The following is a 64,278-nucleotide window of genomic DNA, read 5'->3' on the forward strand; positions in this document are numbered from 1 at the left end:
AATATACTGTTAATGTGTATACAAGAGAGCACAACTATGAAAATCACATGGTATAAGCTTACCTATATGTAAACTAGAGGCTCCAGATCTTAATATACACAATTACTAACTAGAAAATTATAAAACTTGAGAAAATGGGCCAAATGTGTCTTGAGAACATATGTGCATATTAATTTTAGCAGTAGTATTTAAAAATAATATCTAAGATCTTAAAAATATATGAAAATATTTTGCATGTTGACATTTCTAAAACACTTATTACCTAATTTATCTTTAAGCACACACAATTACTTTGGTGGCTGAGGTAAAGTGGTGTTAGAAGCACCCTCGAGGCAGCATTTAAAGCATTTCACTTCTGGAGTCCCATATGCTGCACACCTTATATGTCTCCACTGATGATGACTGGCTAAACTCAGTCTTTACGTGTAAAAATGCACCAGCACAAATCTTTCTAACACCAGACACCAGACACCAGACCTTTTCTTTCAACGCATCAAGACCAAACTCCCCAAGCGCCCCTCACAAGGGTACAGACAGCTCCCAGTACACTTCACAGGCTGTTTTCATCTTATCTCCCATCATACGGAGCAAATATCAAAAATGTGATTTGAATGTCAGGGAAAATTATCCCTGAAGGACAAAGGAAAAAGGTACAAAATGACAAATGGTTCAACAGCACATTCAGTTTTCTTTTATTGGAATCAAACGAGCCGACTCTCTCTCGCTTTCCAGTATTCCCTTATGTAAAGACCTCATGTCTAAGAGAGGGAGAGAGATGAAGAAAAAAGAGCAAGGGAGGGAGAGACAGTAGGCTAACAGCCCAGAAGGTTAATTGAAGTCTGGGAGAGTGACTTTGGTGGCCTATCTTTAACAGGACGACCTATAAATGTTTAAATGTTTGATTTCTGCTTAGCTATAGAAAAATGGATCTTGTGATCTTTTTTAGCATGGCTAATGTCCTTGGACAAGGACTTTGGACAGGTTATTGAGTTAGTGCACTGGATAAATCTGAACACCAGTCTTACATTATTCAACTAATGGGCTAATGAAATTTGAAAAATCAGTGCACTTCCTTCAGGGGATTGGACAGGAACCGAGACATTAGCAGGTGGCATGAAGATTGTTTGGAACTTTGAAAAATGCCTCGACTTGTAGGGGAAATCGTTCAGCAGCGTCTCATCCATCAACGTGAACCTATACAGATATTTCAAAGCCACAAAACTTCAGGCCTATCTGAGAATGAAATCTGCAAGAGCATCCTAAATCTTTAAAAACTAATTTAGTTAATGACTTACCGCTGGCGATTAAAAGCTCTGCCTCCAGTTATGCCGGGCTACTGATCAAAGTGTTTCATGATTTACACGGCAGCATTTGTGTGTTTGAGTGCGCGCGGCCATGCACGCACATAATCCTCCTTTTGCATCCTCGTCATTTGCGAGATAACCCTGTCATCGACCTGCAAAAAAAATGCCTGTAGATGAAACGTGCATTCTTGAGTTCTCTTAATCAAGAAGCTTATTGATTATATGACTAATGATGGGCCATTAAGATATGGCTGAAATGAATGGTCTGTCGTATCATACTGAGCTCTCAGCTAATAGGATGTTTCAATCAAGAGATGTTCATGATATCGCTTCTGTTACAACTGCTCTCTAATTTTATCTGTTCTTTAAGATAAGTTAATGTTCTTGTTATGTCTAGAATGCTATTGATTTGCCACTGCTTGGGTATTACAACACTATTTCATCTCTTTTCCTCTGCATATAAAAGTATGATAAGCTCTGGAGGGGGGAAAGCAGTGGACAGGTGTGCTAAATGACTGACCAAGCAAATGTTTCATTCCCTGTCTTTCTTATATTTTACACTGGCTTTTCCATTTAGTTTTTATTTACTTGTGTTGATAGGGAATCATTTCAGTGAGAAATGAGATTTCATTTAAACAAGCACAGCTGAGTAAAACACAGGTCAAAGAGAATCAGGCAGTAAAATTAGAAAAGAAGATTAGTAGAAAAAGAAAAGTATAGCAGGGTTCAGTCTCAGATGCACTTTGTTTCTGTTGCTAAGATGACTCGTTTTCTTTTGTATGCGTCACATGATCGCTAGGTTATCTGAGAAGTGCATTCCAAAATCAATTTAGGAATTTTAGATAGATATATTAAAATCATTTTCTGAAGAATCATGTGACACTGAATACTAGATTCATGGCTGATGAAAATTCAGCTTTGCCATCACAGGAATAAATTAAATTGAATATAATAAATTACATACATACATACATATACAGTATTGTTCAAAATAATAGCAGTACAATGTGACTAACCAGAATAATCAAGGTTTTTAGTATATTTTTTATTGCTACGTGGCAAACAAGTTACCAGTAGGTTCAGTAGATTGTCAGAAAACAAACAAGACCCAGCATTCATGATATGCACACTCTTAAGGCTGTGCAATTGGGCAATTAGTTGAAAGGGGTGTGTTCAAAAAAATAGCAGTGTCTACCTTTGACTGTACAAACTCAAAACTATTTTGTACAAACATTTTTTTTTTCTGGGATTTAGCAATCCTGTGAATCACTAAACTAATATTTAGTTGTATGACCACAGTTTTTTAAAACTGCTTGACATCTGTGTGGCATGGAGTCAACCAACTTGTGGCACCTCTCAGCTGTTATTCCACTCCATGATTCTTTAACAACATTCCACAATTCATTCACATTTCTTGGTTTTGCTTCAGAAACAGCATTTTTGATATCACCCCACAAGTTCTCAATTGGATTAAGGTCTGGAGATTGGGCTGGCCACTCCATAACATTAATTTTGTTGGTTTGGAACCAAGACTTTGCCCGTTTACTAGTGTGTTTTGGGTCATTGTCTTGTTGAAACAACCATTTCAAGGGCATGTCCTCTTCAGCATAGGGCAACATGACCTCTTCAAGTATTTTAACATATGCAAACTGATCCATGATCCCTGGTATGCGATAAATAGGCCCAACACCATAGTAGGAGAAACATGCCCATATCATGATGCTTGCACCTCCATGCTTCACTGTCTTCACTGTGTACTGTGGCTTGAATTCAGAGTTTGGGGGTCGTCTCACAAACTGCCTGTGGCCCTTGGACCCAAAAAGAACAATTTTACTCTCATCAGTCCACAAAATGTTCCTCCATTTCTCTTTAGGCCAGTCGATGTGTTCTTTGGCAAATTGTAACCTCTTCTGCACATGCCTTTTTTTTAACAGAGGGACTTTGCGGGGGATTCTTGAAAATAGATTAGCTTCACACAGACGTCTTCTAACTGTCACAGTACTTACAGGTAACTCCAGACTGTCTTTGATCATCCTGGAGATGATCATTGGCTGAGCCTTTGCCATTCTGGTTATTCTTCTATCCATTTTGATGGTTGTCTTCCGTTTTCTTCCACGTCTCTCTGGTTTTGCTCTCCATTTTAAGGCATTGGAGATCATTTTAGCTGAACAGCCTATCATTTTTTGCACCTCTTTATAGGTTTTCCCCTCTCTAATCAACTTTTTAATCAAAGTACGCTGTTCTTCTGAACAATGTCTTGAACGACCCATTTTCCTCAGCTTTCAAATGCATGTTCAACAAGTGTTGGCTTCATCCTTAAATAGGGGCCACCTGATTCACACCTGTTTCTTCACAAAATTGATGACCTCAGTGATTGAATGCCACACTGCTATTTTTTTGAACACACCCCTTTCAACTAATTCAACTAATTGCCCAATTGCACAGCCTTAAGAGCGTGCATATCATGAATGCTGGGTCTCGTTTGTTTTCTGAGAATCTACTGAACCTACTGGTAACTTGTTTGCCACGTAGCAATAAAAAAATATACGAAAAACCTTGATTATTCTGGTTAGTCACATTGTACTGCTATTATTTTGAACAATACTGTATATTAAGCTATTAAGTTCTGTATCAGTAACAAAATATCATTACTTACCTATAAGGCCCTAAATGGTTTAGCTCATGCGTACCTTACTAGCCTCATACCACGTTACAACCCATCACACTCCCTAAGGTCACATAAATCTTATTAATTCCAAACTTTTAAACTATAGTGTATATTTAGCATTGTATATAAGATATAAGAGATATAATCATATATATATTGTTTATATATAAGATATCTAATCTTTAGATGAGCATCAGACTGTGGGCAAGACTTTGCTGACATCTCCACTGGTGTGTTTGTGTGTTTGTGCAGACCGCCGGCCCTCCAGAGTGGTGTTGGGTTTCACAACACAAAAAGGCCATAAGTGGTTTGAATTTTGTTTAATGGAGAATAGTTCAATAGCTTGAGGACAGGGTTCAGCTACATCCCGGGCCAGAAGGGAAGCCTGACAGACATCCCAGGGGCGTATGTGTAACATTCAGTATTGAGGGGGTCTCTGACAGTTTCCACATGGTGAGTGGGTGTGCATGAAGCCGATGAATGAAGACCACTACAAACATGACACTAGACGCACAGCAGACCAGGTGTCAAACAGCCGGTACCCAGAACACACCGCTGCATGTCATGGGACATCTACAGACTGGGAAGAGGTGTTCAGATGAGTGTAAATCCAACTCTATGAGACTGATCTGAGTGATCTGACTGCTAGGATGGAGGTCGGACATCCGAAACATAGGCTGAGATTTGTTGTACGCTTGGTCTGGAACGAGTAATGAAAGGAACGGAAAGATTAATGTTGAAAATGTCCGTCCTGTGATCCCGAACAGCTCCTGACCCACGTGTGTGCTGAAATGCATCACCTGTCTAGGCTTCGGCTCAGTTGCCTATTCCGTCTGCCACGTCCTTGACTGCCAAATCTCCCTCCCCGTTCTCAGGCGCACGCGGCTGTAATGGTAGGCACATAAACAGAGTGTGCGGCTTGTCAGACCTAATGGTGCAATGTTAAAACATGAGGCCTCTAGGGGTCCATATAGCATCGCACCCTCAGACCATCAAAAACCCCCTGCCCTCAGCCTGCATTATGATCAAAAGCTTCACCTTGCAGCCGAAGGTGGAGAGAGGCAGAGGAGGGATGAGGAAGACTCCTCATTATGTTCCGCGACATCCATTTGGGCATTTTTAATATGTGTATCCTATTAAGCTCTTTAAGTGCTTTTTGATAATTGTGCTTTGTACTTTTACAGCACTCCAGTCTATTCCCAGTTCAATTTCCTCTTTTATCGGACGTTTGAAATATTGATCTCTGACAGATAAAAGCAAACACTATAATCTTGCTCCTGAGAGAGAGAAAGCGAGAGAAGGAGAGAGCGAGGCAGCGCTGTAGGAATGCACTGGGGACGTCTCTTCCTTCCAAACCATCTTTGTTTTATTGCGTTTCTTTGTCAACAGAATTTGCTTACTGCTTACCGAGATGCTTATGTAAAGCACCCGCTTGCTGATGGCTCGTTGATATGACCATCTCCCTCGGTCTCATTTACCTCTATCTGACTCTCTCTCTCTCACGCTCTCCATCTCCCTTCATCTGCCCCCTCCCTCGTCCCCCATCAAATCCAACACTCCCCCCTCGACATTTTGCGGAGCGGAGCGGAGGGGCGGCAGAGGTGCTTTCGATGATTGCCACAGCTTAAACGGCTGTCAGGCCGGCCTGAATAAGCATGATTTATCCCCGTAGTGCTTTATGGAAGTTAGTGTTTTCTGTTAACCTGAGCTCTCAAATGCAGCTTGCTGCAGCCTGGCCGTCACATTAACCTGAATCAATCACGTCTTGATTTTTCCATAAAAGAAAAGCCAGCTGTAAATAACTGGGTGGACGCAGCGTGAGGATGAATGCGTGGTGCGGCGTATGACCGGCTGCCGCGGCTGCCACTCAGCACTTTGCCGTGGGCTTATTACAGACCTGCCGTCACGTCCTCCACCAACTTTCGCAGTTCTGTCAGTTTTTTATTAGACAGACAGTGGAGAAACCAAACCCTAAAGTGGATCTTCCATTTGTCTGCTGCCGTTTTCAGTCTTTTTAGCTTTCACAGACACTATTTAAGATTTACTGCAAACATTTGCGCATCCAACCCACTGTATTGACTGTATTTGACAAGCGTAATCCTTCTCCTCTTCCCCGTCGTTTCCATCCCAAGATCAATCACCTCATCAATGCTGCCTGACTGCTATGAAGTGCAGGCAGGAGGTTCGATTCCCGCTCAGCACCCTTACGGACTTGCTATAATATAGAAATTGATTCATCTTCAAAGTTCTCTTAAGTGCTCGCCCTGGTGTCGAAGGATGTCACTGGTTTGGGGGAAACACAAGCTCTTTGTGTTTTTCACCAAAGTAGAACTTCTGAAAAAACAGCCCACACAAATGGATCAAAACAACAACTAAATGAGTGCTTCCCTGCAGTTGTGGGGGTTTCTTTGTCTTAGTCTGAAGTAGTAATTATTCAAAATATCACCAGCCATGATATCAACAGTCAGCTATATTGTACTGCGGAGTAACTATCAAATACATTTTTCACATAAAATCTGAGAAATAGAAATATTTCAGTATAGGCATCCAGTAAAACGTGAAAATAATAATAATAATAATAATAATAATAAATATGTCTGTAATAAACCATTAAAGCAATATATTTGAATTATATGAAATGAAAGAAACAAACGAATAATACACGTGTAACACACAATATTCGAATGTATTAATACTAATAATAATCCCTTTCCTGCTGCATACATCTTGGTTGTGAATTATTATAGTTTACAATAGCTGAAATGCAAAATAAGTTTGTATTCAAATAAGCACATTGTGTTTGATTAAATAAATGTTAAAATATTTACTCCAATTGGCACACCATTCAAATACCTGACAATTATGAAGGTAGCCACATAGTGAATTTTAAAACAACCATACATATTTTGTGCAAAATTGTGTGTGTGTGTGTGTGAGAGAGAGAGAGAGAGAGAGAGAGAGAGAGAGAGAGAGAAGGGCACACTTTTGGTCATTCATTTTCTTTAATTCTGCTCAGGCCAGACAATAACGTATGGCTTTTTAAAATGCCTCTGACATATTCATAGACCCACAGCTCAACCCAGAGAATCGAGAGCGTCAATTTTACTTTAGTCCCCTCTTTCATTCAAAGCATACAACTGAAATGGACATCTCCCCCTCACTCTCGCTTTCTCCTGTTTTCTTTCTTTTTCTCACCTAGTGCCCAATTGATGAGTACACACGTCCTTTATAAAGCAATCTCCACGCATGTAGACTGAACCATATATTCACAGTATAGCCACATTGTGGACATGTGTTCTTGCTAATATGCCTAGCTTGGCATTTGGAGAGTGAGTATAGGGGTAGAGCTGCTGGTGCTAGTGTTTTGGGAAGTGTAGTAATTACTGTTCGGACAGTGTCAGCGACCTCCAGATTGCAGGATCTTGTCTCTTTTGTCTTGGATGTGCCACTCTCTACGCCGGCTGAAATTGTATCTATTCACTTTTGCTCTGTTAAAGAAAATGCTGGTAGTATTGGGAGCCAGTGAGCCGTGATGGTGAGGGCTTCTTCTCTCGTCCAGTAAACACACTAACGCTCCTACAGAGCAGCTGGACCTCAGGGTATCAGAGGTTATTGAATGTGTGTGTGTGTGTGTGAAATAGAAATATAGAGAGAGAATTAATGATAAGAAAGAGAGGGCAAGAGAGGAAAGCTCCACCCGGACTATTGACAGGTATCAGGTGACATGTAGACCGTGGCAGTATTTGTCAACTGTCCCTCTCTGAGTATCTCTGGAGTCTTGAGCCATTCACACACACACACACACACACACATTGCGCAAATGTATTTAAATCGATCAGCCACTGTGTTTGCGCTTCCCCTCAAAATTTCACACCCTACATCCTTACTGTTTTCCTTAACACAACGAGTCCGTACTGCCCATTGCTCTTGTTGTGGGACCCATTAAGATGCTTCCAGCTTGATACACCCCAGTACATTGGCCTAAGTTAGCGTGAGCGGTTAGCGCCTAGCGTCATCATGCTAATTGGTATTCTGCAGCATGGTGGGAGGCTGTTCAGGATGTGGGAGAGTGAACCAGTGTTCGATCCTATAAGAACAAACACTCTGTTCCCTGCCCTGCTGTCAGAGCATGGCGATACGTAGGAGAACAGGACCTGACATCGCATACACACGATACAGAATAGCTCAAACATACACATACTATGAGGGATTTCAAATGCATACTACCGTTTATGTTGTTGGATATTAACTGGATTCCTTTTTTTCTAATAGAAATTACTTAATATTTATTCATAGTTGGCCTGTTTGTATCTAGGAATTATAAAGGAATATAATGCTAAATTCAATAATAAGGCTGTTCATTTTGTTTTCTGAGTGAACAAGAGTTCAAAGCTATTTGTCACTCTCAAATCACATTTTATTAGCAATGGTGACCATGAAGCACAGCACAAATGATTAAATAATCCTTTAACCTTTACAGGGACCTTAAATATGCATGGCACAAATCAATATCATTAGCTGCAACAAAATACATAAAATAAAATCAATGCTAATAAAATGACATCGGTCATATACTCGGTTTCATTTCCACCCTTACCCTATTGCACAATGATTCCCATAATTCTTTGCACTACCATATGCAACGGCATGGATCTTTTTCATTACAAGCGAGGTCGGGTCAATTAACAAGAGCTGTTAACACTCTTTAGTTTAACTTCACACACCAGCCAGCTACTATTACCATCCTATTCTTAAGAAAGAGTGTGGAGCTCTTCAATCCACTCTGTGTGAAGAGACACACTCATTCAAAAAAAAAAAACTGTATAATATAATGACCAAACAATACATGACTCGTATTACATTTGATAATGTGCCCTGCTATGACAATAAAAATATCATCCTGAAAACAACTACAATACATGTAAATCATGTTTTATGTATATATAATGTATAGCTCATCCTCCGAATTTTTTTTAAACCAGGAAGAAAAATCTGGGTAAATATGTAATTAGGTCTAATCTGCTGATGTTATTGTAACTTTTGTGTAACAATCTGTTTTTGTTGTTCTTTTTTTGTTTGTGAGTGTATGTGAGAGCTAGTGTTTGTGAGGATGTGTGTGTGTGTGTGTGTGTGCTTGTAGACCCTCATACCTGTGGGAACCCTGTGTTTCCTGCTCTTGAGTCTGAAGTGCTCTCCAGCTCGACCGTGGCCTCCGAAAATCATTAACACGCCTTTGTTTCCCAACGTCATGCTGCAAAGAGAGGGAATAAGTGAGCGAGAGCAGTATTTTAGAAATATTAAGCTAAGTAAAATGGGTAAATGCTATATTTTTAAGTGTTACATTTAATTTCCTCTAAGGTGGAGGGTTAAATCTAGATCCAATATAAAACAAGTATGCTGGGTAACAAATCATAACTGTTGAACTGTTAAATTTTCTCGTGTTTTTAGCTCAAACGCATTTCATTACACAAAATGTAAACCCTTGGTATGCTAGTAGAAGCATCAGAGGCTAAGACTCATGACTTGATGATCAAATGAGTGTAATATGAATGCAAAGATTTATTTTTTAACCGTCGTGGATTTATTAGTGAGAAAGGGTTAAAAGTGCTGCACTGTTTTATTTCAATGTAAAAATGAGTTCATAATACTTGCAATTCTTACTGATTTTACCCTTTTTAATGAGAATAATTTCATAGTGTTTTGGTTTGGAAACAGAGAGAGAGATTTACGGTAAAGCCCCTCCCGTTTTTGACGACATTTAAAACCTGCACAACACACACACACAAACAAACAGGCACACAAATGGACTCTTGGGGTTTTGTACCCATCATGCCAGTCTTGCATAAACATGCATACACTTTGGGAGTCGTGTAAATTGCCCTAGAAGGGAGGTCAACTAAGTGTAATTGTGCTGAAATTGGCCATGTATCCGCCCTGCCATTCCTCTGCCATTACTCCATTCACTAGCTCTAAAATAATTAAAAAAAAAATTTTTTTAAAAACTCCCACAAACCTAGGAAAACAGTAAAGAAAATGTTTTGGTTTTATGTTATTTTACTTTTTTTATTTATTTGTATTTATTTATTTATCTTTAGAACCATGCGATTTTCATCATTTATTTGCATCTTAATATGCCGTTTAGGCTATAAGCTAAATATCTACAGTACACTAGTGAAAGATATATATATATATATATATATATATATATATATATATATATATATATATATATATATATATATATATATATATATATATTCCTTTCTTATTAAATGTATTTTATTTATTTATTTTTTTACAATTACTTTGTGACTAATGATCATCTTTAAGAATTTTTATATATTAAAACATTTATTTAACACACAGTTATATGGATTTTATTTAATAAATAAATAGGTAATCCTGATCTTCATTGTCATCCATGAAACTGAAGCTGAATAAAATCAGAATGAAATCAGCACAGGTGAACTAAATTGCTTAATTTGTCCTGTAGGCAGACTTAGATATTTCACTGAGCAAAATAACCCTTTATTTGTTTTCAAGTGATATGCAATTTGTCTTTTCTCCAAGTTAAGCACATTCCCATCTGACAATGACATCTGTCTGCAGATTAAAATGACATTAGCTGTATCCTCTCAGCTATGTGAAACTGGACACACGACAAATACACCGTCAAAATAGAACCCACTCCTGACATTACATTTTACAATAACTAAATAAAAATAGATACAATTAAAAAAAAATAACCGGATTCTACATCTAAAGCAAGTCTCGCAGTGTTCACGTGTGTAAAAAACAAGAAAACACACTTCGAGTCGTACTGAGTTAAGCTGTGGACTGGAGTGCAACGCCTCCTAGTGGCCACTAATGGGTGCGCGACTCGTTTCTCCAGTCTTTAAATTGCGCGTTCGTAAAGACCGAGATCAAGAGCGAATTTCCATAAAAGCACGAGAGATCGCCGGTGCCGTTTATCTTTTGATCAGCTATGACTGATGCTCGGTTAATTCAAATCTAACGTTCCGCGGCGGGAGCTTCATTAATGTGCGTGTGTGTGCTTGTGTGAAGGAGAGATGCTGGAATGCAGATGTGAGAGGAATAGCATGCAATTAGTAGATAAGAGTTCTCATTTGAGTGCAAATACACACATCATACATAATAATCATACATAATAAAATTCGTTTCATATATATATATATATATATATATATATATATATATATATATATATCCAGCGCGATATAAACAGAAGGGCCAGAGGAAAACATTGTGTGTGAGGTAACTCACTGTACGTATGCTGGAATGAGATGTGAAGGGTTTGATAATTGCTTTCGCGAGACTCCAGCGTTTGGCTACAGAGGTGTAATGCAGATGAAGACAGCACAAAAGAGCAGATGAGCTACAGATAATGATACTATGGTAGTATTAACTTTTCAAATACAACCTGATCTTAGAGCTAGAAGTAGCCAATGTTGACACACCACCACATCACATCCAGGGAATCTTCTGGAGCAATTCATGGCAAGCTTTAGTCTGTTTTCTCCTGGTAGTCTCATTGCTTTTAAGTAAGATTATATATAAGATAATTGAAAGAAAGAAAGAAAGAAAGAAAGAAAGAAAGAAAGAAAGAAAGAAAGAAAGAAAGAAAGAAAAGTCATACATAAGGTGAGCAGGCTCTGTCCTTGCTATTGAACCATATTTTAGTAGTCTTGACTCTCAATTTTATTTTATTTTATTATTGATTCTTTTTGTTTTGTAAACAAAAAGCTGTGTCTTGCACTGCAGCTATTTTAATTGCAACTCCAATTAATTTTCATTGATTTTGGACGTTCATGAATAATGATCGATGAAGTTTAAATAATTATCACACATCCTCTAATATCAAATGCAGCTCTGATTCTGCTTTGGTTCTGTGTAAATATAATGCAGCATCACAAAACTTTACCACTGTATTGATTACAATTTTCAAATATATATATATATATATATATATATATATATATATATATATTTTTTTTTTTCTTTTTTTTTTTTACTGGTAACTCCATGTTCTCATGAATTGTTTAATTCCAAATTAAATTGTTTATTATTTCTAAAAAATTATTTCTTCACTTGTTATTTCCTTTGTAAATGCATTTATACATTAGATACAACTTAACAAAAGTCTCGTTTTTGAGCTTTTATCAAGAATTAGCAACAACAAACACACATCCCTCTCAATGCATTCGGTATATTTGTGTGAGACAGCACTAAAACATCTTCATGATAAAAACTCATCTGTGAAGTCTAATTATTAAACACAAAAATAAAAATTCACAAAAGCTACTACTAAATAGAGTAAATTAGATGCTGTCTGTCTCTGAATATAGAATTAAAACTGTCAGAACACCTGGAAAGATAAAGAAAAATCGCGACAGTGTACAGAGTCAGCAAATGCTGCCTTGCCGTAGAGTGAGACAGACCTGCTTCCACTGCATACTCAACTCTACACGTCAAAACCATTGATATTATTTTATTATTATTCATAATTAGATTTTTCTTCAGTTATTTTTTATATTATTCCTGGTATGAAAACACAAATTTATAATTCTCAAAAAGCTTATTCAAGTCATAAAGTGAAACATAAAAAGGATGGCACTTCTCATTAACTAATGACACTGAATGTCAAAAAGAGGGACACTCTGTTTGCCGTTCCTCTTTATTACTTTTTCTTTCCCCTTCCCCCACCATCTTTCTCAGACACACTCACACTTTTAAGTCTTTCACAAACACAGTTACACACGCATTCACACTTTCTGTTTCACACACTTGTTAGCTAGATACGTTTCTTTGAACACTGTACTAGGACCTGTTGACTGGAAGTGTGTCACTTTAACCACTGCTTGCTCAAAACATACACACACACATACTAAAGTGTCATCCCGCTCACTGCAGTGGTCTACATGCTGTGGAGAGAGCACTGCAGAAACACACACACACACACACACTCCCTCTTTTTCTCTCTTGAAGCACAGTGGGTGTTAGTAAGGCTGTAAGAACATGAGAGTGATGGTAGTAGCAAAGACTATATGTGTGTGTATGGATTAAAGGATATGGTGGGGAACTCAGTGAGCTGTACATCATTATATAAAGAAGGGGGAGTGTGTTCTTCTGGATGTGTGACAGCAGTGAGAAATAAACTTCATTAGCAGAGTGGTTAAGACCAGGAACACAGGGTGCTGGACAGAACAAAAGCACACATATGCACTTGGAAACAATTTTTACCTCTTAGGAATGTGCCAGTTATTTGTGAGTGCAATCCACTAAAAATACTAAATGTTCTTACTAAATGTGATCACAATGGCACCAAAAAAAGAAATGACCTTTTTTATATTGTTTGGTGTAATCTGAATGTCTCGTTATCCCTCTTAGACCCCGGGCTATCAGAGCAAATTTAGTCTCAGTTGTGTCTGTTTTTTCTTTTTCTCTTTCTTTTTTCAGTCTAAGCACGATTGCATGCATTTTAAAGGTTCAGGTTAAATCATATTAAAGCAATAATTTGTCATGATTCAACTACCCTGTACGCAGATATATATTTGTCACTGGATTACAGGACTGCAGCATTCTGCAGAAACGAGAGAAAACTGCTCTTTAAGTTCAGGATAGGCAATAACACACACATCTTTTTAACACAGTTAGCCTATAAAGCTACTAGAACTGAGAAAAATGAGAATAATAATAATTTAAAAAAATATATATTATTATTAAATTATATAATTATACTATAACTGAAAATATCATACACACACGCACACTTAATTTTTTTTTTTACAAATTTAGGGATTTTGGGCGGGAGAGAAGTCACTTATGCCTCCAAGATGAAAAAAAAATAATAATAATATTGTTAAACATTATTACAAATTTTAAATGTTAATATATTTTATTATGTAATTTATTCCTCTGATGGCATTGCTGAACTTTCACATTATAAATGTCTTTACCATCATTTTTGATCAATTTCAAAAGCATCCTTGCTAAAAGTTTAAATTATATAATGATAATAATATATTTTGTATATAGACAATACACATTTATTCATTCCTTTAAACTTGGAGATTGTTACATAGGCGATATTGTAAAATACTATTCTGTCGGGAATCCAGAAGGTTCCCTCTACTGTCCTCTGTGTCTGTGTGTGAGTACGAGTGTGTGTACCTTTCTGTCTATCAGTGAAGGCCTGTGTCAGTTTGTGTATCAGTCTCTCAAAGTGTGTGCTCATCTGTCCATCTCTTGTCTGTTTGATGCTTTTTTTTCAGTTCTCTCTCTCTCTTGCTCTCTGTCTCCCGTCTTTTTGAATGCATTGTCTTCATTAAAATTCTAGCTCAAGTTTAGAGATGTTCTCCATATTAGTGCTAATAGGTGAATAGATAAGAGGAAAGCAAAGACGGTGGAAAGGAGAGAGACTGCAAGTGCGATAGAGACAGAAGGTAGTCTTTAAATTTGATCTCGAACAAAAAGACGTGAACTGACTCACTGTGGACAATAATTGGCCAAATTAGCAAGGAATGCCTTGACTGCAGAGTGGATTTCGTGAAAGCACTAAAGTAAAGTATTCAATTATTTAATATTAATATGTATATAATATTAAATGATAATAATAAAATCTTATATCAGCATGTTTATAGTATTTAAGTAGCTCATGCTGTGGATGTGGAGATGCAGGTGCTCTTCTCCTCACCTCTGTGCTTCAGGGGTCTACAGACGGAGACGAGGTAAAGCCGGTAGGGGTCACCAGGTAAAACAAGGCTAAAATCTAGTCAGGAGCCCTGTGGTTGTCATTTAACCCCAATCCAGCGTCTCACACACATACAGCGTGTCCCCCGGTCTGAGGCCAGGAGAGACGGGCTATTGATTGCTAGCAATGAGAGAGCCAGCTGCCATTACACCATTACAGTCCTGACAGAAGAACTGCACTGCATTGATCTGCAGGCCAAGGCCCTCCTGCTGGTATTTATAGAGGTAGAGCAAGAAACATCCTTGCGCCATCCTTCTTTATCTTCCTCCCTCTTTTATTCCCTCTCTCTCTCTCTGATGAGGTGTAATTGATTGTAAATGAGAATGTGTTTCCTACCTGACCCCAGTGCACTGTGGGTAAGACTGATTACATCTAGCACAATAATGATTGATATGATTGAGTCAACACACACATCGTGTGTTTACGTTTATAACCAAGCTAAAACAGACTTAACAGACAGCAAGAAGTGGCATATTTAGATTTTGACTGGAATGAAAATGAGGCTGAGAGGGAAGAAGTGCAGATCAGGACGTCCAGTGGATTGTCATGTAGTTTAACAACATTTAAGCTGTTGCGCTGATGAAATGTCTTTCTGAAAAATAGTAATATTAAACAAAAGATGTGACTTGTGAAATTATGTAATCTAGTACTATTATTGAGAGCATGTCCATCCTTGTTAAATTCAAAATGGCATTTAACCCGTATTCAAACTACAGTCTTCAACTGCCAAAGAATAGAAGACACAAAACACAATAAAATACTGAAGTATTAAACACAGTTTGCACATCACCTCTGTATTTAGGAGCAAGTGCACAATGCTAGTTGTAGTGAGGCCAGCGTGTAAACATTATCAGCACAGTTAGTCAGACTACTTAACATTTAAAAAAACTGAAATATTGCTTTGCTGAAGTCAAACTTTTATAGTGCATCTAAATGCCTATGTCTGTACTTGTGATCTATACAATATTTAACCCATTTATCCTGTTTTTCCCACATATCTCCTCCAATGTGGCATGAGACACTCAAGTTTAAAATCCCACTTAATAAATTCCACCTCTCTCTTTTTCTTTTCCTCTTCACCCGGTGATATAGCAAATAATCATCTCTTGGTTGCCAGTGTTGTGACAGCACACTGTGCCTTGGTGAATATTTCAGTATGTGTAAAAGTTGAAGCAATCAGCACCGGTCTATACTGCTTGCTTAGCAGGAGGTGTTAAAAAGTATTGGCAGCTGACATAGCCTGACTTAATATCCAGCTAAGTGATTTAATAGCTTCTGTTGGATGCTTAACTGCTGTTTTTTCTTCTATTGATTTATGAGCTCATAAAGTGTACAGTGAATTTTCACCCACCATGGGAGCTATTGAACCAGTCATTTGATATTTCATATCAGCTCAATACAGTAATTACCCACAGTTTGGCAACCTTTCCATCAGAGAATATAAGCTAAAGTTGTGCAGACCTACATCACAACAACAGTGTGAATCAGCCTGATATGTTTGAGAACATGCACATGAGTGAATGTGTCTGGTTGGTTTTCCATCCTATTGAGTTGAAAGTTACTTTCCTGAATGCAATCCCATCATATTTGCTTGCGTGTGCTTCTCAATGGCATGCAAAATGGAGTCTCCATTTTCAACGTTAGCTGAATAACATCAGTGTGTTTAAGAATCCCAAGAACTGCCATATCTGACCCTGTCAATAACCAACATACTGCTTCCCATCAATCCATCTCTCCATCTTTTTATCTGTTGGAGTTTTGTCCTCCATAATTAAGTTATTGTGGGAAACCGTAATGAAATTTCTGCATTGTTTGTTATTCTCTCACAGTCTGTAATTCATCCCATCATACAACTAAGTCGAAGTGTCCTTCTGCCTGTTAAATACAGAGAAGGAGTCTCTTTGTATGACCCGGTTATATTTCGAGGCAGCCTGTCTCTCTGAGGGGAATTAAGTTAAGCATGTGGTTGAAATGGTCAGTTATGAGCAGAAGCATTATAGCAACAGGCTTTTAAAATCCATTTTGCTCTCTCTGATTCGATTTGGTGTTATCATCACTGCAGTGCTGAAACGACTGTAGCTTGTTCATATTTCTGAAGAAAAGCATACAGTAAATCCAGCTAATTGGGACCTGTCTGCTCCAGTTAAGGCTGATGAAGAAATATTGCCACAAAAACCACAAGTCACTTACGACTTTCTTCCACTCTGTTCCTTTCTTTCCCTCATCCATCCGTTACATAATAATCATATTTCAATCTATTTGTCAAAAACTCCTGAAAATAGACAGACAGACAGATAGAAAGACTCCACAAATAAAATTGTTTCATAAACGAAAAAGGAATGTTTCTTGATCGCCAGAAAAAAAGGTGTTTTATACTGTAATAAAAATTCACAATACTGATGTTTTTACTCTTTTTGGATGAAATGCATGCACCCTTACTACAGACCAGCAGTGTACACAATCTAAAAACAGCATAAGATTTTTTGCCAGTATTTTAGGGCTGCCAAATTTTTGGAGCCAAAATCCTGCAGTGAAGTCAAACTAACACGCGAGACTTGCACAACATTTACAACGCTAAAACCTTTTCCTCAGGGTTTCATTACCGTCATGGCAAAGTGTAAAGCAAGCAGTGGTGTAAAACTATCCTAATTTGGCAACACTGATGCAGTGAACCAACACTACAAAACTGGCAATCACAAAGTCTGGGTTGCCATTCACCTCGAGTGTGAGCAAAGCTAAAACTGCCGTTTTTGCCAGGGTTCCTAGCACCTGCAGAGCGGTGGAGTGTGTTGTAATTGCAGTTGTATAATGGCCTGTTTAACACTATGAATAGGAACAGTGCACCTGATGAAAACAATGAGCAAACCCAAGAGATTGAGTGTCTGCCAACACTAAACCCAACCATTCAAACTGCACACAGATAAAATTACAGTTCACTCCTCTGGACTGCATTAAACTAATGGCGTTCATTGATATGGCTCAAAATGGAGTTGTTTTTCAAAATATTCTTTAGAATAAGGAACGGCTTGAGTGCTTAACATATGGCTCAGCAGATTACTAATTGAATATTCCGTCTCTCATTTTGTGTATCACCTTTCGTCAAGGCAGCATACAACCACTCACATATTGCATATGTTATTCCGTCCATAAATTACATGTAGCGTCACATGATATTATCAGTTGTAATCATGAATAGGGAGGCAGTTGGCCATTAGTGTGGGAGGATGAAGATGAGTAGATTAACTCATGGCATATCACATTTTGTTAGAAAGCATGTGAAATCTATATAATACACACCATATTTGGATTGAAAACGATCTCTGTAATATATATGGAAATTTTGGTTTAAAAAAGTTCAAAGAGAGCATTTCTGATTATATTGGACATCATATACACTACTGTTCAAAAGTTTAGGATCAGTAAGGTTTTTATTTATTTGATTTTATTTTTGCAAGAAATTAATACTTTTATATCAGCAAGGATGCATTATATTTCGCAAAAGTGACAGTCAAGACATGTATTGTGTTACAAAAGATGTATAATTCAAATAAATAATCTTCCTTTAAAAAAAATTGATTCATCAAATAATCTAGAAATACATTTTATCACAGTTTATATAAATAAAATCACTGTATGAGCTCATAATCATGTTTCATGAGGTGGAAATCAGTATATTAGATTATAGACTGGAGCAATTCCTTGTGAAAATTCAGCTTTGCCATCACAAAAAAATAAATCACACTCTAGTAATTACTAAATTGTTACTTATTACATGCTTTAAGGTTGTTTACTGGCATCAATGGTTCCACAAAGAACCTTCACCATCCATGGAACCTTTTCATTCCATAAAATGTTCTTTACATTGGAAAAAAGGTTCTTTAGATTAAAATGTTCCTCACACAGAGGGAATTTAAAAAAAAAGTTCTTTTTAAAAACTGTCCACTAAAAGGTTCTTCGGGGAACCAAAACTGGTTCTTCTGTGACATCGCTGTGAAAACATGGAAGCATTATAGTTTAAGTGTATGACAATTAACCTGTAATAATTATATTACTGTTTTATTGCATTTTGATCAAATAAATGCAACCTTGATGAGCATTTTACTTCTTACAAAAACACAACCAAAAACTAATTTCTACAGAGTAGTGTGTATGTATTTTAAAGTTTAAAGTGGATCATTCGAAATGTGTTTTAGTTATTTCATACCAGCAGAAGCTGTGTAGTAATAACGTTTGGATTGTTATTAAAGGTACAGCAAAAGCTGAGAGATTTCCATTTACACCCCTTTTTAAGAGATTCTGTTTGAATGGTTTGCTCAGATTAATATATGTTAAAAGAGGAAGCAATAAATTATTTGAGTTTGCTTTTAATGCAGGGAGTGTAGCCTTAACCATAACTCTGACACAAGCCCACTGTCTAGGCTGTTTTATGATTACATCACAACGGTAAAGTTATGGTATAGCTGTATTGTTTTGTATCAGTGGTATATTGCTTTTGATATCTGTGCTTTTATAATAAGTACAGGCTCCATTTGGGTCATTATGTTCTCTCTAATGCCTGTTCCTTTTGTCAATGTCCTACAATACATCTAGTGAGGCATGCTTTGTGTGAATAATTGAAGATATCAGAATTTTAGAAGTTAATAAGCTCAGTGTTGGCCATGTTAGAGGCGTACTTTGACAAATGCATTATATTTCCTCCTCCCTGATGCACTTACTATCTGTTACAGCTAATATAAATATGCAAATCTGCCTGTTGAACTTTAGTGGTGCTGCTGTGATTCGTCACTTTAAGATATTCATTTGCATGACTGAAGCACCCATGCATCATGCCAGTGTCATTCTGAAAGCAAATATTAATCACTTTTGCGTGATGTAACCCTTCCCCCCAGCAATCCTTGTTTCTTTGTTTGACTGTAACGTTTGCTTTTTTTAAGCATTTACTTGCTTTACAATTTAAGACTGGTCTTTGTGCGTGACCCAGCTATTGTTGTGTCTGGCCTTTGTACAATAGTGAACAGAAAGGGTGACAGGATGAAATTGATTCATCTGTGTGAATTAGTTATAAATGTAATTAAATTCAGTTATGTTCAATATCATCACAAAGGCTCTCTTTGACCTTTTAACAAATATTCCAGGAGCTGGTGAGGTTCTTGGGTTCGTTTCACAGTGGTGTGGTTTATATGCAGCATGGTGGGCAAAAAGGAGGCACTTCACAGCATTTAGTGAAGCCATGGTAAAAACTGAAAACAATCCCAGACATATGGCATGAACAATTTTTACCTCTATACTTTTATCTTTTTACTTTTCTAATCTTTTTAAATATGTGCTTCCCTTTTTTATGTAAATTTGTAAATCTATTCAATGAATGCAACTGAAATAGGAAAACATTGTTATTATTAATATTTAGGGCTCTTACAAATAAAATCAGTTTAAGCAGTCTTTGCACTGGAAAGCTGCCACTTTTTTAAATGAAAGCTGCATGGAATTTAGATGTATTTACACTGACAGTTGTACAATCTTATAAGTGTAATGTTATAAGATTTTAAATAAAGTTAGAAGGTTTGAAAAAAAAAAGAAAAAAACTAGTGCTGTCAAAATTAGCGCGTTAACGCATTCGATTAATTTGAAATATTTAACGCGTTAAAAAAAAAATAACGCAATTAACGCGGTTGCAGTTTTTTTTATTTCCAGTTGTGGCCTATGTGTGTTCAACGTGCAAAGAAATATGGATAGGACCAAGGAAGGACTTTTAGACGGAAAGTTTCAGTATAAAACTCTGCCGGATTACTCTTCAGTCTGCCACAAGAAACATTACTCTTCATTTAGTCTGCCACAAGAAACAGCAACATTAAAATCATGAACTCAAATGTCATTGTTTAAAAAAAAAAAAAAAAACAGTGACTGTAACAGTGCGTAAATCAGACCTTTCTGTAATGCTACCGTTAATAAGCTTAAACGAAAATAATGAAATAATTGTGTAGCGGAGTATTTTTTGTACACAGTGCCGCGAACTGTCAATCACCCCTGTACGCGCGCATCACTGTCCTCCTCAGCTGCAGCAACTTGCGCTCTCTCTCTTCATCAAGCTTTAAAACAAAAAGGGGACAAAAATATAATATTGTCTTTGTGCATAGGCTATAGATTAATTAGATAAATGAATATCTAAATTTGTGCCTTGCCGTCTACGGTATTTTTTTAGAACTTGGAAAAAAGATGCTGCAGCCAATGAGCAGCCAGCGGGGGCTGCAGGACGACTCAACCTCCGCAGACAGTTTTTAATGTTTATCAGACAATAAATACTCAAGATTTTGCTTTAGTATAACTCACAACGAGTTTCACACACCTTCTCCGGCCACGTTGAGTTGTTGACACTTAACAGTGGGAAAAGCGACACATGCGCTATTCACTTGTAGCCTATAACTTAAGGGTGAATGGGTAATGTAGTTTCTGCTCTGGGTGGGATGAATTAGGAAGCTTGCATTGTAAAGGGCGCTCTGAAAATCGGCAGTGCAGGTAAAAGATTAAAACCTCTATTAAAACAGATGTCCAAATGAGCGTACCGGTACGCTACAAGCACGTTCTGGGCGCACGGAGAGGTGGCGGTACGCTCAAGAGCTATATTTGGAAGTGGCAGTACTGAGTACCGGTGCGTACCGGCCCACTTAAAGCACTGGCAATGACTATACTTTGGAATTTTTTTGCAGTCCACTTAGAATTCAACATGGAAATCATTTTTGTTTTTTATTGGCATTGATTGTTTTGAAATTCAAATGGTACTTACATGCCTGTGTTTTTATTTCTGTAATAAATATGGCTTTCAAGCCAACAGTTAATTTGGAGGATATTGATGGTTTATTGCAGTTATGTTGTTTACATGAGAAAATCTGTGTTACAAGTTAAACAAAAATTCCAATAAACAATCATATTTTGAATTTAAATAGTTTCTTTGTCTTGAGTTTACATTAATTATTTACATTTTACATTTACATATCCAAAATTTTCAGTCTTTTAATTGCGATTAATCGCGATTAATCGCGATTAATTTAAAAAAATTGTGTGATTAATTAGTTAATTTTTTTTAATCGATTGACAGCACTAAAAAAAACATATACTAAAAACAGAAACATGAAAATGTAAAAAAATATATATTTATACTTCATATATGAAACTACTACCAGTAAGTGGCAGCAAGTTACTGTCTTAATGGTTCATTCACTCATTCTGGAACCAAGCAAGTGATCATCTTTATGAATGGGTCATTGAATAACTGACCCACCTGATTCATTTGAAAACACGGAATCATTCAGGAATGAACACCACTGTGTTTGCAGAGATGCGAATGTGATCCTGTGTCTCCTTCTGTTTGGAACTGTTTTCACTGGTGGAATAGAGCAGCGGTCAATATTTACAATAGTGTGTCTAAAACCACACTTAATATTAACTTAAATAGCCAATTTACTATTTACAAACCCAGAATCTAAACTTTTTTCTTCCTGTTTTATTCCAAAATCTGCCACACTCAGGAACCTTTAAAGAAACAACAAGACGGTTATGATTCACTCTCTGGATTAAGTTTCCATCATGATTCATTCATATTAGAATTCATGGTATGGCATAAGAGCACAGTTTTCTGCCTTTATTTTTTTCTGTTTATTTTTTGACTTGCTTATTCGATTTGTCACCACCCCCCCCCCCAGCAGGGTTAAGAGCATTGAACCGTACACATTCATAACACAAATATGCTAAATATTAAATGAATATCCAGATTGTTGCAAAGCCTGAAATTGAGAGCTCAGAACAAAATAAAAAACCCATCCAAAGGGCCTGCTCTTTGTCTCCCTCTCTCTCTCTCTCTCTCACTTGTACACACACACACACGCACACATACACACACACACACACACTCAGCCCCGGTGGGATCCCCAGTCAGACAAACAATGATAAAGTAGTGCTCTTATGTCTTTGACACTCTGAGGAGATGCAGACCTCAAAACGGCTAACTAATAAACGCTGTCTGACTGCCACACACCCGTGTACACAGATATCAAAGGTAATGTTAGTGATGGCTCAGTGTGTTTCTCAAAGAATATTGTTTATAAGGTATCACACGTTTTCCCCAGTGCCATTGGAAAGGGTCAGCGTAAGGTGAAATCGAGTTAATGGGCCACTTTTTGTCACTGAGATGAAGCGTCCAGAATGCACCCTAATACTCACCCTCAAATATGAACCATTTTGACCAAAAAAGACAACACATGGTCCAGATGACCAATCTCTCCTATCTGACCATAATAAAACAACTGGGTTTTCTTCTGGGTCGAGGCCTCCGAAAATAAAAGGGCACATGAGGAGAGCCAAAAGTTTGATGGTGAGTGAGACCTGCGAAAGAATCTAAGGGAGAACGGATGAGTGGACGGGTGGGGGTGCAGCTGCCGAAAGGTCAAGCATGTAATATAAGAGCAGGATCTCGGCCGTCTCCGTCAGACAATAGCCTCCTGCAGCAGACACTCTGCTGTTCTCGCTCTTCTCTTAATTACAGTCATATCACCCCTCTGCCGCCGCCTGTCCTTAACATATTCCTCTTTATTTGGAGTCCTTTTTTCTCAGCTAATGGAATGTCAGCTCTCTGCTATTCCCTCTCCTCATCTCACGCCGATCAAAGTGACCTCTGCCTCTCCGCCGGCGCTCAAATCAATACGCGCACTGACAGAAAACCACACAACATATAATAAATGACAATCCGTGCACGCACGCACACAGGCCGTCCCGTGGCATATCTGACAAAAGCCTTTCATAGCAGTCATTCTGGCACAATGGCAGTGAGTTATGTTTAAAGGAGGATTGGCGGAGCGCTCGGCTCTGCGCAGGTGTGGATATTACAGGGCAGGGTGGGTTTAAAGCATCTCTCCTCAGTGTGTAAGAACGCTCGTCCCGGCCCGGGGCTGACAGCACCAATGCCATTACAGGTGTAGCTGTTTATTGTGGTTGTCTTGCTGGGAGAGGTTCTATCCAAAGCAATTTTCCTCTTAAGGGGGCAAATTGCTGGCGGAAAATTGTATGTGCTGTCGCTCAGCCATGATTGGCAGGGAGGCCGAGTTTGGCAACAGCGAATAAAGGAGAATGAAAGGATTTCATACTCGGGAGTCGAGACCGAGGGAGGGACGGATGGAAGTAGGAATGAGAAAAAGCACAGTGCATATTAAAATGTGTTGTGAAAAACGAGTGTGAAATTTCACACAATTCTGAAAACGACTGCTGTTCTTCCAGGTGGAGAGAGAGAGAAGCCAGGTGTTTGTGGAGACCTCACAGAACTAGTAAATCTCTCTCTCTATCTTCCTCCTCTGTCTTTTTTTCCATCAGTGTGCGCTAGCTTTGTAAGGGATCAGGAGGATTTGTAACAGCTGGCATTCTTCCAGTCACTTGAAACAAAGAGTGAGTTGGGGGGGGGGCAGTGGATTGATGGAGAGAACGACAGACGCTTGCATTCTAAACACTGTGATATTAGTTATTAGCTACAGCCACTCTTGGAGAAATAAAGGGCTGAAGTGCTGTGAACTTCTCTATGAGTATTCTGTCTGTTTGTTTTCTGCACACAAACAAATATGAAACACTTTTTGATCCTTCCTTCATTCCTGAGCAATACTTTCATTCTTTTATTCATTCTTTTCCTTTTTTTTCCTTTCCAGCCTATACCTTTTCTCTTTCCCACTTTCTTGCCTCTTGACTTTCTTTTCATATCCATGCTTCCATTTCCTTTCCTTCCATCATTACTGCCCAAACGTCTTTCGTTCTCTCTCTCTCTTTCTCTCATTTCTCTCCCTCCCTCTGCAGATGGCGTTTCAGCCTCATCCATTAACTGTTATTGTTTTTCCTGAACATGACATTGATTCAATTTAACACCAATCAATTTCAAACGCTTCTGACATTCAGATCTGACCTTAAGGCAAACGACTCATGAACTATGATCAGAATTAAACTTTTGCTAACGAGGTGATCTCTCAGCCTTGCCTAACAGCAATGTTCGCTAAAACTTAGATCAATTATTATAAGGCAAACAGACCTAAGTTGATTACCCTGCCCTCACTAATTTGTGTAATTAATAACCAGCCTTGGACCAGAATAAGAAGTTTATTAATCCATATCTACAAGCCGGGAATGAAATTGCATGGGCAGGTCATCCATTGAGATGGTAATGTCATAATCAATGCCTCCACACCAAACATGTTAATGAGCATTGTTATGAATTGTTACAGTTAGAGGTGTGTGTGCGGCGATGTCGGCCTCTTTGTGTTGTTATGTATGGCAATCAGATGCGTGAAAATGGCAAATCTAATTAGGAATTCCGACTGGAGCGGCTGGGAACACTGAGAGCAGTAGACGGTATCGGAGCTGACAGCTGCCAGCCGGAACGCTGAGTGTCGGAACAAAACCAGCATTCTGCGCCACAACGGGAATGACAGGAAAAAAGGATGTATCACAAACGAATAATTGCACTCTGCATGGCCTCTCGCCATATAGCACAATAGAACTGCCAGCACAGAAAGAAGATGCTATTGTGTGTGTACAAGCACTCTTTATGAGTTTTACCTCTGAGTCGAAGGGATAGACTCGTGTCATCTGCATGGCGATGAGGCTCCTGCTTCTGTCTTCCTCTGAAGGCCCTGTGTGGTCCTCTGCTTCTGCATGCGAGACACTGCACTGCATTCATCTGCTAAATTAATACATGTAAATTTACCCATAGGTCTCATACAGTTCATAGGGATCATATATAAAGGAATCACACTAACTCATGACATAAGGAGGAATGTGTTACCCTTATATATGAACTAGTCTGTCATAAAGTTGTAGACATGGGCCTTGATGTCTTAGCTGGAGAGACATCTGGCATGTTGGGCCTTTGGGAGCCTTTTTTACAGTTGAATTAAATGTAATATAAACATACATATACATACATAACTTTTCAAAAGTTTGGAGTCTGTACATTTCGAAATGTTTTGAAAGAGGTTTTAAGATGTCTTATGCACAACCCAAAGATGCATTGATATGTGGCATTGTGAAATATTATTAAAATACAAAATGCAGTTTTTAAACAATGATTTCATTTACCGTCCGTATTTTTCGGACTATAAGTCCCACCTAAGTAAAAGTCGCATCAGTCCAAAACTACGTCATGACGAGGAAAAAAACATATATAAGTCGCACTGGACTATAAGTCGCATTTATTTAGAACCAAGAACCAAGAGAAAACATTACCATCTACAGCCGCGAGAGGGCGCTCTATGCTGGTTAGTGTAGACTACAGGAGCCATGAGCAGCAGCGCCCTCTCGTGGCTGGAGACGGTAATGTTTTCTCTTGGTTCATTTCTGTTGGTTCTTGTCAAATAAATTTTGATAAATAAGTCGCACCTGACTATAAGTCACAGGACCAGCCAAACTATGAAAAAAAGTGCGACATATAAGGGAAAAAAGCTGGCCAAACCAATCTGGCCCTATATGAAAAATTAATTGCCCCCTCCTATAAAATCATGAAAGTACTGTGATTAACCACATTATTTTAGAAAGCAGAGGTAAATTACACTAACCAAACTAAGGTCTGATTACTGCCAATGACTTGTTGGATCAAGAAATCACTTAAATAGAAGCTGTCTGACAAGGTGAAGCATGCTTAAAGAGCAACACATCATGTCATGATCTAAAGAAATTCAAGAACAGATGAGAAACACAACAGTTGACATGCATCAGTCTGGAAAGGGTTATGAAGCCATTTCTATGGCTTTGGGACTCCAGCGAACCACGGTCAAAGACATTATTCACAAATGGATAAAACTTGGAACAGTGGTGAACTTTTCCAGGAGTGTCTGGCCTACCAAAATTACTCCAAGAGTGACAACTCATCCAGGAGGTCATGAAAGAACCCAGAACAACATCTAAAGAACTGCAGGCTTTACTTGCCTCAATTAAGATCATTGTTCATGATTCAACAATAAGAAAGAGACTGGGCAAAAATGGCATCCATGGAAGAGTTCCAAGGCAAAAGCCACTGCTGACCAAAAAGAACAAAGTCTCGTCTCACATTTGGCAAAAAAAAAAATCTTGATTATCCCGAAGACTTTTGGGCAAATATTCTGTGGACTGATGAGGCAAAAGTCGAAATTGGGCTGGGGCTGCTTTGAAGCTTCAGGAACTGGATGACTTGCCATAACTGATGAAACCATGAATTCTGCACTCTATCAGAAAATCCCGATGGAGAAGGCCGTCAGTTTGTGTCCTCAAGCTCAAACACACCAGCAAGTCCACCTCTGAATGGCTCAAGAAAAACAAAATTAAGGTTTTGGAACGATCAAGTGAAAATCTGGACTTTAATCCAATTGAAATGCTGTGGCATGACCTTAAACAGTCCATTTATGCTAAAAAAAAAAACCTCCAATGTGGCTGAGTTAAAACAATTCTGCAAAGAAGAGTGGGACAAAATTCCTACACAGCGATTTGAAAATACTCATTGCCAGTTATCGCAAACGCTTGATTGCAGTTGCTGCTGAAAAGTGTGGCACAACCAGTTATTAGATTTCCTTTTTCACATACTGTAGGGCCTGGCAGGTTTGGACACTTTTTTTCCCTTAATAAATGAAATAATTATTTCAAAACTGCATTTTGTCTTTAATTAGTTTATATTTGTGTAATGTTATATACTGTGTGACAAATATGCATAAAATAAAATAAAAAAATAAAAAAATGTGGGAAGGGGCAATAACTTTTTTTTACAGCACTGTATATATATCACTAAGTATTTAGTGCCACATTCATTCTCAAAAATCAATCTAATATGATAAAATTTATTTATCATAATTGTTATTTTTTATTGTTTATTTTTATTTTTTTTATGAATGCTGATTAATATATTTGTGGAAACCACAACACATTTTTCAGGGTCCTTTGATAAATAGAAAATGTTCATTTTGTCAGTTTAATGCATCCTTCCTGAATAAAGGTATTGATTTCTTAAAAACACAAAAAAAAAAAAAAAAAAAAAAAAAAAAAAACATGGTAATCCCAAACTTTTGGCTGTATGAAATCTATCAAAACAAAAAGCTAGCAGCTCGAACTGGAAAATATCACATACGACTTCCTTGTGTCCTAGTAAGTACCTGTAAATAATGCAGTGTTAGAGACAGACGAAAGGAGAGAAGAGGGAATGAAGGGTGTGCAGGTGTGCAGTCAGACACACCAGTCCTGCCACAAGTCACACAAGGATGCTAACTGCTTTTAGCACCTTACACATGCCACTGTGTGTGTATGCGTGTGCTGCCTGTTATGAGGTTAAATATTTTACACAGGCATGTCGCATAGCTCTGCAGCACCTGTTCTTCAGAGCCAACAGCAGCGTCTGCTACACAGCTCATTAATGAACACACTGATACACACCCAAATGCATTAAACGAAAAGCACACAATGTGTATTTTTCTCCTATCTCTCACACCTTTTGGTGTTCGTAAACCTTTATAAATTCCCCTTTGATTAGTGAAGACTGTGTTTTACAACTAAAATGACATACAGATCAAGTTTGATCTAAGTTTGATCACAGGTATCAAGATGATCATTAAGAGCTCAAGACGAAACTTAATCAAAGAGATCGTTTAAAGAAGGGTGAATAAGAATTGTTAATGTTATCATCATTCATCATTCCTGCATTACCTGCTCCAGTTTTTGAGCTTTGAAGACAGCCAATAAAAGCTGCTATTAGGATAAAGTTAAAGTGATTCTCTGGGTTTATATTGGGTTAGTACTGATTGGCTTTAAATTGCTCTGTCTTGAGAATCCCTTTCATCTTTACTGCTGGAAATCACTGTTTTCCTGTTGTCTGAGTAGGGTTAAACATTTACTCTCTCTCTCTCTCTCACTGTGGATGTTTTCCCTTGGGAACGTGAGAAGAAACAGCTCAAGGAGTGAATTTCAACTAACTAGCAGTATAGGTAAAGAATTCGACAGGGTGAATCAGAAAACAAGTGTCAAATCACAGCCAGTGTTTGTATATTTCCATTCTGAGTGCACAGATTATAGACATGTGCACTCACTATGGAAAACAAGACCCAGGCCTGACCCAACACAATGAGTTTTGTCAACCTGTGAGAGATTCGGAATTACATACAGTGTTCTTAAGGCTATTTTCATTCATTTTCAATGTAAGACTCTACTTTATCTTACTTTATCCTTAAACTTTTTTTTAAGATATGAATTTATAGTCTAACATAACTTTTTAATAATGAATTCCAGAGTTTTTAAATTCTTGCTTTGTCCTGTTGTGGAACACAAGATCTCATTTTGTGCTTAATTTCCTCAGATTTCCCATACACTGAACTGCACCAAAAGTGGCAGTGGAAAGGTGGAAGCTCTTGTTTATAGAGTCCAATTTCTCATTTAGCAAAGCTATGTATACCACAGTCACGAGCTTGCATTCTCAACCCAGGCACAAGTGCCACTTTTCAGCATTTTGGCAACCACCGGCTTCACCCTTTTTCATCATGCTCGAAAAACACATAAAATAGAACTTCATTTCAACATTTTCTTTGCCCATCTAGTCTCATGCAAAGCATGCTGGGAACCATAAATCCTCGGGCCATCCAAACATAACCAGATTAAGTAAACTTCTAATTTATGAATTTAGGTGGATTGCACAGAGTGAAACTGAGCTGATAAAATGTTCAAGAACTGTGTTCCGTTAGTTTATTAAGTAAACTGAACGAGAAGCAAAAATCTTTTTTAGTGAGTGTACAGTGCATGGACGATCCATCCACATAGAGAAAGCACACACAAAACTAATCCTTACATTCCTGAACCCTCATCAGGTAAACCTCTGACAACAGCAGATCTTACGCTTATCAGAATCAAAGTCGACAGAAAAGGAATCCATATGCTTTATCTAACATTCGCCCCAAGGCTATACTCTAATGGTGAGAATGACAATACTGTTCTCCATCTGGTCAGGTAGCGCCAGCGCAGGCTAAATTAGCACGTGGCACAACAGGCATATGCCACAGTATAAAGCTACACGAGAGCATTGTGTGCCAGCTGTTGTGATGACAATTGTGCAGTTCACAGGCTTGAAGTGAACAAGATGACAAGGCTAAGAGGCAGTGGTGCTTTTCACTCAAAGTGGAGTATATACGTTTTTATTTGGGAGAAACACGATTTGGTAACACTTTACAAAAAGGTTTTATTTGTTAACACTAGGTAACAAATAAAAAATAAAAAAAGATTATCTAGAAACAATTTTCACCAAGAAATAGCTGATGAATTTCACAAATAATTACAAAACAACACAAATGAAATTTTCAAGTGGAAACATTGAAATGGTATTCTTTTTATTGTTTTATTTAGAACTTCGAAAAAAGTTTGCGTACAGTGCATGGATTAACAATAGACAATACTTATACAACATTTATTAATCTTAACATTTACTAATTTTTTTTTTTTTTTGACTTTTGTTAATTAACACTAATAACAAAGTTTAATACAAGTTGCATGCATATGTTGTTCACTGTTCATGTTAGATAACGCATGAATTAATGTTTGCAAATGAGACCCTGTCGTAAAGTGTCACCAATGATTTATGAAGCACTAACAGACCTATTACCAGTATCCAAATGTGTAGTGGACAATCAAAGATTTGGGAAATTTGTTAGCACTTTTGTGTCCTTCTTAAAGATTACTTGTATTTATTTTAGTAGTGAGAGTATTATTATAACTAACAACTAACAATAAACCAAATCCTGAAGCCACAATTTTACTCAAAACTTATTTGTAAAATCAAGACTGTTAAGGACCTTACACACTAAACATCTTAAATAATAGTATGCGGTTTTTCTTTGATTTATTTATTTTTATTTGTCTAAGCTTTTCCTTTCAAAATGCTTGCTACTGATGTGAAAACGCAGAAAAATTTATTATTATGATGGACGAAAGTTTCAGAGGCAGAGTGTAACAACATGAGGTCGCAATTATTTTTTAACGTTCGAAAATTTCGGATGAGAATTTTGTTCTCAGTGTGCAAAGAACTTAACAATGAAAGATTCATATAGTGCGATTTATATCACTAAATCTACTGGTCCAACTGAACATGTGATGGCTGTGAACATATGAGGTCATCAGGGGTGGAGACTTGATGTGGTGTGTGTGTGTGTGTGTGTGTGTGTGCGTGCGCGTCTGTGTCTCCATCTGCTGAGCCTTCGCTACAGATCAGCCCCATCTGTCCAGCTTGTGTTTGCGTCTGAGACCACATCATGCCCTGGTCGTGACACCATGTTAATGAGATCCACACAGGTGACAGGTGAAAGCAGCACCGCTGGCAGTTGACAAATCCCCACACAAACACTCAAAGGCAACGGACATCCAAACACACCTCGCCCGTCTGCCTGCCGAAGACCGTCTACAAACACACACACACACTCCCGTGGCAGATGAAAACACTGCTGGCATCAAAGCACAAATGCTGCACACATCTCAGTGACATGCGAAGACAGAGATTCTCACACCTTGGTGGCACATCTGTCAACTCTTCAAGGTAAATATTCACTTCACACACCGCAAACCGCACTCCTTCCTCTTGCTTGTCTTCACTTCTATTTAAAAAAAAAACAACTACACACATTTTAACAAACAATCCCAAATGATCAAACAAAATCAGTGCAGCCATTACCACAAAAGCTTTTTTCAAAATGGCGTTTTAATTTAGTTAACATTTAAGAGAACAGCACAGAGATAATAAAGTCCACCTGGCTTCATTTTACACAAGTACACCAGTCGTCATCCTTTCTCCCATTACAGCCGCTCACGGAGAATCTCTCCCATAGTGTACGGTTACATCAGCAGAGATTAAAAACAATCCCAATGCATGTTTCTTTCCATAACCCTTCAGTTAAAACCAGGCCATGTAAACAATCCGATAACCCATAGCAAAAATGTGCACAGTACATCATCAATCCAGTATCTCCATGAACAGTGTTACAGCAAATTAGCCAACAGCACAGCAGTTTAGCGTCAAACAGCTTCTGCCCATTCAGCCTCTAACCAGAGCATGGCATTTCCAAACAGGAACTGGAATTAGTTCTTTATAACAGGAACATGTCCTTGACTGCAAAACAGTAACTTTTGGAATTTCATATAATCATAATATTTGCAAAATTGACTCGTATCTGTAATAAGCAATTTACCACTAATTTATGATTTTGAGAGCATGGTCTGGGAAGCTGCTAGTATTTTTTTGCAGTATTTAAAATAATATAATAATTTCCACATTTATAAACACCAAATTATAATAAAACCTTTTTTTTAACAAGAAAAAGCTCAATTATATTATTCGTCATGTCCAAAAAACAAAAAAGTGTGCTTAATCATCTCCTTCTTCTGTCTTGATCTGGGACCAGTGCATGGCAGTCAAGGGCTCTGCTGTACGTGAACACCTGACAAAGACTTCACAGCAAAATATAAAGGCAAAAACAGGGACTACACACAGTGCATCAACTAGAATTAATGCTGGACGCTGCAGTGCATTGAGATGGGTTGATGACGAATGGAAGAATTCACAGAAGGGAAACATCCAGTTTTGGTCAGTCATCCAAGGCTTCATTTACAGGGGTAGAATGTGTTGTTGTTTGGAGGGGTCAGTTCTGGCGGGAGGTGGCGAATGTGAAGCCATCAGGTGAGTGAGTGAGCGTCTGCGAGGGCTGGAAAGATAGCGAATTCTCCCTGTGCCAAACACCGCTCCGAACACTCGAGAGTTTGAGCTGAGCCCAAGACAACACAAATCAGAGAAAACGACAACGACACTTCAACAAACACACACAAACACATATGCTCTCACACAGTGCAAATAGGCTTTTTCGTTCATTCTCTTGATCTCGCCTCCGCTCTCATGACTGTATTTACCCTGCGGTATGTACAGAGAGATGCAGAACAGAGGATGAGGCAGCCGGACGTGGGAGTGCATTTTCCTGGGCACTTTTTTCCTCTTCACCACAGCCTCTTTCCTCTGTTCCCTCGTTCCCTCATCTCTCTCCTTCTCAGCCATTCCCTTTCCTACCTTTCCATCCTTCTTTATTTCTCCCTCTCTATTTATAGAGGCTCATGGTGGGACTCTGGTACATGCACATATAGGCGTCACAGAGAAGTCTGCGTGCATAGCCCTGGATGTTCTTGGGGTCCAGTGCGTGGAGCTCCTCTGGGGTCATCTTCAAGTAGGCCCCTACTTCAGGGCACGGGGACACCTGTGGGATGTTAAACCCATTCTGACCACCTGCCACCAAAAGCAGAGAAAAAAAGATGACAATTTAGTAAAAGTATAGTGAGGCAATTTATTCAATAAAACTCAAGAGGTGAGATTTTATTCAAATGATATAGGATAGATTATATTAAAATGATATCAAATAGAAAGTGCTCTGTACCGTCGCGGTCAGCCATACTATCAAAGAACAGCCAGGCCGAGTCTGCAGATCCATATTTGACAAAGGCAACATAGTGGCTCGTCTCAATGCAGAGCACGGCAAACAGCTCCATCTGCTGGTGAGGGTAAGATCCCTGTCTCCAAACACACTCCTGCAGCTCTTTCGGTATAGATAACTTAACATATCGATGAGACTTACGCCGTGGGTGCAGATGTACCTAAAGGTCCAGGAAATTACCACATATGCAAGGACAGATATATAGAAAATAAACATGTACACATAAATATGCACATTAAAGTATATTCATGCACAGAAAGGAAATGCTATAGACAAGTGTGTTTGAGCATTATTCGTTTGGAAATGTATCCATCTAGTGGATATGCAAGGTACTGCAGCTAAAGATAAGTGCATTTTCTCAGAGCTGGAAGAAAAACATGTTTGGGTCTTGTGTCCTACCTGTGTATTGCACTTTTCGCAGAACTGCTTGATCTTTCCTGGTGTGATGTCACAATCTTCGTAGCACTCTCTGCATTCATAAAGAGCTAAGCCACCGCAAATTCGACATTCTCTAGGAGCTGACAAAAACGTTAGTTGTATCATTTTCCTTTATACACAGAAAACAGAGTGCAGCCAGAATGATGCATATTCCAACAATATTAGTTCTTTATCTCAAACCCAGATATATCATTTTGGTATGTGCAATGGTATTCTAATGACAGCACAAATCAAATCAGTTATTGAACTGACTCACTGTCATCTAATAGATCCGTGATGTCAAGCTCCAGAGAAGGGAAGATCTTATTAAACATCTTAAAGTCCTTCCCAAAGCGAGGCATCTGAATTATAAGACAAGAAGGGGCCTGGACAGAAACAAACAGACAAGAACATGACAGTGCCTTTCATTTGTCCTTACACCACAATAACAAACATCTAAATGCATATTAATTCTTTTTTATTCATTTATTTTTTATATGTTAAATGAATCAAAATTGACAGTAAAGTACATAAAAGAATATGTTGTAAAGGACAATACAACATGGAAGTCTAAGTTGCCTCCCCTCTAATTATGTTGTTAAGATCCAGAACATACTCTGTTGTACATACCTCTGCAAATTTGAGATCACTGTTGATGAAGGACCACTCCAGAAGTTGCTGGCTGGTTGGCACCAACACTTTATCGTTCTTATCCATAAAGATTTGATAGAAGTAACAGTCCTGAACCTTCTGTCCTGCAGACCTGCAAATAATACAACCATGTTTTTGACAAAGACAAAAACAGCACTTTTTAATAACAGCTTTGTGGAGTTCCCAAGAGTGCTGGGATTTAAAGGGTGTCAGAGACGCACCGAAGTTTGAGAAGAGGATCAACTCTCAGGATGTGATGAAAAAGGATGTTGAGGAACTCCTCAGGATCTAAACAGAAAGAGAACACCTTACTATGTCTCTCAACACAGAAGCTCTGATATACTGTAACACATTTAGATATTTGTATTGTGGCAATAAATCAGTTTATTACAATTCATCTTGCAATTATTTGTAGTTGAAATGCAGATCATCTTGAAAGTGTGTGTGTGTGTGTTTTTTTATATATAATAATTTTTTTTTTGGTGTTGAACATATAGTACCTAGTCACGAGGTTCCACGTTATGTTAGGTGCCTTTAACATGTATTTACTTAAGGCAAAAAATTGTACAATGTATTTTTGATACATGTACAGTAAGGTTAGGGACATATTTACTGGCATGGGTTAAAGGGGGTTTAATAGTGTAATTACGGGGTAATTAACAGCGTAATATTTCCAGTTTTTTATTATTTAGTCTCACGTAGTCAGACCTTCAGACTGACAGCCAGAGGTCTGGAATTCATGGCAGCTTTCATTGGCTAACGCCCGCCCATGAGACCGTTTGACCGACATGTCAAACAACCAATCACAGTTTGTTTCATTCATCATCACGTTTCGAGGCGTGGAGATCATTTATTTGATCATGATAAGCATTCGTGACAGATGTAAACACGGCGGCTCTCTTCTTTCATGAGGGGGTTTGGCGCCACGGTATCTTTGTTCCAAGGCAGAACGTTAAAGAACGCGACACATACGTCTCGCCGAAATCCTGTAGAATTGAACCAATCCGACGACGACTTCGACATTCCTGAAGTGTTTCCACTTTTGTGTCCCATATGCGTCAGACGTTCAGTCAGTGGGCATAACGTCTGAGGCTGAGACTATTTATTATTATAAGTACAAAGTAAAAATATGTATGCACATAATAAGTGCACCATATCAATTTACTAATTTAAATGTTAGTACACAGACGTTAAAGCAACTATAAATAAGTACAAAACAATAAATAAAGTGGGGCCATAATATGCTAACAGTTACAATTTATCTTAAGGTTTCCTTGTCCCAGTGTAATTATACATTTAAGTATTGAGTAACATTAATAAACTACATGTACTGACTATATGGTTAGGGATAGGATTAGGGTTTGTCTTAGGGTTGCTTACATGTAATTATACACAATTTATTGTTATTATAATAGTAAGTGCATATAACGTTCAACAAGGACACCTTAAAATAAAGTGTTACCATGATAACTTTGTCTACGGTAATATAAACTTACTGTAAAGTAAATATTATGCATTTAATACATTTTTGGCACTCTAGATCAGGTTTATGTATATATATGTATAAAAGCACAAAGTGGACATATTAGGTGCCACCTGTGTTTCAGTATGGTTGCATAATTTCAACCAGGATGTACTCAAGATAAAAGATCCTTATAAGCTTCTATTAAGTAATTGAAAAAAATCACTCCAAAACTATTTGGTATCATAATAAAAGTTTTTGAGGAGAGAGCGTGTTCTATTAGCGTTTTCTCAAAAATTTAAGAACTAGAGATCACATAATAACATTACAACAGGTCTGACATATTTATTTTTCGGTCATACTGTGTAGCTGAAAACATTACTTTTTAACATTTTGAAAGGAAAGTATTGTTTCCCAGCAATACAGTACAGTATAAACATTTCCTGTAAAAATCAGAAAGGCGTAAATCTAATAATGAATGCTCCAACCATTTGTGTTTTTCCTCAATATTACAAACACTCACCATGAAAATATCTCAAAAGCTGAATAAAAACAAGTGCATAAGAGTTTCTTTTTGCATCTCTAGAGGGCAGTATTTCTTCATCAATAGATTTACTTTCTGACCTTTCTCTTCTGAAGTGAATCCTGACGCTGCCTCCACTTTCTCCAATATCCTCCTGAGTTTCATGATTTTAGTGGCGCACACGTAGCCATGTCTAACAAATTCACACACACAGATTAATAAAAGATCACAACCAGGTCTGTCACACAGAATGAGTAAAGGGGAATATTTGGCTGAATCTTAAATGTAGAATGTTTACAAGTTCTATGAGCCAAATAACATGCAGTAATAAACTGTATGCCACTCACATTCGAAGTGGGTTGACTATTTCTGTTCGAAGTAAGTCTTGTGTCTCTTTGTAATATTCTACATCAGTTTTAGATCTTGGCCTCAGGAGCACCGTATCCAACACAGAACTAAAGGAGAAAAGACTGACATGCAGAAAGAGACAGGATTTTACATAAATTATATTTAATGCAAATTCACTGAAGTAGTGTCAAACAAATGTAATGTGTAAAGTCATTCCTACTTTAAACTCTCAGTGTAGATATCATCAAGATACAGAGAAATTAAACACTTAGTGTGTGTGTGTGTGTGTGTGTGTGTGTATGCTCACCAGAACAGAGTAGAGTCCAGATAGCAGGAATTGTAATGCCCTTGTATTCCTTTCTTTTTCCCCACCATCACCTCTAAACCGTCATTTTCTGTCCGAGGAGGAGTGTTCTCATTAACTACTTCGCTTAGGTAACCCCCAAAAGCTGAAAAAAAAAACAGGTTAGTCATATATAGATTAATTACAATGTGAACTTCAGTGCTCAGAGGTTTTATAAATTGTGTTCTGACATGAGCAAGTTAAGATCTACTGCAGGATCTACAGTGCAAATGTTAATGAATCCTACACAAAACAAACTTTGACTATCAGTTTATAAAAATATAAATGATGAAAACATGCTTTTTTCAACATATAGCCACAAGATTTGTTTATTGTACAAGTTCACATAATGCTAGTATGGCAGAATCACTTCCTATTCTCATCTCTGCAAAATGTAAGTCAAACTGCTCTGTCATACTGGCATTGCCAATGCATTCCAGCTCGTGTACAGTCTATGTGATGCAAATTTTGTCAGAATAATCTGCTGTTGTCTGCATACAATGTCCATGTGGAGCCAGATTTATTTATTATTATTTTTTTTGTGTGTGTGGAGCTTAAATCACATCATCAGTATGTACTAGTGATCTCAGCGCTCAAAGCACTTTGCACAAGCAGAACGCATATATCCACATTCAGGGTCAATGGAGTATAGTTTTACAGGGTTTGTGCTTTCAATTATGCACTAGACAGAGCAGAACACAGAAAATGAAGTATTCCAAGGGCTTTAGTGTGTTAATGTAACTGCAGTTTTTGCTCCTAAAAAACCTGAGTCCATTTAGATTTTTTTATTGTTTTTAGATAAATCAAAATTATGTAGCAAATGCTATTTATAAAGCTTGAATAGCACTGGACATGAGCATTACATACCCCTGAATCTGGTTTACTGTAAGATATCATGATCATAGGGACATGGGCTGACAATTAAAGTGTATTTCTTACCTATGGAGTTGCATCGTTCTATGGGGTTGGGTGAATGATGTAAGGATGGGAATCGTGAGTCAGGTCTGCAGCACTTCAGTTTGACAAACAGAGCTTTCTTTGGTGGACACGTGAAATAACGAATCCCTTTAAACGTTCCATCAGTGCAGCCCACACACTCCTCCTCCTAAACAAACCCAAAATATTTTTTTTTTCAATTTGAAAGACGTCTCTTATGCTCAAAGATCCATTTATTTGATCAAAAACATAGTAAAACAGTAATGTTATATAAATATATATGGAGAGAGAGAGAGAAAATGTTTTTTCAATGTTTATACATTATATCTCTGTGAGGGCAAAGCTTAATTATCATCAGAAATCATACGTATATGTCGATTTGGTGCCTATAACTTACAATATAGTTGCTGACAAACAGACATAAATCTACTGACCAGCTCCAGTCCAGCTAGTGGCTCTTGTAGTCCTGGAGGTAAACCAACCCAGCGGATGACCCCGCAAAGCGGTGGGTTCTCTTTGACCTCCACCAATGACCCGACCTCTAACCCTGGCTGGCCTTGTGGTGGTGAGGGAGGCCTCTGGACAGGAGTGGTAACAGGTGGCAGGACCTCTTGCTGCTCCCCCATCACTGAGCCCGCGGACAGGGAGAGAGGGCCGTGGCTCATGCTCCCACTGGAGCCAACTTTGTGGCTCAAGCTGAAGGGCAGGGAGTGGAACTTGTTATCATTGGACAGCAAGGAGGTTGTGGGCGGAGCTCGAGAAGGGGACGAGCTTGGGTTGAGGTCTGGGGGTGTGTCTGTCAGGGATTTGGCCGGGTCCTCGCCGACTATCAAGAAACAAAGACAAAGAAATAAGAGGCTGTACCAAGAGGTCAGGATAACCAGATGTTGCATCAGTGTGGAGGACCAGGAATATAAACTGATCAGATGACATCCTATTAACATCTGTCATCTGTCATTAATAATATTTACATTCATATACTGCTAAACTGCAGTTCAAAAGTTTGGGGTTCTTTTTACATTTTTTTTGGTGAGCTTCTTATGATAGTTAATACAGTAAAACTGCTATATTAATTTAATTTAAGAACAGTTTTCTAGTGTAACATTATCCTTCAGAAGTAAGAATAATGCTGATGTAATGCTCAAATAACATTTCTTAATATACGCTGACAGTGTGTAAAATATCAATTTTAAATTATTTGCATTATTTGATGAATAGAAAGTTCAAAGTGTGTGTGTGTGTGTGTGTGTGTGTGTGTGTGTGCATGCACTGTCACGTTTGATCAATTTAATGCATTTTTGCGAGAGAAAAAAAAAATAAAAAAAACAAAAAAAAAAACACTTGCTGACTCAAACTTTTGAACAGTAGTGTATACTTTAACTATGCCAAAATATGACGTCCTTTTAAAGCTGATTAGTGCTGGCTATTTTCTCCTCACTGAAGCACACACCAACACATGAAATATGAAGATACTGGAGAAACACTGGACTACAGAAAAAAAAAGTCACCACTGGAAGAATGACAGTCTGGTGAAAGAGAATGAAAGCAGCACATGCCACAAACACAATTATAAACCCCTTAACCAATCAAAGACCGCCCCTGGAACATTCCCCAATAGTGCACGTTAGTAAAGAGTGACATGAAATATGAAATAATTACACAGATGAAAGCAATATTTAAGGAATACAGTCTCCCAGTGTGTTCAGTGCCAAATACAAACATTCAAACAGACACAATTACACAATGGGTCAGTGGATTTATATTAAATATCTATGTATATTTATGCAGGATTTGTGAAATGGCATAAAACTGGCTATAAATAATAAGCATTATATGTGATGCAAATTAATTAAGTTTTCTAAAAAAAAATAATAATAATAATCAAAATAAAGATTAAGAAAAAATAGAAAATAACTGACCTGAGTAAATAAATTTCTCAATTATTTATTCTAATTTATTTCTTATTGCCTTATAACTACATTTAGTTGAAAACTGAACCTAAAATTCAAACACAAATGACTGTAGCACAGAAAATTCAGAATGACACCTGAGACTTTCTGATCAATGATGTCATGCTATGATGTCACAGTGAACCGGACTCCCGATAAAAGATCTCAGCACCAAGTTGCCTTTTCAAATCCCCACTGATGCATTCAAAGGCATTGATTAACACGTGACTTTTTCTTTCCAAGACTAGTAAAGGTAACTTAAGTTAAGTGTGGTCTAATTCTAGGCTGAATATTAGCAGAAAGGCACCTTGCTGTTAAGATGTTTATTATTAGAGTTTCCCAGTCTGTCCATCTGTATTGATTATTGATTACCTTCATCTATGTACCATGTGCCTTTGGCTTTGGACTGAGCAGGGTGATCAACCGAGCTGCCATTCAGAGTATAATAAAACTCAGACTTGCTCCTGCTGCCAGGCTGCAGGCCTAACCCTGAATAACAGTCACGATAGGAAGATAGGAAAACAGGAAGACAGTAAACAGTGTGTGTGTGTGTGTGTGTGTGTGTGTGTATAGGAAGGTAGAAGAACAGGGAATATATGTGGGATTACATTGTCAACAACTTATTTGTGTGTGCATTCTAGCCGAAATCACATGTCTGGTGAAGATTTCACATGATGCATCAGACCGGAATTTAGGGCAAATTTACAAATTTGAGCAAAAGAGCAGCAAATGACATTAGAGCCAGTAAGAGCGAGAGACAGAGTGTGAGAGAGAGTGCTTCTTCCTAAAAGCATGTACATCAGTACTTTAAAATTATTTCTTACTTTCTTTCTTTTGTGTTTTAAAGAAAAAACTAATCTTTTGACATAGCAGTTTTCAAAATCACAAACTGTCTGAAATAAAGTAAATTGTATTAGCTTTGAAAGCATCATCAGCCTAATATACAGTACCTGATCCTGTCTATGCTGTTAGTGGTAATCAAACAAAAGGAGAAAAAAATCACTCATTTTTCTTGGCTGATTTTTATTTTTTATTTTTTTTATAATTACTTGAGATCTTTCTCACATTGGTTAGAGTAGTCTTTACACTAGTATTGAAATAGTGAACCTCCACTGGTATCTAAATGTTGGTGTTGTAAAATGACTTCCAGAAGCCAAAAAAAAAAAAAAAAACCTATATGATGAAATTAAATTACTCATATATAAAAGTTTGCTCATATTGCCAACCACTATTAACTGTTTAAATACATAACAGGAATAATACCTTTGCTCTTTGGTTTGCTCTGGCTGCCAGGTTTGTCACTGCCGGCCCTGCAGCTTCTGATGGGCAGCCTCTGATCCTGCATCGAGTATTCTGCAAATGAAATAAAGACAGACAACTTTCAATACAAGAAAATAGCTCGCCAAAAAAAAAAAATCCAATTTTTCTCACGTTGGTCAGAATCCACAAGATCATTCCAATTTATTATTATTTTTTTTACTTAAAATTAGATTTTCAAGGTTATTTTATTGTGTGGATTTGTCCAATAACATTAAAAATATATTAATCTGATCCTTAGGTGTACGTTCCAAATAAAAAGAACAAAATTGTTTTTTTGTGTGTTTTTCTTTTTTTCTTTCTTTTTTTTTTTTTTTTTTAAATGGGGACTATTTTATAATTATGAAATAGGTAAAACATTTTGGGGTAAAATATTTAACAAATATAACCTGATATATTCGTTTACGGTTATAAAAAAAAACGAATACTTTTGACATACAAGTTTGGTAATATCACATACAGCATCACAGACAAAGCAGCATGTTTCACCTAGATGACTGCACTTACAGATCCCTTTCATTTCAAAGATAAACTAAGGAAGAGTGTTAGCTTTAAGATATTAACCAAGACAACATGTTTTGCCCACACACATACACATGCACACAAACAATCAAATCAATAAATAGAGGGAACAAAGAGAGCTCCACACACTCCACTCACAAAAAAAACAAGGCCATTAGACAAAAGAGCTTTTGTTTCCTGCGTTTTAACATGACACAAACATTACAGCCCTTTGCTTTCTAACAACAAATATTTAGCCTGCACCCTGATTTGAAATCTAAAACAAACAAAGAAATATCAACAATCCATAAACACCCTAAAGAAAAGCAATTTTTTTTACAATAAAAAAAAAAAAAATTGTAAATTCAAAATATTAATTAATTGATATTTTATAAAACGCAATGTTTTAACTTTTGTAATGACCAAGATACTTGTTGTACTTTGAATCTGAGGTGCTCAAACTAGCAGTAAGCAAAGTTTAGAATAAGATCTAATACCCTCATCTGAAAGAATACAGAAGTATGAAGTGAGAGCCCTTACCTGGCATCACATCACAGAAGGGGACGAGACGGGTGTGTTCAAGGCTAGCAAAATTACACAGCTGTTTGCCGTCGATGATCCCATCCCAGTCTCCAATTGGATTGTCCTGAGGGCGAGAGGTACAGCACCCTATTACTGCACCTGACCTAGATCATCTCATAAACGTTAGCATCTACAACACTGTCATTTCCATCTCAAAATAAACACGTGCCAAACAAAGGTTGGCCTGTCTCTATTGGCTTCCTAATGGAAACTTTCATCGGTGTTCTTGTTGACTCAGACAGGACCCGTCTCACTAACTGAGAGCTGTAATTCTCTAATGGCTACACTACACAACCTACACTATCATCAGAGCGACCGATGTATCTGGACTCTAAACCCACAGCCTTTACATACCAGATCTCTACTGTTATCTTTTAATCTACATTTAATTCTAATGTATAGCCTTTTTTCTAGGTACTATGTTATGTATGTTCAAACAAATCAAACCAAACTCACCAAACCTTCTTAGTGCATTACAGTTATAATAATACATGCATTGACTTACTAAACAGACCCAAATATATTTTAAGTCTAATCTATATTACTCAAAAGACCAAGAGCAAAATAATGTAAAGTACCGTCCTGAAAAATAAGTAAAACTCTTCAAAAGCTAAACTTTTCCACATCTACACTATTTAGATGTCAGTGATAGCGAGTCCAGCTGAGCTCTGCTGAGAGAGCAGTGACAGCTTAACAGAAGAGAGAGAAACAAAGGGTGAAAAGACGAGAACAGTGGAATGGCGTGTGCTGGTTGTGTCTTGTGTGAGCATTTGGCAGTTTGCCATTATGGTGGTCACACAGAGAAAACTGAGCTGTCTCTACATCTGTCCTTCGCTGACATCGGTCTCAGTGGAGGTGAACATCCAAACTATTTTGACATACACTACCATTCAAAAGTTTGGGGTTGGAAAGATATTTTAATGCTTTTAAAGTCTGCAAAAGTAATATTGGGAAATATTATGATTGAACTATTTTCTATTGTAATGTAAAATGTCATTTGTTCCTGTGATGAGTTGCCATTACACTCGTCAGTGTCACATGATCCTTCAGAAATCATTCTAGTATGCTAATTAGCCCCCCTCCCTTTGGGATTCTTTGATCAATTCAAAAGAACAGCATTTATCTTAGAAATCATTCATAAGACTATAAATGTCATTATAAATTGAATATGCCCATTCTAAATAGAAGTAGTATTTGTTTAAAAATCTTAATGCCCTAAACATTCTAATGGTAGTGTGTTTTAAAGAGATGCACAATATATTGGTCCCATCACTTCAAGTTAATGTTTAAAAACGCTTATAATTTGATAACACTGTTAAATGTAATCTGTATCAAATCTCAAAAATATGTTATTTAGACAAAATAACAGAGAATTAAAGGGTTAGTTCACTTAAAAAAATGTAATTCTGTCAGGAATTACTCATGCTCGTGTCCTTCCAAACCTGCAATACCTTTATTCATCTTTAGAACACAAATTAAGAAATCCGAGAGCTTTCTGACCCTCCACAGACAGCAATGGAACAGTGTTGTGAATACAACTTAACCACTGATTACTAGTCATATCCTCTTTTGGAAGACCAAACAAAGAATTTTCGCTTTCACAACGAACCACACAGTGCCTCTCTGACAAGGCGGCAGCGGGAGCAACAATACCACAGCATGAATCAAAGTTACTCCTTTCTTTGCATGAACATTTGGGTGGTGTTATGCAAATCTTCCCACACAGTGACATAGACATATGGGGGCGTGTTTAAACAAGGCGTTCTAGGAGGGCATGGACAATGTCCTAACTCCCTTTCTGAGCCTTGAATGTGGTAGTTGCCTTGCTAAATTGAACAAAGGTCTTACCTAATCAGCCAGAATTTGTATATTGTGCATCCTTGACAATTTATGAATAATAAACGTAATCATCAACTTAAATAGCACTTCCTACAATATCTGAATTGTCTGAAGAAAGACATTGCTTCATGAAAATTGTAATATTAAACATACAGAGTAGGGCTGGGACAACGTAAGCAAAAAATACGTCGACGCAAAATATGCGCATCGATTCGTCAACCTGTTTTTATTTCTCTAAAAAACGTTTGCAAAACGTTTACCTTATGTGCGCTGAATATACGCGTTGGCCGGATCAACATTCTGTCCAACGTTATATAACCAATCCAGCATTTATCTTTTTTTTGGCGGCTGTCAAAGCCTTATTTGATCGTTGAGTGATGTAGAATAGAATGAGTGCTGCGCCTGACAGAGCGCGTACGAGAGAGAGCCTCGGCTGTGCGCGCACTCAGTCTCCAAACTACACGAGCGCTGTCTTGCTCTCTCTCTCTCTCCCTCGTGCATATTAACCAAAATCATCAGACACGATAGAAAAAGGGCGGAATGTCAAAGTTTCACGTGGAGCATTCTGAGATTTTATTTTTCTCCATGACAGGCTGCTGGCTCCCACTGTTAATTTTTTTTTTTTTTTTGGAAAAGCACTCTCTGTATTAGCTTAAAGCCCTCAAGTTTACATTGGTTACTGTATTCTTTCAATTGCTCTAAACAATTATTTTGGGTGACCTTTTTTATTGAATGCTAGACATCAAGTTGTTGTTATTTTCATCTGAAAGAAGAACTTTTTTTCAGTAAGCTAGACCCTATGTGTTCAGTAAGCTTGTTTCAGTAAGCTATGTGTTTTCAAGGCTTCTAGGTTTTATTGAATGCTATCTCTAAACAAGTGCAAAGTAATGCATTCTTAGTCAGTCTTTTATTTTGTAATTTTAAGAGCAATAAACATATATTGCAATGTTAAGGAATTAATGTTTTTTTCATTCAGATATGTAAATCAACATGTATAAATTGTTAGTAGTCAATTAATGGGGAGATAATCGAAATTGAATCGGTCTGAAAAAATTAATAGTTAGATTAATCGATGCATCGAAAAAATAATCGCTAGATTAATCGTTTAAAAAATAATCGTTTACCCAGCCCTAATACAGAGAATGCAACTGTAACTTGCAGCTAAAAACAGCTATTCACCACCACCGTCTAATTCATTTACCATATCAACACCAACGTAGTATCCAAGACTCTCATTGCCAGGCAGTAAATCACAGAAAATAACAGTGCCCCGTTCCGGGCCATCCCGTGTCTGCACCAACACACGAGAGTTGATCTCCAGTGGCGCTCCTTCGCCTTCCACTTCCGGGTCATTATCCTCCAGCATCACACGTTCCACCTCATCTTCCCAGAGCTCAAGTTTATCCAGTGCAACAAAGACACCGCATTCATCTTCACAACGAAACAGCTGCTGACCCTGATAAGAGCCCTCCGTGAAACCTTGACCCCGGCCTTCCTCCTGAAATACAAAAGAGAAAAGGACATTACATACACAACACAGACATCAAAACTCACATAAATAACAACACGCATTGTGCCATATAAACAAAAGACATTGTTGACATGTGATGGTGGATTTGTGACTAGCCTTCACCCACACAAGCAGCCTACAGGCTTAAATTATGTTTGTCCAAATACCCCAGCTCAGCCCCGGAGACAAACGCAGCTTTGTTCTGTAATGATCACACACTCAAAGACCAGGTGAACCCAAAACCAGACAAACAACGTCAAACAAGACAAAGAGTTTTCCTCACCAGTAATTCAACACCAAACCAGATACCACTCAGCGCTCTGTCAGGCAGCAAAGGTCCTTTAAAGCGGACCACACCTGGAAGAGGCTCGTCACCAGACCTCAACTGCACTCGAACTTTTGCTCCACAGTTGATGTCACGGGCCCTGTCCAGACGCGCTCTGTTGCACAGCAGGCTGTAACGCTCTTCGCAGTTGGTGATGGGGAACAGCAGCTCCGCCAGCTTCTCCTCAAGCTCCATAACGTCCCGTTCATCCACGCTCACCACCACATTAGTCTGGTCCAGGATGCGTAAGCTGCGCTTACCCTTGCTGGGGGGGATTGTGCGACCCAGGCTGTTGCGCTCCTGGCAGGCCTGGCCAAGGCTGCCACGTGGGATGCGCAGAGTCTTCTGACCTGGCTTTTCCACAGTGCACTCCATCACCACAATGTAGAAGTGCCAGTCGTCTCGGAAACTGCCTGCTGGCTTTTCCTGGCTCCATAGCGCAGAGCTCATGGCTGCATAGCAGGAGAGGGTTGAAGATGACAGGAACACACGTCAAAGGTTAGTGGGTCATCAGGGGTCAGTGGGACTAGGAAGAGGATGCCTTCATGACTTTTTCAATGGGATGGATGGACTGAATTGACAAAAAGAGCTGGAAAAAGAGAGACAGGGAATTATAATTATCCAGTGCCAGTAACTATCTGGTTGACACTCCAACATAATAGGTGCACATATAGATGCATTGCACATATATTCTGTGTGACAGTCATCATTACATAAAACACAGGAAAAAGACAGTGTATAGCTCATAGCTCGTACTGCTGCACAAATTCATGTCAAAGGAGATGACAGACAAAAGCGAGACTCTCGAACCCATACGCAAAAAAGTTAGCTCGCCAGTGTGGAAGATTTTGTGGATTATGATTTTCTGATTTTCTGTCAAGGATCAAATATGCTTGAAGCTAAACTGGAGAACTAACTGGTGTGATGTCATTTCTTACAAAATCAGGCCAAAACTAAGTTTGTTTTGAGTTCCTTTGGGGAATTCGAAACAGCTTGCCAAAGGAAACTTCCGGGAAAGTTTACTCCAGCTGGTATACATCTTCCAACTAACTCTGGTCTGTGGCAATTACGTAGTAGGAAGGTGAGCTTTGAGGCTCTGCCTTATTTGACACAGAAATCTTCTCCATTTTTTCTGTTAATTGTGTAAAAACATGAAAAGACAGAAGAAATGCTTTATATCTAACATTGTAATTGTAACTGAGGAACCTTGAAACCCTGCTCAGATTTTGAGTGCAATTCATTGGCCAATTTGATAGTATTTAATTGATTCATAAAAAACTCTGAAATTGTGTCAGCCCTAAGGGAAATCATAAATGTAGGAATGAAAGTTTATGTGCCGCTTTATAGAGCAAATCAGTGCATATTTACACTTGGCCACTTCAGATATTTTTTTTTAATAATCAGATAGTTATGTCACCTGTTAAAACCACTTACAATTGGCCACACAAATAAATACTAATGAAATCAGAAATTCCTGTCCTATATACTTAGTCACGTCACCAAAAGTAACTGTTTCGGAAGGGCATTTAAACTTGGCCTTACACAATAAGAGAAAATATAATAGGCTCTTTAATTATACTAGATAATGCATGTGCATTAGCTAGATTTTTTTGTTCTTGAAAGATTCAATACAATTCAAATAAGATATTGATATGCAATGATGACAAACAGTTATGTAGATTTTATCTTTCCCAATTCAAGGCGATAAACAGGAGCTGTACTTGAATGGCTGAAAATAGCTAGCTGTCTGGGGGTGTTACTATTCTGGCTGCCGAGTGAACTGACTAGCTTTAAGGGGAATTTGGTACCCAATCGCCACCTTAAATTACCAGCTCTGACCAATCCTTCCTGCTTCCCTTCTGAGAACTAGCAATGACCCACTAGCATTTGCCATAGTATTACCATACTAATTAGCAACTGCAGGGGCATGGCTGGGGACACTGTGCAAGGATGCATGCAGACTCAACTACTGCAGATATGCCTAAACGTGACATGAGATTAATAAATCAAAAATGTCAACAACTATCAAAATAGTACTGTTAAATACTGTCACCATTTCTTTCTTTTTTATATAAAATATAACAAAAAAACAGTATATTCAATGTAATTTATGCAAATGAATGAAATGAACTTGTGTAAAATGAAACACACACACACATTCAGAGCACATTGAATGTGGTTCTGTTCTTAAATAACACAAAGCTGTCCTAAACAGCAATGCATGAGTGAAGTGACAGACTGCTACAGGACACTCAACCGCTTATACACCACAAGACTTTACACCAAACCTCTGCTGTTTTTCCCCCATCAAACAATTTGACACACCATATTTTAAAACAGTTAATCTCAGTTTACCCTCAAATCATTCCAAACTGTAACAAAAATATTTGTAAAACACATAAAAATGTATATTGAAGATATACATATTTTTTGTGCATTCAATGAAAGGTATGGTAAGGTAAGGTATGTTTTCAGCATCTTTTAAATATCTTCTTTTGTATTCTATGGATGAAAGTAAGTCATGCAGTTTTGACACAACATGGGGTTAGTAAATGATTAAAGAACTTCATTTATGGGTGAACTATCACTAAGCAACATCACATGCCAGCCACTGACTAGGCTTAATGGCATACTTCATCAATGACCATGAAACTACACTAACCAGCTGAACACACTTGTATAAACACACAGACCGTGTGACTGTTTCTGTTTGGTTTTTCCCCAGCAGCAGGGGAATTCATGCAGCAAATTAAATCTCACTCAGAGCTTCCTGTATGCACAATAACGGTGAACAAATGCCACTACTGCATACTGACTAATATTGAGAATACAAGACGAGACAGAGAAGGCTTTACTGCATGACCTTTTACTGATATTGCACGTCATCTCTTGTCTGAAATGTAAGAAAAATCCAGCAGCTCAGGTTGTCTGGCAGAGATTTGGGCCATCCTAAAAAGGCCAGCAAGGTTTTGAAAAATATAACTCTTCATCCTATCCACACATTGTCTGGCATAAAATATTGGGTAATCTGGTAAATATTGGGAATCTGGGCAAACAATTCAAAGGGTTTCAAGTCAAGCAAAGCCTACTTGATTTGATTTCAGCCCGAAAGGATCAAGGAGGTCAATAATACCTGGACAAAGAAATCTGTTAGCATTCCAATACATCTCAATGGCACTTGTTCGCCTCTTATTTTAAGTCAATAATGTGAGCTGTGAAGTCCATGATATGTAAAGCATGTAAAGCATGTAAAGCCCGCCCCCCACCTTAAGAAAACGTGATCACAGCTCTGGAAAAATAATAAATCACTGTGAGTGTCTCCAGTTTCAAGCATCATGGTTTATGTTGACTGTTTTTCCCTCCACATCATCCGTCCTTTAATACTCAACAGACAGTGATCTGAGAAGTTTATGCCATGTCAACACACACACACACACACACACACACACACACACACACAGTCATGCAGAGCTGGGAACACCCACCTGTAATACCAATACATTAGCTATATGAACAGAAGTGCAATTACTGAATTAATGATGTAATACATCAATGTAAACATCACATCAGCGCTATGCACTTTCTCTAAACAGTGAGTGTGACTGCTGGGTGAAGACGATGCAGCAGAGATGGACAGGCCTTACACTAAATGATAATGATCAGGTACAGGATGCAAACTAACAGCTTCCTAATTAGCGGTTATTCTTAGTCCTTGAGCTCGGTTTAGATATAATGTCATCGCTGGATAACGCTGTGTTGTCATGTATAATCAATGGTCCTGTTACAGTAACAGATCTAAAGCTGGTCATGTATCAGAGACAGACTGTAAAGGTAAACAGGTGACATCAGCACAAGCCGATCAGACTGCACTTACCTGACGTTTAAATATCCCGGTATTCACCCGTCTGTCTTCGATGGCATTTGGAAAAAGATTATTCCAGTGAAGATCTCGTGGCGCTGCTAGTGATGGTGGTGTTTATGTGACATTGTCGGATGGTCTTAGCTGAAGCCAGCGCTGGCTACACTCCGCATTACTACCGGTTAATGGGGAGACAGTCGTCTCCTCCGTGCACTTTAAAATCCGCTGGAAAAAATCTCGGCGAGACTTTGAGGGGAAACAAGAATAAGTCCGGTAATATTGGTAGAGCCGAGGCCGTTGTTTCATTTGAAATCGATGTGAGTATTATTTACAGTGTGTAAATGTGTGTATCTGACGGCTCAACCAAACGTGCTACATTAGTGGAAGGAAACGTGCTCTCCTATTGGCCAATGAGCGACAGCTAGATCTTTCATTGGTCATTTCGGATGTCTTTTTTTCGCCCCGCCTGTTGGGGTTTTCCAGTGATTTGGCCGAGGAACTGGCAATGTGACAGGTTGTACATTACAGTATATTTCCTCTCAGTTCTTCCAAGCATTTAGTTCTAAATTTTTCATACCCCAAATATAAATGCATATTTAATTAAAATGTAAAACAATTTTTATCATTCATTTTTTACTTTTTACAGCATGTTTTACATACATTCTAGATGGGAGCTTCTTTTTTAGTAAAAAAAAATGTTTAATGATACATCTATGGCTATTATGCAGCTCGATATAAAACATAGAATGTGTAATTAAAGCAAAGGCATTCAAAACCATCATAAGAAAATGATGCAAGTAACAGACCTTAAATGAATTATGCATATACAGTACAATAGAAAATAAAAACTCACATATTAAAACAACTATGTACAATAAATGTAAACTGAAAAAAGTGCTCAGGGATAGTGCCAAAAAATCTTGAGTGCTACTTGTCCCACTCTTAGAAGTTCAGTTTGTGTACCGTGGCTTGACAGGTTGAATGTTACGTATTCATTTTGTGTGGTTTTCTTCTTTCTGTTACAGTAATTTTATCTCAATGGAGCAATATAGGACATATTCAAGACACAATGCTAGCACAGGATCTCAGACAGTCATTGTCCAGCCCCATGGATCTATGACCAACTTAGGCTTATAATGCTTTTGGGAAATGTTGCCCTGATTGGTATCGTAGATATTTAGCTTTTAAGATATACCTCAACCCCATATAAACATTTTAGCTACAAGACAGGCCGTTTTGACTAGTTAAGCCATGGATTCCTGCATGTGTCTGCCTCAGTTAAATGTTTTAAGGAAAAATTATGAGCTTTGCATTTGGGAGTTTGAAGGCAGACATTACAGAGCCATCTTGCTCTCAGAAGATCAATCTGCTTTCTTGCTTGCTCAGCTCCTCCTCTTCCTCTGGGCTCAGATTGTTTCCTCTCAGCCTTTAAGGGCACAAAGCAAAAAGGCTTTGTATTGAGAGCATTATTCACAACACAAACCATTCATCGGGCATGGGTGTTAATAAAGCAATTAATTTCTATTGAAACTGAATGGGATAAGTAGTAACAATAGAACCCGCTGTTAAACACCCGGCTATAATACTTTCAGGAAAATTCAAATAGTTAAACAACTATGAATAATTAATTAAACAGCAAAATACATTCAAAAAATTGTCTAAATGTTTAACTATTGTTTTGGCCAGAAATAATGTAATGCAAATGTATATCTTCCAGATGTGACAACCTGAGTACACGGTTTAACTTGTGTGTTAACACTCCTGTTGAGTCTTGACTGAATGTATGCTATCTGTTGTGCTCTTATCGTGTTCACCTTTATATACAATGATCAGAGTAGAATACCTCTCTTAGAGAAAACACACATTTGTCTGATTCGACTTTTAACTCAATTAATGCTTGCGTGAAATGAATGAATTTATTGAGTAAAAACAAGCACACAGAGTTAGCAAAAATAGTAAAAAAAAAAAGAAAGAAATACCTTACCACACTTCCTGAACACTAGAGTTCATTTTCAGTGCCTCTATTAGACACTCAACCCCCTCTCTGTTGATACAGTTTTTGTTTAGCCTAAGTGAAAGAAAGACATGGCATGTAAATCTCAGGAATATACAGCCATGTAAATCTCTAAATTAATAAATAAATAAATAAGAAACAAAGTGGATTACTCACCACAATTGCTCCAGAGTTTTGCCCTGACTGATGAGTTTAGCCAGAGCGCATGCACCTGCACTGCCCACGCCATTATCCACCAGACTGAAACAAACCAATATTATCACTACCCGCAAAAATGATCAACTGCTGCATACTGTAGCGTAGCTCAGCACTAAAATTTACTTAGATCTGACTGGGCAACCTTTTTTTTTCACTGTTTAGAATAAACAAGCTGAAAGTTTGTTTTAAACTGGATTTTTTTTTATACTATACTTCTAAATGGAATGCAGAATTATGGAAATATAGTGCTATACAAGATTACCTTAGCCATATTAGCGTTGTGCTATTTTTCAGTGCAGCTGCCAATGCCTCAGCTCCCCTATCCCCAATTTTATTACCCCATAATCTGGAAATGAAAAGTCAGAATGGAAATACAATAAAATATAGCTTAATATAGTATATAAAAAAAAGAATCCCTTTCATTATTGACCTCACCCAAGAAACTGCAAAGACTGGTTGTAGCTTAGGCCTTCTGCCAGCTGTTCTGCTCCCTGCGACGTGATGTTATTGTTTCCAAGCCTACAAAGCAGTTATATATTTTGAAAGAGAAACCCGTTTCTACATGTGCAGTACATGTAGAATTATATTTTTTTATATATTTTTTCAGTATATTTTTTTTTATTAAAATCATCAGCATCGGACAGGCCAGAAAAAGTACATAATTACCTGACCTGAAATAACCACTGACCTCAAAGACAGAAAGTTCTGCTTTGATTTTAACAGCAAAGCAAAGTGTTGGGTGCAAGCATCTGTGAGGTTGTTGTTGAAAAGCCTGCAGAAATATTGAAGTAGTAATGAAAGTATAACAATAAAATATGTTATTCATACAATGCAGAGTTAAGATATTCTCACGCTATTTTTTGGAAGTTTTCACACTTCATTCCCTTTTCCAGAAGTTTCCGGATTCCTTCATCTGATATGTTATTGTTCCTTAAACTGAAGGATTCACATTCATATAAATAGATTTGCAAAAAAAAAAAAAAAAGTTTTCAGAAAAAATTTTTATAAACACCCATAAATGAAAAATCTGTCCCCATGTATTTTTTCAGCACATCACTCCAAACTTGTATTACCTCCTCCTTCTGCAGAACATACTGTAAGATATGTACAATATTATTTTGGGGATCCAAACAACATTGTACTTCATTGACTTGCATTGTATGGACAAATAAAAGAGTCTTTTTCAAAATATCTTCTTTCATGTTCCACAAAAAATGCATACAGGTTTGGAGTGACAAGAGGCTGAGTCATTGAAAACAAGTAAGTGATGACATTTACATTTTTGGGTGAACAATTTCTTTAAACAACATTTCAAACACAACAATGAGCATAACCTCTCGTCTTACTAAAGGGAGTGACAAATATGTAGACATGGAAGAAGCTGCTCCGCGCCCACATCTCCCACTGAATTGTTGTCCAACTGGAGCCCAACAGGATTCCGCAGGTACTTCAGCACATACGCCAGCGCAGTACATTCCACAGGACCAATGTTACAGTAGGTGAGCTTCAGGTGCTCAACATCCAACTTAGCCATGGTATCTTGAGCAATACTGTTGTCTTGCATTTCATAGATGCACTTAATTAGCCAAACAAAACTTGGCATGGCGTGCATGCTCTTCTTTTCACCCTCTACAGGACGAGGAATGGACTTGAAATGCCTCTGCATACCTTTAGACAAAGACTTCACTACCTGCTTTACCTTGCGTTCCCGCACAGCAATAGGACAGCATTCTAGCAAGAGATCATGGTGCCGCTGGGATAAAAGTCCTGACACAAACTGAGCTGTAATCTGGAGGTTTGGTGTCTCTGCCACATGGGATTCCAGCTCCTCTACAGAACTGTCAATACAATGTCCCAGACATCTTTGAGACAGACCTGACAACTGCCTGTACTGGGGATGAAAGAGTCTGGAGACAGCAGAACGATCGATGTTACGATTGAGAACGACATAGAGAGCAGCGAAGAAGCATTGTAAGGTGATGTGCAGAAATTCATAGCGTTTACAGTCTGTAACAGATAGGTCATTGCAGTAAATGAGAAAACCCAGGCTGACTTCCTTTTCTGTCAGTCCATTTCTTTGGAGCTCATATCCTGAGAACACATAACAAGAGGCTTCAAGACCTTCCAGTGCCAGCTGTCCAAGTTTTAAAACTGTGTCCAAATGTTCCTCCAACCAGGCCTTTCCCAGAACTCCTTGGGACTGAGGTGACTTTCGCTGAAAGAAATGCTGTAAAACCAGGAGGTAGACATCAGTGATCGTCTGGGTAATAACGTCTTGACCACCTAGAAGCTCCTGGTGGCACTTGGTCACAATCCAGCAGAAGACTGGGATGTGGCAAAGACTTAATAACACTGTGTTAGCCTGGAGGGACTCTATTACACGTCTAGCCATAGCAGGGTCACTGTGATGCTTCTTAACAAAGCAGTCAATCCCTCCAGGAGAAAAACCCTTCAGGAGCACTTCTTTGCGGAGATAGCGCTTCAGTGATGGGCCTACAGCCTGTGGCCTGCTAGTGGCCACCTTCATAACTCCCTTCATTAGCGTACCCTGCAGCAGATTGAAAAGCAGAACAGGTATAGGCACTTGCTTTGTGGGGCAGCAGTGGCGTTCTTCATCTGTGAACCCCTGTTTAAACTCATCGAGCCCGTCAAAGGTAAAGAGAGCCAAATTAGGATGGTCTAGGATAAACTGGAAAACCTCATCCTGACCTCGATCAGGCCAGCAGCAGTGCAGGAAGAGGAGCTCCTTCAGAGACAGTTCTCTCTGTTCTGCGTTTAGCTTGCGGCAACTGAAGGGAAACAGCAGGAAAGTGTTTGTGAGCAAAGCTTCTCTTGCCCAGAGCAAGTGCAGTCGCTGAAGCAGTGTGCTTTTGCCACTTCCTGCCTCCCCAGACACAAGAACGGTGTCAGCCTCCTCATTAAGAGTCCCCAAGGGACCCACCACATCCTCCAGCCCTAGCGTAAGAGTTTCTCCAGAGCCATCGATCACTTCAAGCAGACCGTCGGTGTAAATGTCATCCAAGGAGAAACGTCCTGTCCCACCATAGGTGCTAAGGGAATGGGACTGGGCAGCAACAGAGCTTCGCAGCTTCTTCTGGTAGAGCAGACAATCTGGAGAAACAATGCAAGTAAAAGACAAATATACAGTTTGTATTCAGTACATTTACATTTATGTTTTTGAGTATGTAACTATGAGAAAAAAGGAAATTAATGTGAAATATATTATTTCATAATTATTTATATTTAATACAGTGATGACATAATTATGGGTTGCAACATAATCATGGCCATATCTGTGCAGTTGAAAGACAGTAACACCGAATGCAAAGAAATGTGAAGATACTCTGTCCACACAACTGAAAAATGTTTCATACTGGCAGAAAGATGATTTTCTTTATCTTCAGGGTTTGGTCTGGTTGTCTCCGTTTGTTCTAGATACTGTAGTAAGGTCTTTGCAGCAGTTTCCCCTTTAAACCTCACTTGGTCTAACAGCCGCCGAACCTGCAACGATCCAACAAGATCACTGTCTATCCACATGTAATGGGCATTTACTGTTAACAAGCTTGAAATATTTGCATTTAATAAGTACTACAGGAAAACTGATTCATTTCGAGTATGTATGAGATATACGTATATCACAGCGTAACACATTTCATTTGGGAATTGTTTGAAAATTGTTCAGTAAATTGGTCAGTACCAAGGAGTAGTTATGGGGAACACTAAATTTCATAACACAAAGAAAAAAAAACTATGGATTGAAGTAGTATTCAATCAAGTTACCTGTTGTGAGGGTGTGTATACAGGTAGTTGCACCGCATCACAATCTTTAATGGTGAAGCAGCCAGTTGTCAATAAAGCATTCAGTGCTCCGTCAATATTATCTCTGAGCTTTCTCACTAACACTGGCCTGTCAGCCAGTAGCGTTAAAGTTGCAGTGTCTGGTCTGTTCTTCTCTACCACAGCACATTCTTTCCCAAAACACAGGCCAGCCTTCTGCTCCTCAGGTACGACCTGGTTCATCGCAGCCAAGAAAAGGCTGCAAGCATCTTCTCCTTTATCATACACCACATCTAATAGGTGCCTGACATTGGAACATAGAGGTTTCTCCGCCACTCGTATGCTTAGGTAATCCTCCCAGACAAGAACCTCACAAGCCAAGAGCAGATCCAGAACACAGTCCAGAGGTTCGGCATTGCCTCCACCACACAGGACCGCCAGAAGCTCTGCTCGTTGTTTTAGGATCAACTGGTGAGCAGTCATTGTGGTTCTCAGTGTTGTCTCAAAGCCAACAGCCACAATCAGAACCCTGCTAAAGGGACGAGATGAAGACCAAAAACATTCTTTTGTAAATGTATATTGTGGCATTTATTAGATATCAAAGAGATGGCATGCACTGTGTACTCTAAACAGCTACATTTCCATTGGACACCCATTTCCTCCTTCTTACCGAGTTCTCATTGTTTACTTTCCTAAACTTAAGCCTAGGGCGTGATGATTGTACTTGTAGTTAAATAAGGCACATTATCAAAATATACTATAAATATATAAATATATACTCCGCATCAGGAAACGTAATTTTAAGAAACACTCACCAGACAATAGCTAAAATATATCCTGAATGTCATTGCTCCCCCACTAAGGTATGATCATAGGCTACCTGTAACCTATAATTTCAGAACAAAAGCGTGTTATTTAAATTTCCGAAAATATTTCGCAAACGAAACAAGATTACTAGTTATTTCACTAGATATAAAGTAACTGGTAAATACCCCAGAATATGAAAACATCACAGACATGCTTTTCTGTCCTTACAGACCGTTTAGCCACTTTATGATCGTCCGAACTGAAAGTGAAAGTGGAGGCGCTGCTTTCCGATCTTCAGGAAGTTCTTACTGTCAAGTCGGTTACACATAATCCAGTCTTTGTTTAAAGTTGTTACATAGAAAACGTAAAGTTAGTGTCAAGTACAAAGAGTGATATTACTAATTACTTTTTATCCTGTAAACCCAAATATTTTTATTAAAATAAAGCTATACAGCTTCTGTCACATCAAGAGGTGTTCCCCGAGACTCCCCAACACTGGTCTTATATAGGCAAAGTTTCGGGAGCGTTTTAATGCGGAAGTGAATACTGTAGTTAAACAAATTCTCTTTCGATGACTGACAAAATAATAAACGTAGCAACGGTTTGCCGTCTCTCTGCTTTGAACAAGAAACTTCACTTCCACAATTGTAAAGAAACATGCAGGACCACCCTTCAAACACCAGAGGGAAGTCTAACATCATGTAAAACACTGGGGAAGATGACAACAATGTGCATTTTCTGTTAAACTGCTAAATATTTAGAAATTATTTTAGAATTTAAAGGTTGATGGTGCATCAGCCAATGTGTTATTAATGGAAATTAAATAGAGGTCTCACGAAATGTACAATTATTTAAAGAGACCATTTACCATTCAAATGGCCCCCTACCTGGGACAAGAACCATTACATAATGTATAAAACTTTTGATATAATTTATATTAATGAGAAACACTAAATCAGTTAGTCTATTTAAATTGAGCATTGACAGTTTAGATGAACAATTGAATAACCAATGACAGACAATGCAGAATTCCAGTAAAAGAGATTCATTTGAAAGGTAAATTTATTCCAATTCCAATTTATTACATTTCCTATAATGTATTAACAATGTTAAATAAACATTTTCAGCCAATTTCAACTAAATTCAAAATGACATTTATGGTGGTGTGGGCAGTGGAAGGTGCTGTGAGGGTTTGGTGTTGATCCTGTGTGGGGGATGTTTGGCTTTGATGAGACCAGAGCTCATCAGCATGATGTCTTCATCTCTCTGTAGCTCTGTCGTCCACAGTGTAAAAGACTAGCCTGTTTGGCCAGTCTAAAGAAATACAGTTACATTGATATCTTTTAATTTCAGTTTATTTGAACTGTGTCTCCATAGGTTAAAATTTTAAATGCAACTTTACATCCTGTTTGCTTTCTCAATTTAAGCATTTACATTAAATTCAAATTTAGGAAGATTTTCAATTCAGTTCTGAATGGTACACAACCCTGGTTGGCAGAATGGAGACCATGATAAACAATTCTGCAGCAATGGTCATTTTCTTCCATTAAGGAGAGACAACCAAATTAAATGACTCACTCTCTTTAGTGTCTCTCAATGAACTTGTCTATCATGCTGAATGTGGTGCATTTCTGGCATTGCTTTGGACTCAGAGGAACAGTCATGCAGTGGCCAGCTGACATGTGCTGACAGTGACAGCACAATTAGCCAGTGACTCAGAAACAGAGCAGCAGTGTGCAGACAGACGTTATAAACAGATTACCTTCAGTGTGCTACAGCTTTCTTACTCTAGTTTTTATCCCTGTTTTTTTTTTTTTTTTTTTTTTTTTGCTGTTGTTGTACTACTGTACATCCAAAACTAAATAAATCAAAAATCAAAAAGCTTCAGAACTAGAGGAAAAAATTAAGGATTTTAGCCATGAAAATGAAATTAGACGTTCTGGTCAAATCAGGCTTATTGTCATAATACTTTCTGAAATATATTCTTTATACGTAAAGTGTGTGTGTCAGAGATATGTGGCTTCTTCAGTCTGTCTTTGTCTTTGATCCACATAATAAAAACTTGGGAAATAGATTTGTTTTGTTCCTTTATTGCCTGTTGTTTTGTCATGATTGCTTTATCTCATATTTCCTCATGTGCCATGCTTATTTTGTCATCTTATCTGTGTAGAATATAAAGCTCTGATGAGTCCGACGATGACAGATGTAATGACAAACAGTGAGGTGTGGGTTGTCATGTTGATTTTCCACAAAGACTGCTGGGGTACAGAGAGGAGACTTCTGACAGAAATGCTAATATCCTAATTAGAGAAGTACCATGAATTGACAATTGTTTTTGTCATTTCTTGTCATTTCACATTTTGTAAAACTGTGACTCGTATGCTAATTGTAAATATTGAAGGACAGGAAGAGATGCAGGATTTTAACTGTCCCCTCAGCATGATGGTGTGATCAAGATAGGCTAACGTTAACAGGTGATACATGTGGAGTGGACGCAGACATGTATAGTCACACATCAGTATTTCATACAGCTATACATAGCTACTGACATTTGTACTTCATTTACTATATATAGGCTAGTCTATAATTTAATAAAAAAAAAAGAATGAAAGAAATTCCAAACTTGTATGACTTCCTCTCTGTGAAATGTAATGCAAGATATTGTGAATAATACTGGTAACCCAACGCTTTTGTTCCCATTGGCATCCATTGTACGGACAAAGAAAATTACATGGAAGTAGAAACTTGAAATGGGAAATGAAACTTCAAAACATCTTCTTTTGTGTTCCACAGAAGAAATGATTACAGGTTTGAAACAACACGAGAGTGATTTTTTCGGCCCAATTTCATCTGGTTGAGCTGGCTCAAAATAGTCAGTTTCTCGGGAATCAGCTCTGTGACACTGGTCATGCTCAATGTTTTTGATTCAACTAAATGGTTGAGTAATTTGTTTGGGTATCAGACTAAACTGATCACACTATGTTTGGGATTCTTTAATAGGTGACACATTGAATGTTTCTCACAGGTTTATAGTACTCTAATTACAAATAATTGAATAACTTCATTTGAAGGTTCTGTATTCTAGCTTAACTATCATTAGGGGTCTCATTTTACCACATGCAGACATGTTGGTGAGCTCCTCTTGTCACAGAGTGGTTACCGCTGCTTGGAAGGGCAGCACACCAGGGAATTTCAGGAGGCATGGGGATACCATACCACATTTACCTCAGAGAACATGAAATGAATACCCACTTTTCACAAGTCTAAAATAGCCCTCATATTTTCTGTATAGATGATCTTTAATAGAGCCGGTCTCTGAACTCAAAGTGTTGGACTGTGTTCTCCCGCTTGAAGTAGGATATTTACATTATTAAAGAAGAGGTCTGCTGCACATCTCTCTCATCCAATAAAAACAGCCATAAATTCATATTTATGTCCGGCACACCTTCATGACAACACAATTTATATAACATCTGGTTTTATAAAAACCATCAATGAAGATACTTTGTTCCTCCGTTTGATCAGACTTCAGCTGCGTTCAGCCTAACAACACTTCATCACACATGCATCGCAGGACATTGTCAGTTTGCACTTTTTTCTGGAATAGCACATCAAAGAAATAGGTGAGTTGACACTGTTTGAGAGTCTGATGTAAAACTCTGTCAGCACAGCGGTGGACAATGGCTTCAAACAAACCGGGGAGGCAAGTCGGTAAGCGATGTCCTAATTGAGTCGAGTCTTGGTGAAATTGGAAGCCAATTAGCGCGGAGCTTAGAGAGGCATGCTCTGTCAAAAAGAAAGAGATCAAATGTCTTTCAGATATAGAGAGTGGAACAGAAGAAGTGCCAGCGCGTGTTGCAGCGCATCTGCGACCGCAGTCGCAGGCACGCGCCTTTATCTGTGTTTGTGCGGTTGCTTTGTGTTGAGTTTTAATTGACACGAAGATTAAAGCTCACTTCTCAGGAGTTTTCAGCGGACGGCTAAAAAGAGAGAGCGAGGGAGTGAGCGATAGTAGTTAGAGGAGGAGTGTGGGGCGTTGTGTGCGTCGTTGAAGGTTAGCTCTGGCTCCCGCTGCGCGAGCGCTGTCTGAGATGGGCTACTTGTTGGACATTCATTATCAAACCCTGTTTGGTCCTTTCATCTGCTGCTCTGCAGAGCCCTCCTCGCAAACTACAGAGGCACCTTGCAGCTTGACATCTTTCCATTCACTCTGTACCTTAAACAGCATGCTGCCACATCAAAGCAGACACAAGCGCTTTGATGTTGCAAAAATAAAGAGCCCCAATGATCTACTCAAAACCAATGAAACTTTTTTTGTGCCTCTCTCCCATACGCACTCGCACACTATCTCTCTCTTTCTCATTTTGCATCGGAGTTTGAGAAAGATAACCAGGGCTAACTATGATAGCAACAGCCGTTTACACCTTTGAAAAAGTGTCAACAATGTGTGTGTATTGAATTAACATATCAATCGAGGGCTATATGTAATGTCAGATGAAGATAAGCAGAATAATTGGAATGTAATTTAATTGGACTCACTGTGAAAATGCAATGCGCCCAACCTAACTACAGCATCCCGACTATGAACTGTGTCAAGGTAAAATGGCAAAAAGTGGGAATTCTACAAAGTTTGTATGCTATTTGGCAGAATTAAAGGCCTTGCGATTCTTTTTATCTGTGTGAATTTCTTGGACCTCTGACATGTTTTCCGCTATACAGTAAGAATGGAAGAACAAAATGGTGTAAAATGTTAAACTATTTGTTTTTAAGATTACATTAATAAATTAAAATAATAGTATAAATAAGTTTGCAACATCATATTGGACTGTTTTTGTACATGAAAATAATTGGATGCAGATGAAAGCCGTGCACATTCAAGTTAAAAATGGCTGTGCCTGTGCCTGCTCTTACTTTGTAAATAAGGTGGAAGCATTTCTCAGGTACTTTATGGTTTCTGAAAAACCCTTGCACCACCAAGAAAATACACACCAGCATTTTTGGAATAAAGTGCAGTTTGAGCATGTTAATACCCCAATACCCTCATTGGTTTACTGTGGAGAATCGTTGTACAAAACATTCAACAGAATATGAAAGTAAAAATGCTAATTTCTTCTGCTAATTTTTACTAAAAAAAAAAAAAAAAACATTGCACATATTTTCATGTACAAATATACACATCAGGGACTACCAATTCAGGTGGATTCGTGCAGTTTTTGGATCAAGGTTGAAAAGGTGCAAGTCAACACTTTTTTTGCTTATCTCAGACTGATTCACCATGAAAAGAATAGCAGGTGACTCGGGAGGAAACGCTGAAGTGATGGATGTGGCTCCATAGAGGGATCACAGGAGGAAACGCTCAAAACTAGAATATGCAAGTGACTCATAAAAGATCCTGCAGACTTTTGAGAAAGTAAGTGTCTTGAGAATAACAGAAGAAACAAAAGGGCAGACGAAATATAATCTGAAGCAGGGGTTCATTTAAATCCAATTAATTGAGCTGAGAGTTAAGATTTGTACGTAAGTCCAGATCTGGTCTATTGGGCCACTTGCTCATGTCCAGTATTCATAACTCATTGTATCAAGCCAAAAAAAAAAAAAAAAAAAGTGTTTAATATCCATAAAGGCGTGGTTACGCTGTGACAGTAGAGTTTAATTCTTGTAGGAAGACTAGAGCCTGGTCTCAGCAAATTAACTAATCTATTAATGGCATCATGTCATATTTTGTGTCTTAATTTACCATCTAAAATGCTATAATTACAGGGGTCTTGTAAAAAATAGCCCTCAAGCATTTTCTCTTCTTTCCCCCCTCTCTCTCCTTCTGAATAATTCACTACAGTTCATTAGCCCTTGGGTTCCTGGCTTTAAAAATGTCTCCATGTTTCCACACACCCTCACATTCCAGTCATACTACACCCTGGGCCGATGTGGAGATAGTTACGATGGAGCAACCCATCCGAAAACAATATTACAAATAGATGGAGGTCATTATCTGAATATGTTTCTCTGATGTATTTCTGGAGAGTAAGAAATCAGCATTAAACATGCATGATTTTATTTATTATTATTTATTTATTTTATTCGTATTATTTATGTTAATTAAGTAAGTGCATTCTCCAGTTGTATCAAAATATCACAGTGCTATTACAGTAAGGATTATTTTGGTATTATTTACTATTATAGTATATAAGTTTTTGCTTTTCAAATTTCCTCTATTCTATTTTTAAAATTGTTGTTGTTCTTTTAGTACGTTAACTTATTTCAATTAGTTGCCAAGACCATTGTTTTTTTAACAATGGTCTTGCCAACAAAACTAGTCAAAACCATTATTTGGAAGGGATCCCATAAATTGTAATAAACAGCAATAACAAAATAAATTCAATAAAACTCATCATCAACTATTTTTAATTTTCATTCATCACTACTTTATTTTTATCTGTGTTAATATCATTTATTTAAAAATATATAAATCATAGTCATAGACGTATGCAGCCAGACGCATTCAAACCTCCATTACCATTTCCCTCTCAGCAGTCAAACACGGCCTTGCGATTACAACGGGATGCTATTAATCTCAATGACTTTTATCTCATCATACCCTTAACCCTTGCTGTGGAGCAAATGTCAACAGGGCACCGAGACCTTGAGTGCTACAAACAAACCTCAAAGACAGATGGAGGGAATGTGAACTTTAGCACTCTGCCAGCGTCTCGCCTAATTCAGAGAACTTGACAGTTAATAAAGTGCTTTATTTTCACCCATCTTCTCATACATAAAAGCCTTCCACACCAATTAGCTTTAATTCGCTTTTTTTCTCCTCTCTCTTTTCTTTTCATGCTTTCAAGCCTGCAGAAAGTGCTATATTCCAATCATTTGCATTATCCAGAGAATCTGCTTTGAAGTTGTGAGATACTGTAAGAAAAAGGGCTCCGCTTATCCCGCAGAAAAGAAAAAAAAATGTTCAAAGCCTCTAAATACTCTGGAACAGATGTACATTATCATTGGATTTGCGTTTTCACCTCTTTGCTCCTGTATGGGTAATAGTGTAGCGCATAGTCGCGTGTCCCTCACATCCTCTGTGTTTAGCATCTCCTCTCAACAGAAGCTAGCACCCCACTGGGCCAATCCGCACTTCAAAGAACTGTGTCTATCTACAGGAGACAAAGCGCACTCCACACATATGGAAGCAGCCTCCTCACTCACGCTCAAGTCAATAGCATCATTCGCTGGCTTGCTCGCTTACTGTCTGTTTGTTTTTGTGACACAGAGATATGGCTCTTTCATACATACAGTCCCAACACAAATTCAGCACCCATTGTGAACCTGGTGTCACTTTTACACTCTTGAGGAAAATGTTTGTTTAATTGAGGAGGAAAACATCCTAGGAGATAGGAAAGTAGGCTTTATCTAGTAGTTCAAATGTTAGCGCATGGCGCTAGCAATGCTAAAATATTCGATTCCCAGGCAATATGCATGCTGATAACAAATTTAGGTTGAATGCACTGCTACATCTGATAAATTAAATGTAAGCTTTTTGTGTAGACAATACTGGGACATAAAAATTATTGTTCTGTAGATAGAATGTAAGACTGTACAAGCACAGTACATTAATTGGTGTATTTCCCTAGTGTTGCTTGCTTACAGCTAATTTTATATATCTATCACAAATTAAAGTACGTAATGCACCTT

The 64,278-nt window shown here is 38.1% G+C and overlaps 2 protein-coding genes across 5 annotated transcripts; both read right to left on the bottom strand.

Moving 5' to 3' along the window:
- Nucleotides 1-31,442: 31,442 nt before the first annotated feature.
- Nucleotides 31,443-50,197, bottom strand: LOC113106058 (ubiquitin carboxyl-terminal hydrolase CYLD-like). Of its 2 annotated transcripts, XM_026267600.1 has the most exons (17): nt 49,812-50,197; nt 45,896-46,526; nt 45,304-45,600; nt 42,222-42,327; nt 41,127-41,216; nt 40,236-40,352; nt 38,349-38,740; nt 37,918-38,083; nt 36,943-37,084; nt 36,635-36,757; nt 36,389-36,480; nt 34,524-34,590; nt 34,282-34,414; nt 33,929-34,037; nt 33,634-33,752; nt 33,178-33,394; nt 31,443-33,029 (listed from the first exon to the last, which is right to left on the bottom strand). In XM_026267600.1, exons 2-17 carry the CDS (start codon nt 46,385-46,387, stop codon nt 32,845-32,847), a joined length of 2,847 nt encoding a protein of 948 aa, XP_026123385.1. In that variant the 5' UTR covers nt 46,388-46,526; nt 49,812-50,197; the 3' UTR covers nt 31,443-32,844. The 2 variants fall into 2 exon arrangements, with proteins under 2 accessions (XP_026123385.1, XP_026123386.1); XM_026267601.1 differs by lacking the exon at nt 40,236-40,352 and having other exon boundaries at nt 49,812-50,191.
- Nucleotides 50,198-50,584: 387 nt separating this feature from the next.
- On the bottom strand, nt 50,585-57,218 carry nod2 (nucleotide-binding oligomerization domain containing 2). 3 transcript variants are annotated; one of them, XM_026267597.1, is made up of 12 exons: nt 56,778-57,218; nt 56,601-56,672; nt 55,789-56,314; nt 55,383-55,509; nt 53,355-55,119; nt 52,861-52,944; nt 52,697-52,780; nt 52,444-52,527; nt 52,271-52,354; nt 51,967-52,050; nt 51,781-51,864; nt 50,585-51,222 (listed from the first exon to the last, which is right to left on the bottom strand). In XM_026267597.1, the coding sequence occupies exons 3-12, from the start codon at nt 56,266-56,268 to the stop codon at nt 51,150-51,152; spliced, it is 2,949 nt and encodes a 982-aa protein (XP_026123382.1). In that variant the 5' UTR covers nt 56,269-56,314; nt 56,601-56,672; nt 56,778-57,218; the 3' UTR covers nt 50,585-51,149. The 3 variants fall into 3 exon arrangements, with proteins under 3 accessions (XP_026123382.1, XP_026123381.1, XP_026123383.1); XM_026267596.1 differs by having other exon boundaries at nt 55,789-56,317; XM_026267598.1 differs by lacking the exon at nt 56,601-56,672 and having other exon boundaries at nt 55,789-56,317.
- Between the last annotated feature and the right edge of the window lie 7,060 nt (nt 57,219-64,278).

This window comes from Carassius auratus, chromosome 7 (assembly GCF_003368295.1).
Source record: "Carassius auratus strain Wakin chromosome 7, ASM336829v1, whole genome shotgun sequence".
Taxonomy (NCBI): domain Eukaryota; kingdom Metazoa; phylum Chordata; class Actinopteri; order Cypriniformes; family Cyprinidae; genus Carassius; species Carassius auratus.

Excerpts from the sequence above, each read along its gene's own strand:
- nod2 (XM_026267598.1), bottom strand. The coding sequence starts at position 56,268 with ATGACTGCTCACCAGTTGATCCTAAAACAACGAGCAGAGCTTCTGGCG. Across the intron at positions 55,120-55,382 it reads AGAAAATCATCTTTCTGCCA|ATTGTCTGCTCTACCAGAAG; the intron begins GTATGAAACATT and ends TTGTTTCTCCAG. Across the intron at positions 51,223-51,780 it reads TCTAGTGTTCAGGAAGTGTG|GCTGAGAGGAAACAATCTGA; the intron begins GTAAGGTATTTC and ends GTGCCCTTAAAG.
- LOC113106058 (XM_026267600.1), bottom strand. The coding sequence starts at position 46,387 with ATGAGCTCTGCGCTATGGAGCCAGGAAAAGCCAGCAGGCAGTTTCCGA. Across the intron at positions 42,328-45,303 it reads ACTACGTTGGTGTTGATATG|GACAATCCAATTGGAGACTG; the intron begins GTAAATGAATTA and ends TCTCGCCCTCAG. Across the intron at positions 36,481-36,634 it reads ATAGTCAACCCACTTCGAAT|ACATGGCTACGTGTGCGCCA; the intron begins GTGAGTGGCATA and ends TGAATTTGTTAG.